Here is a 72089-nt window from a genome sequence, read left to right as displayed (position 1 = left end):
AATATTCTATTGCCTAAACGAGTTAATTGCCAAATAAACGAATTTAAGCCTTTAATTTTTAAACCAACTATTCTCTAAACCCTAACTCCTACTGCAAAAATCATTCACCATCTCTTAATCTCGAAATCCCTCTTCTCCTTTAGAAATTTCATAAAGATTGTTCAAGTTCTTTCATCTACGGTTTGACTTTGGGGTTCAAAATTGTTTGACTCGTCTTTTCTCATCTCTCCTTTATGTTCCAGGGTAAGTTTTTTTCATGAAAACCGTTGGTTTTTATCTAACTAACAAAAACCCTCAATCAATTTTACTGATTGATGAGGTTTTGCCGGTCAATTGCTTTCCAACCCATTTAAGGACATAAAAGTCAGTTTTAATGGTTTTTCAATTACTATATCTTCTTATCGGAATTAGATTTCGGGACAGAAGACTTTTACGTTTGTTTTGAAATTTTGAGTCTTCTGGTCAGAACCTGAATCCCGACTCGAAGTTCGTATTCTGAACAGTACCAGCTCGCTTAAACATAAGAAATCTCATAACTTGAGTTCTACATATCCAATTTACCTGATTACAAAGGCTGTGGTCTCGTTTTTAATTATAGTATAATGTCTCAAAGTTACAGGTCAATTCATGTCTGATCAGTCAGCTCGCTTAAGGCTCGGGATTCATGTCTGATCAGTCAGCTCGCTTAAGGTTCGGGATTCAAAACCTTTCAAGACTTTATGCGTACCATATTATAGTAATTAAACATATTATATCTCAATTCATTTATTTCATTTAAACTAGCACTTGTTGTGTTGAACGATTAAACGCTACTTGCTTATTTGCTTACTTGTTTATTTATCGTATTCGGAGAGATCCATCATAACATATTACAGTAAGTATGATCATACGCCGTCTTAGTAGCCAAAGCCCGATTCGTTAGGCAATAGTCGACCGACACCTTATTGGTATTTTTTATGTCTTAGTAGCCAAAGCCCGATTCGATAAGCAATGGTCAACCGACACCAATTATTTGCTCATTATTTATTTAATATTTAGTTGTTGTTACTCACATTTGCTTATTTAATTCTTATATAATATAATTATTATAACAAATTTGGTGATTACTTACTCAGCATGTGTTGTTGACAAATATATCTATTTTGTACGCATATTACGGGTTATTCTTTGGAAGGTTGAAGTGTTTGAAGATCATTTAAAAAAGACTTTAGGTTATTAATAAAAAGACAAGATGTGATTATTTCAATTGTTTTAGTTTTATTTGTAATTGATTGAGACTTGTGTACTTTGTTGAATTTAAATAAATAAATTAGATATTGTCATATAACTTTTGCATGATAATGTTTTGTGAGCTGTGAACCAACAGCTCGTGCCCCGGCATTTTCGCCGTATGTTGGTGTGTGACATTGAAACTCGGGTGTTGGTAATACCCGAGCGTTACAGCGGCGCGTCGACGCGAATTTTGATATTATCGGATAAGCTCGTTACGCTATAGACATCGTTGGTAAAACCTGAGCGTTAAAACCCAAAAAATAAATTGGTCAACTTAACGTATAAAAATATTAACAGATAAAAAAATAAAATATTCGACGTTAATTTGTTCGGTAAATTCGGGCAGTGATAAAAACCCAGGCGTTGTCGGTCCCGAGAATTGAGGCGGTAAGTCGATATGAATTCGGTCAGCTTCTGTTATTTTCGTTACGGAACCAAGCTAAAAAAATGGAAAACATATAAAAATTAAGGTGGACCAATGGGGTGACTTCGTTCGGTAAACTCGGGCGTTGGTAAAACCCGCGCGTTGTCATTACCGTACCAAAATTAAAACAATAAAAAAAATCAAACTTGACATTTGGTCGGTTTCTATTACATTCCTTATTATACCGGACATAAAAAAACAAAATGCGAAGAATAATAAGGTGCCTCCAAGTGGCCCAATCGACACCTAGCGGCACCAAACTCCTTAATTATTATATATAATAACAGGTTAATTTTTATGAGTTTATTTTTTGGGTTTAGTTCAGGTATTGTAACATACATAACCGATATTGAATGTATTTGTGTCGAGTGTTCGCCGCAATGCCCATGTTTTGCCGACATTTGTTGTTTTGTTTTTGTTTTTGTTTTTGTTTTATGTGTTCATTTATGAACTAATTACTAGGGTTAGTTCAGGTACTGTAACGAATTTAACGGTTCAAATCGAATTCGTGTTGACTAGCCGTCGTAACGCTCAGGTTTTACTAACACATATGTTTCAACCAATTTTTGTTTCAAATATTTTTTAGATGATTTATTTTTATTAGGTTTTGTGTCTATACCGTAACAAACCTAATTGATACTGATCAAATTCATACTTTGATGATAGGTTGTGTGTGTCACAATGTTGTTTTGGTCATTTGCATATTTACTTTTTTTAGGTTATAGCGTCAGTGCCATGACGAATTTAATTGACACTGATCAAATTAAACTTACGTTGTTGCATTGCCATAACGCGACAGGTATTGATAGCTAGTTAAAAGAAAAAAATCGTTGTTCCCCAGCCCTTATTGTCAAAAGACACTTGCAAACTTCTTTAAGTATCTAGTCAAATGAATTTGACTGCTCCCTTATTGTCAAAAGACACTTGCAAACTTCATAAAGTATCAAGTCAAATGAATTTGACTGCTGACCACGTATTCTTTTTTATTTGATATTATACTTACCCTAACTAGTTTAAGATGATTAGAAACACATACTCAATCTTTTGATCGGCTCGTTCGACACTGTTCATATGGTACCTTTTAAAATATCACTTAAAATCCGAAAAAGGGACTTGTGCAAAAATATCATTTAAAATCCAGAAAAGGGCTGTGGGCACTATAATTCAATCCACAATGGCAAACAGAAAGAAAGACACAATGACGAAAAAAGACACAATGGTAAGCAAAAAGACATAATGACGTAATTTTTATTTTAATTTTTATATAACAAAATGATACTTGTATTAAAGATAAAAAACGTCCGTTATTATGGTGATTTTTTTTTAAATATTATATGAAAAAGTTATAGACGTTTTAAAATTATTGAGGAATTAACATGTGACTTGCATGTGGAGAGAGAAATATGTACTATTACTTTTATACCATTTTCCCTTTGGTCCTCACTTGATACATATCAATTAACTATTATTTTTTCATACTTCTTATTTTTGTTGACCTTTGTAGAATAACCTAACCCGTAAAAATAAATATTCTTTTAGAAAGATAAAGTAAAAAATAACTTGCAAATTATCTTTTATTAGTTATGATATATTATATGTTCTAAAAATAGATTTATGTTTTCTAAAGCTAGCACACACCTTTCAATTCTACTTTTAAATCCATATTATTGTCCAACATAAGATCGAGCCTTAAAAGTACCATTTACACATTTTGATACCGACCATTTGAAAAATAAAAATAAAAATAACCGAATTATGTATGTAATACTTTAATGCAATAAATCGAATTCTTTAAATCTTAACGAGCATTAAACAAAACGTGCTACTTGTCTTGAGCTTAAATCACCCACAAGTAAAAACTATAATATTTTATTGATTTTCTTAATATTAACTTCTTTGTCCACTTATTACAAATAAGTCGTTATTTATTATGTCGTAGTTTTTTCATCATTAATTACAATTCATTCACTACTAATTTATAATAATTTCCATGCCAATTAGCGATGAATCATATCTTAGTTGGTATAATAGTTAAAACTATTCTTTTAAGTTAAATAATTAATAAGTTATAAATGCTTTACAGCAATCAATAACTTATTATAATTCATAATTAATTATGTGTCAAAAGTAAGGTATATTTGGTATGGGGTAATAGAATAGATGATGAAATGAAATTGACAAAGAAATAAAATGAATAATTACCTCATTGTCATGTTTGGTTACCATGTAGGAATGAAATGATTAATCATTTATTTTTATTATTATATATTTATTAGTAATAATAATAATAATAATAAATAATAATAATAATATGAATATTCATAATAACTAATTTTTAGAACCTTTGTGCTGCAACGAGATTGTCAAACCGAATAAAAATAACTGTAACAATGTTGAATCACGTATGTGCGTTGAGAATTGTTAACTTGTCAAATTTAAAAATAATAATATTGATAGTGTAGTAATAGTTTTAATATAATAATAAGAAATTAATAAAAAATAATATAATAATAAATAAAAAAATAATCATAATAATATGAATATTCATAATAACTAATTTTTAGGACCTTTGCGCTGCAACAAGATTGTCAAACCGAATAAAAATAATCGTAACAATGCTGAATCTCGTATACGCGTTGAGAATTCTTAACTTGTCAAATTTAAAAATAATAATATTGATAGTGTGTGTAGTAATGGTTTAATATAATAATAGTTATATTATTATATATATTAAAAAGAGGATTTTTACTCCTCACATAATCACTATTCAATTTACTATTTATTTTTTTTAATTACACTACTTTTTACATATATTGTGTTTTAATTTTTTATTACTTTTTTTCTGAACGTCAAAGAATGTCATGTGTAAACCTACTCTTTCAAGGTTATGTCTAAATTCGACTCCTCGATCGCCATGAGACCGTACCCCCTGATGCACGGGAAGCAGATGGGATTCGTAAACCCTCGCCCCCTGTCGGGTTCGAACCTGGGATTAAAGCCCAGTTCGTCCCTTCACCCAGATATCCTTCAAATCAGCCCAGGTGAGAATCGAACTTGCGTCTCCACTAAGGGAGGACAGGCCTCTTACCACTAGACCAACCTGGTTTTTATTACTTAAGTTTTACTTTATTATTTCCTATTTATGTATGTTTTAACTTTTAAAAATAGAGTAGAGGTCGGTACATTATCATTTCGTGTTTATTCCCTTTATTTTACTTTTTGTTTTAACTAATTATAATATTTAACAAACTGCATTTCTAAACCTTAAACTTGGGCAAGTGTCGGCTTTACATGTTTTATTTGTCGGTTAAACAATTTTCTTAAACTTTGCTTTCGTATCTGTTATAGTTGGTATTTAAAATAACCGAAACTTTTTCATGATTTAAGATTATCCTATCATCACATGTTTTATATTCGTGTCTCAATGTTTGATATTACGCCTTTAAAATATGATTTTTTTGGCTTACTAATTCATGTGTTACCAATTTATGTTGAACTACCGATACTAATGAAATTTGCGTTGGTTTACAACTATAACATACTGTTTTTTTTTTGTTCAACATATGATAATTTGTTGTATTTTGGCATTAAAGGGTTTATTTCTTTTGTTTAGTTTTGATGTCGTAATCTGATATAGATTAATTTCGTGTCAACTTACAACGCGTTCGTGGTTTAAAATTTTTACGCATGTTTTTTTGTTCGGTTTAATGGCCCAATCGCGAAGCGCGAGGTTCTAAATCCTAGTTATATATAATAAGCAAAACAATAATGATAATTATATAATAATTATAACTGGAAAATAATAATAATCATAATATAATTATAAATATAATTACAATATAATAAAAAATATAATAATTATAACAGTAATAACAATTGTTGAATCTTTTGACTTTTTTATTTCTTGAAGAAATGAAGAAAAAAAGCACTCATACTCAAAAAAATAAAAATCTTAAAAATGAAAAGAGTTTCATTCCTTATAAGGAATAATCCATTCCATTCATGTATGGTAACCAAACTTTTTTTTTTATTTCTTTGAAATGATCCATTACATTTCCCATTTCATTCCTTCATATCAACCACTACATAAGGGTGTTACTAAGCGTACACTTACTCTTCGCATTTTTACTGAACGCACCTTCTCCCTCAAGTATTACATTAATAAGATTCAAACATTTTTTGTTTCGCCTTTTTTTTTATCTTTTATTATTATTATTATTATTATTATTATTATTATTTAAAACACATTTTTTTGCTTGCTTTTTTAAACATTTTTTAAAATGAATTTTTATTTTTTCAAATAGCAAAAAAACTTTCTTTTCTTATGTAAAATAAAATCTTTTTATTTTATATTTAAAAAATCATTTTTATATACTTCTGTTGTTTTTAGAGGGTGTTTTTTTAAATAGTTTTTAGATATATTTAGCATTTCTTTTTAAACAAATTCCATATTGATTGTTAATAAATAAATGAATGCATAAGAAGTAATGTATTTATGTAATAAATTGCCCAACTTTTGTAAAAATAAATTATCTAATGTTATGTGATAATTAACATTTTAACATATAAATAGTGTTTATAATTAAAAGGTATGTTTAATCGGGGAAAAAAAAGTTAACATATGTGATAATTTGTATTTTTAACACATAAATGGTTTCGGTTATGCCTTTCGGCTTAACCAACGCACCAGCCGTATTTATGGATCTCATGAATCGAGTATGCAAGGCGTACCTCGACAAGTTTGTGATTGTTTTTATTGATGATATTTTCGTCTACTCCAAGGACAAGGCTGACCACGAGGAACACTTAAGGGTAATCCTGAAATTATTGAAGAAGGAACAACTGTATGCTAAGCTCTCGAAATGCGAATTTTGGCTTCGCGAGGTTCACTTTTTAGGACATGTGATCAACGAAAATGGTATCCATGTCGATCCCGGTAAGGTAGAGGCCATCAAAAACTGGGAAGCACCTAAGACTCCGACTGAGGTGCGGCAATTCCTAGGACTGGCCGGCTACTACCGGCGTTTCATTGAAGGATTTTCAAAGATTGCTCAACCCCTCACCGCTTTAACTCACAAGGGTACTAAGTACAATTGGGGTGACGCACAAGAATCCGCTTTTCAACTGTTGAAAACCAAACTCTGTAGCGCCCCTATCTAGCCCTTCCCGAGGGAACAGAGAATTTTGAGGTGCATTGTGACGCATCGAAACAAGGTCTCGGTTGCGTGCTGATGCAACTCGAGAAGGTTATAGCTTATGCCTCTCGACAACTACGGGTTCACAAGAAGAACTACACGACCCATGACTTGGAACTCGGAGCTGTGGTGTTTGCCCTTAAGATATGGAGGCATTACTTGTACGGTACCAAGTTTACCATTTACACCGACCACAAGAGTCTCCAACATATCTACGATCAGAATGAGCTGAACATGCGACAGCGTCGTTGGGTTGAGCTGCTAAAAGATTATGATTGTGCCATCAAGTACCACCCTGGCAAGGCCAATGTAGTGGCCGACGCCCTCAGCAGAAAATAAACAGACAAACCCAGGCGAGTGCGAGCACTGTAACTCACGATTCATGCCAACCTACCCGATCAGATTCGCGATGCCTAACTCGAAGCTTTGAAAGATGATAATCTTCCATCGGAACTCATGCGGGGCATGAACAAGCAACTTGAAACCAAATCGGACGGGGTCCGATATTTTGAGAACCGGATTTGGGTTCCACGATACGGAGAGTTGAGAACTCTAGTGATGGACGAATCTCACAAGTCCCGATATTCTATCCACCCTGGCTCAGATAAAATGTATCATGACTTAAAGGCACTTTACTGGTGGCCGAACATGAAAGCCGACATTGCCACCTACGTGAGCAAATGCTTGACTTGCGCCCGAGTCAAAATAGAATACCAGAAACCATCTGGCCTACTACAACAACCGGAACTTCCAATGTGGAAATGGGAACACATTTCAATGGATTTCCTCACGGGTTTACCTAAGACACCGACGGGATGCGATACCATCTGGGTGATCGTTGACCGGTTGACTAAATCAGCACACTTCTTAGCGATTAAGGAATCGGACAAAATGGAAAGATTGACTCGCGTCTACATGAAAGAAGTGGTGTCTAGACACGGAGTGCCTGTCTCAATCATTTCTGATCGAGATTCCCGTTTCACTTCGCACTTTTGGAAGTCGCTTCAAAGCGCACTAGGCACCCGTCTTGATATGAGCACAGCATACCATCCTCAGACGGATGAGCAAAGTGAACGAACTATTCAGACCTTAGAGGACATGCTGCGTGCATTTGTGTTGGATTTCGGAAAAAGTTGGGAACCTCACTTACCTTTGGTAGAGTTTTCGTATAATAACAGCTACCACGCAAGTATTAAAGCAGCGCCGTTTGAAGCACTGTACGGACGGAAGTGTCGATCACCTCTCTGCTGGGCAGAGGTGGGTGACAGCCAAATCACTGGTCCAGAACTGGTACTCGAAACTTCGGAAAAGATTGTTCAAATCCGAAATCGCATGGCAGCAGCACGAGATCGCCAAAAGAGTTACGCCGACAAGCGCCGAAAACCTCTTGAATTTCAAGTGAACGATCGGGTGTTACTCAAAGTCTCACCTTGGAAAGGTGTGGTTCGCTTTGGAAAGCGAAACAAACTCAACCCACGATATGTTGGTCCTTACCGGATAACGGAACGCGCTGTGTAACACCCCGACCGATGGCGGATTATACATCGGGGCGCTACGAATTGTTTCATTACTCGTGACACTATTTGGGTGTCAATATTTAATAAATACATTTCATTGCACATGCGCTTAACACATCATAAAGTAACATAAATCACATATCATAACTCATAATATTCAAATACATAAATTTGTCTTGTTAGATTTTAAACTAGGTCCAAAGTAAAAGAAAACATCCTACGTGTCCTCGAGTTTCCAAAAGCAGCTACAGCAAACCTGAACATGTGTTAAAATAAAACGTCAACACTTGCGTGTCGGTGAGAAATCAAGTTTAATAGATATAAATAGATAATAACAAATCACTGCGCGCAACATGTGTATAACTGGTGTTCAACATAGTGTGTAAACAGATTGTGATCAAGCCTAAATAGATCATAGCTCATAGTTCATAGCGTGCTCCAAATCGAGCAAAAACAAATAATCATTCGTGTATGTGCAAACAAACCAAGAAAATCGTAACAATAGGTCTCCCGTGTTCATCTAATGGATCCATGAAAACTTCGGAATAGGCCGATCAAAGCGGTTAATGATCAACACATACAAATATACAACACTAGTAAACGTCCATAACACATGGGTTTTGCGCACATAATTTCATAAACAAGTTTAAGACTCAAGTTGTACGAACACATGAACATCCCAAAACGTTAAAAATAAAAGGGGATTAGGTACGAGATTACTCACCTGTAAAAGGTGCGTTGAAAGATAATGCAATAACCGACTTTTAAACAAGCGAAAGTTAACCTATAAATAAGAGGTTATTGGTTTAACGATTGGTTTTTATGTCTTGAATATATGCAAGTTACTTAAACAAATTATTAAAAAAGAAAATTATATATTATATATTTACCGAGATTTCTGGGCAGAAAAGAAGAGAAGACGGATTGCTAAGAGGGGAGTTGGAGGCGTCGCAGAGGATCTTCGGCAGAGAGTAAGGGAGAAAGATTTTTGGGGAGAGTTTAAGTGTTTTGAGTGTAGTGTTTAATTATCCAAGAAATTAGTTTTATTTATAGGAAAACCCTAGGGAACACATCCCTAGAATTGGGGAAAAAGATCTTATCAAATCAAAGCAAAAGATATCAAAAGCAAAAGATATGGTGGCAGCTGCAGGGGATGGGGAAAGCTGACAGGTTACTGTTCATAGCATGGGAGGGGTCAGTCAAAGTACTGTTCAAGACATGGAAAAGAAGATTTTAAAAGATTATGCCAGTTACTTTTTCTAACAACCAAGAGGGTTGGTAAGCAAGCTGCGCCGAAAGTGATTTTTCGGACAGATGTCAGATCTGGCCTACTGTGCCCATACATTGGCAGGTATAGCACAGAAGATAAGATATTTCAAAAGCATACAGGTTGGCTTAAACTGGAGAAAAGACTTAAGTGTCTAGCGCGAGAAGGCTTGAGTGCGTGAGGGCGAAGGCAGACAGAACAATCCTTAGCGCGCCGCGGGAAGAACTACAATCCTTAGCGCGCCGCGGGAAGAACTACAATCCTTAGCGCGCCGCGGGAACAGTTCGCCTCGCGTATCGCAGGAACAGCTGGTCTTCACGCAGGCTTCCTTGTAAGGAGTCTGGCGCGTGGAGCTGCGCAGACATCCTTAGGCGGGAAGAACCAAAGGACAAGCAAAGAGTTAAGAGAAAAAGGGGTTCAAGGGTTAAGGGTTAAGCAGAGGGGCGGGACGGCGACAAGAGAGAAAAAGGGGCGGGACGGCGAAAAGGAATTATTATTATTATTATTATTATTATTATATATATTTGATAAATTTATAAAGATTATAATCAAATTTTAAATCTTAAAATCGGATCCGAAAAAAAAAACGGGTACCTGGGTCGGGTCGGATTTGGGCAGATGTCACAGTCTCCCCTACTTTAAGAAATTTCGTCCCGAAATTTATCTCGAAGTAGGATGCGCAGAGAAAAGGTGCGGGACAAGCAAACTTAGTTCGTGAAAGCGCGTAGCGTACTCGCGCGCTTCGCCACTGTACTGTTTCAAGTTCCAAAATTCCTCCTCAAGGCGCTTTACTTCGTTGGGAGGGCAGAATTCTCGAGTCAAAAGATCCTTGAATTCCTCCCAGAGCATGCTAGAAGCAGCCTCTGCGCCACGCGCGTGAGCTACTCCGTTCCACCATGTAAGCGCCCTTGATTCCAGGACACTTGAGGCGTATAAGGTTCGTCGGTCTGGAGGGCAATGGGTATGGAGGAAGGTGTTCTCAATTTTCTCGAGCCATTGGAGCATTACGGTGGCTCCTTCGAGCCCTGTGAATTTCGGAGGGTTACCCGCATTAAAGGACTTAATATTGTATCCGGAGGGGTTGTTATTATTAAGGCTTGGGCTATTGTGGCGGCCATTTCCTGGGAACGACGCTGTATACGTCTGCGCGAGGCTCCTCTCCTCTGATGACGGCGAGCTGATCGCGGAGGCATTTTATAAAAGTTTTAGTTTTTGTTAATATCTTGGTATGGGAAATCGTTTTAGCGCAAAGTATATCATTGTAAAGCTTGTTTCGCGGAGTTAAATGCTATCAAATTTTGAAGTAAAATATGAATTTAAATGCAAACTTAATACAGGTAATGAATTCGAATTGAAAATCGACAATTCATACATCACCATGACTTTTCAAATCTTCAATTTAAAATATACAAGTAAATGAGTATTGGAGGTTGACAATTCATGTATCACCATGACTTTTCAAATCTTCAATTTTTGATCATAAAGTTAATGGGGATTGAAAATCAACTATTCATGTATCACCATGACTTTTCGGATTTTCAATGCTAAGTCCCAACAACAAACGAATATGTAAGTAAAGAAACGAATTGAAATTTAACAATAAAAATCGAAAGATCGCGGATAAAACATGAAATCATGTGCTGCGTATGCGCAAGCATATTTTATAAATATCGAGTAATTAACAATTAGCGCAAAATCATGAGATTTTTCTCATGCGCGAGAAGGGACTCTTAGGTATTCTAGGTCGTTACGTCTAACCACCTAATCCTAAAGTCACGGAGCTCTGATACCAAATCTGTAACACCCCGACCGATGGCGGATTATACATCGGGGCGCTACGAATTGTTTCATTACTCGTAACACTATTTGGGTGTCAATATTTAATAAATACATTTCATTGCGCATGCGCTTAACACATCATAAAGTAACATAAATCACATATCATAACTCATAATATTCAAATACATAAATTTGTCTTGTTAGATTTTAAACTAGGTCCAAAGTAAAAGAAAACATCCTACGTGTCCTCGAGTTTCCAAAAGCAGCTACAGCAAACCTGAACATGTGTTAAAATAAAACGTCAACACTTGCGTGTCGGTGAGAAATCAAGTTTAATAGATATAAATAGATAATAACAAATCACTGCGCGCAACATGTGTATAACTGGTGTTCAACATAGTGTGTAAACAGATTGTGATCAAGCCTAAATAGATCATAGCTCATAGTTCATAGCGTGCTCCAAATCGAGCAAAAACAAATAATCATTCGTGTATGTGCAAACAAACCAAGAAAATCGTAACAATAGGTCTCCCGTGTTCATCTAATGGATCCATGAAAACTTCGGAATAGGCCGATCAAAGCGGTTAATGATCAACACATACAAATATACAACACTAGTAAACGTCCATAACACATGGGTTTTGCGCACATAATTTCATAAACAAGTTTAAGACTCAAGTTGTACGAACACATGAACATCCCAAAACGTTAAAAATAAAAGGGGATTAGGTACGAGATTACTCACCTGTAAAAGGTGCGTTGAAAGATAATGCAATAACCGACTTTTAAACAAGCGAAAGTTAACCTATAAATAAGAGGTTATTGGTTTAACGATTGGTTTTTATGTCTTGAATATATGCAAGTTACTTAAACAAATTATTAAAAAAGAAAATTATATATTATATATTTACCGAGATTTCTGGGCAGAAAAGAAGAGAAGACGGATTGCTAAGAGGGGAGTTGGAGGCGTCGCAGAGGATCTTCGGCAGAGAGTAAGGGAGAAAGATTTTTGGGGAGAGTTTAAGTGTTTTGAGTGTAGTGTTTAATTATCCAAGAAATTAGTTTTATTTATAGGAAAACCCTAGGGAACACATCCCTAGAATTGGGGAAAAAGATCTTATCAAATCAAAGCAAAAGATATCAAAAGCAAAAGATATGGTGGCAGTTGCAGGGGATGGGGAAAGCTGACAGGTTACTGTTCATAGCATGGGAGGGGTCAGTCAAAGTACTGTTCAAGACATGGAAAAGAAGATTTTAAAAGATTATGCCAGTTACTTTTTCTAACAACCAAGAGGGTTGGTAAGCAAGCTGCGCCGAAAGTGATTTTTCGGACAGATGTCAGATCTGGCCTACTGTGCCCATACCTTGGCAGGTATAGTACAGAAGATAAGATATTTCAAAAGCATACAGGTTGGCTTAAACTGGAGAAAAGACTTAAGTGTCTAGCGCGAGAAGGCTTGAGTGCGCGAGGGCGAAGGCAGACAGAACAATCCTTAGCGCGCCGCGGGAAGAACTACAATCCTTAGCGCGCCGCGGGAAGAACTACAATCCTTAGCGCGCCGCGGGAAGAACTACAATCCTTAGCGCGCCGCGGGAACAGTTCGCCTCGCGTATCGCAGGAACAGCTGGTCTTCACGCAGGCTTCCTTGTAAGGAGTCTGGCGCGTGGAGCTGCGCAGACATCCTTAGGCGGGAAGAACCAAAGGACAAGCAAAGAGTTAAGAGAAAAAGGGGTTCAAGGCTTAAGGGTTAAGCAGAGGGGCGGGACGGCGACAAGAGAGAAAAAGGGGCGGGACGGCGAAAAGGAATTATTATTATTATTATTATTATTATTATTATTATTATTATATATATATTTGATAAATTTATAAAGATTATAATCAAATTTTAAATCTTAAAATCGGATCCGAAAAAAAAAACGGGTACCTGGGTCGGGTCGGATTTGGGCAGATGTCACACGCTGGTCCGGTGGCGTACCGACTGGACCTACCAACGGAACTCAGTGGCGTACACAATGTTTTTCACGTATCCAATTTGAAGAAATGCCTATCTGATGAAACCCAAGTAGTCCCTTTGGACGAACTGCAAGTTGATGAACAGTTACGCTTCATTGAAGAACCAGTCGAGGTTTTGGATTGGGAAACCAAAACACTCAAGCACAGCAAAATTCCAATCGTTAAGGTTCGTTGGAACTCGAGACGTGGACCTGAGTTCACGTGGGAACGCGAGGATCAAATGATGAAAAGTATCCTCACCTTTTTGAAGGGCTGACCAAACACCGAAAACCGCGAAACCCGGCAAACCGTCAGAAATCACCGGAGGTATGAATTAAATTTTGGGACGAAATTTCTTTCTACTAGGGGATGATATGACAAACTGAAAATTTTTCTTACTTTTTCAGACACTCATCACGACTTGACTCAAATTTTCGGGACGAAAATTCTTTAACATGGGAATGATTTGACATTCGTCAATTTCAGGTTAACCCCGTTAACTCAACTCCGTCAATTCAAACTTAAAGATCATTGAATCTATAACGCACACCTCATTACATTTAAACTAGGGTTTAAATGACGCTTGACAACTACTAATGTGTAGTCTTTCGGGAATTGCACCGAAACGCAAACGAGTTGACGCAAACAATTGGTGAATAAACGAAAAACGTCAAAACAATATTTTTGTGATAATTATGTGTTAGACTTATGTGTTATGTGATAACATGGTATAAACGTTAACTCAATGTGCTAGAACTAGTTAGTTAAGCTAGAAAAGTAACATTTGGAAGTTGAGGGACTAAAGTGTAACATGTTATTATAAATAATAACATAAACTAAAACCCTAACACTCTTTCTCTCCCTCCCAAACCCGACGGCAGCTCTAAGCCCCCCCCCCCTTGCGATCGGCCTCATATACACACATACAATCAAGATTGTTCAAGTTTGATTGAAGATTAAGGTGTTAGGAAGGTATAAACAACTATCCTATGCATCCTCTATGCTTAATTTCGATTTTAATGGGTTAATTATAAACCCTAGGTCTGATTTTTATATGTGATGGTGTTCATGTGTCTTGTTTTGATTGAAAGATGTATTGATTGTCGAATTGATAGCTAGTATTGGTGCTATTGCATGTTAATTGTTGTGTCTTTGAGTTTGAGATCAAATAAAACCCTAACCATGTGTGTATGGTGTAATTGATATGCATGGATAGTGGTTATAGTGTCTAGAATGTTATATGAATGATTTGTGATCCATAGATAGTTAATATGTTGAGTTTGGATGCAAACAGTTTATGGACAGATTGTGTTGTTGATGTTCAATTGACTGTAACGGGGTGTAAATGTGAAAATTGGTTGAGATAATTGATACTACAGTAAACTAGGTTGAGTCTAGTTTCTAAAGAATGTAAATTTGCAATTTTTGGACGTGTAAAAGTTAACCTTTATGATTTTACAAAAACGTGGTGCAAAGCTGAGTTGTTAGACCTGCTGTTAGGTTGTTTTGTAAATGTTATATCTCATGAACCACGAGACCAATTGGGTTGGTTACACTTCTGGAAGTTGACTTGTTGAGTTAGGAACCTAACCCAAGTGGTCTTGCATTTGTTGGATTTTTTATTTAACGGGAATTTCAAATAAAATTCTGTTGCGCATGAATTTGACTGTTATGAGCTTGCTGTAATGTTTTGATCATTATGAGAAATCTATGTGGAATAAAAATAAAATAAAACATGTTCTGGAAACCTAACACATATATGCTTTTGTGATGATTTTTGGTAAATTAATTGAGATGCTATGATCGGTGGAATAGTACAGTCTTTCAAGTAGAATTTCTGTCTCGGTGAAACTAGCTGCTGAATTTTGTGAAAATGCATGAAACATGATACTTGCTATATAATTGTTATGTTTTGACCAAATTGCCCCTGTGGGGAATACTTGTTAAATAGTTGTCGTGTTTTGACCAAATTGCCCTTGCGGGGAATAATTGCTAGTTAATTGTTATGTGTGACCAAATTGCCCTTACGGGGAGTAATTGCTAGTGATGTACATTATTAATACATGACACGTAAATAATTGCTCACACATGCAACGCATCACAGATGTACTTGTTAAAGTCACACAAGATTCACAAACGAAACACGAAATATATTGTGTGCATAGGTATTATGTGCCGAGTCTAGAGACTCGATAATATTTCCGACACTTAGAAAAATCTCTTTGTTGTTTTAGAACGCTAGAGCGAGTTTTTCTGTGACACGCATCCTTTGGTGAATTATTTTGGGAAATACTTCGCAAACAGTGAGTTTCACTTACCCTTTTAACTGTTTTAAACGCTTTTCACTTGGGGGAGATAACATACTCCGATAAACGCATTTAAGATTTTGTTAGTAAATTATATATCACTTGTAAAGGCTAAGTGGCAAACGAAACATTTGAAGTCCTACACATCGAACCGGTTAATATTTGGAATAGCGAGTCACTGTTGAGTAGTACTACTGGGTTTGACAAACCCCACCCAACGCTAAACTCGACTGGAGGTCGAGCGGGTGTAATTTTGGCTAACACGTACCATGGTCTGGATGACCTGGTGACAAGGCACTTGATAAACCGTCAGCTTCGGTGTCGAACACTTAGTAATACTTGTTTTATAGGCTAGCTACCTATAGATATATAATTGATTTAACACTATCTGGTAAACGCTAAACGCTAAACGCAAAACGCTGAACGCAGAACGCTGAACGCAAAACGCTAAACGCTTTATTTTATATAAACTTGTGAACTCACCAACCTTGTGTTGACACTTTTAGTATGTTATTCTCAGGTAGCCGAGGCGGGCGCGCGGTATAGGATCATGCATTGCTTGAAAACGCTTTTGTTTATGCAAACTATTTTAAACTGTTATCATTGGGTTTTAAGTCGTCCTGCGTGACGCAACATTTGTTTTATGGTTTTTACGCTTCCGCATTAATTACTCGTAAACGTTTTGTGGTTTGAAAACTTTGTTTTATGGTTTGATTATAACTAATGAATCCGATCCTATTAGTTCACACCCTCTGACGGTAAAACTCCGTTAGTGGATTTTGAGGGTGTGACAATAATTCTCACATAAAGCAACTTATTATGAAGAAACACTACGTGTACCATATTTGTCAACCCAATACATCATTGTGCACGGGTTCGTTAACCGAGTTTCGGCTGGTTTAGAACAGCCAAGAAAAACGCACTTACAGATAAAGGATTAAAGGTTGCCCCTAATTCTGTTGCAGCCCCTATTCAGACAAAAAAAAAACCACTAAGTTGATAACAATAATATACCGATTATTACAAAAATAAATACCGTGAATGTGTGATTTACATGTACCAAATGATATTTAAAATGTGGCAGCGCCTGCAGACGGGTTTGATGAAAACAGTTTGAAGACGTGGAGGTTATAGCAGCCGCAGGTGTTGAAAAAAACGAAGGCGATGACGTAGCAGGGAACGGAGTAAAAAAAGGCCCAGATCCACTTGTTGCAACTGAGGCAGACGTTGATGGAAGAGCGGATGTAGTCGGTGTTGCTGAGCTGGCAGCGGCTTGGGTTGAAGGCTGCGAATTGGCAGGAAGATGCACAGTCTTCGTTGGTTTAAAAAAGACATGCCTGAGGCATAAGGCGGTCGAGGTGATTAAAAAAATGCCTTATTTTACGTAATGTGACGGAATACACCTGAAGCAGGGGCTTTTTGTCGGAGGCGGTGCTCTGTTTGAGGCATTGTTTCATGTAGATTGCTTCAAATAATATTTACTTTTGTAAAAAAAAAATTTGAAACCGAAATTAACTTTTATTTTGTAATTCCTAGTCTAAATTCCTTTAAACCTTTATTTATGGTAGTATATATATATATAGTTATAAAGTGTCTAGTTTGTTACATATATTTTTTGGTACTTAAAACAAGGCAAATACTAAATAGTATTTTAAAATAATTAATAAATATTATATAGCATACAGCGCCTCACAAATGTGAAGCTTTTGCCTTGTGCTTAAAGCACTCGCCTTAATTTTTGGGACCGAAACGCCTTGCCTGGCTATTGCTTTTCAAACCAAGGGGGTTTCCCACCCAGCAAATAAAATTAATGTCAAATATATAAATTACAATATGACCATTATACCCTTGTGTTTCTCCTTGCACTCCAAAATCGTATTCCAAACGCTCACTTAGTAAGACACATGACCTATATCCACTAATAAGTGAATAGATTTAGTGAAATGCCTTCGCACAAGACGCCAAATATTGAATATAATGTTCATTTCTCGACACGGTGGCAACACAATTCATCTCAAACAGTCCAAGTCTAGAACTAATAAGTATGTTGAAAGCATATTCAACCTTGAAAGTTGTATGCACAAGCAAAGTAGATATTACCTCTTCTATGATTCTGTTTATCACAATACAAGCTATTAATAATAGAATGACACTACAAAAAAGGATTAAAACCAACCACAAAGTGTCATTTTAATTAAAGAAAAAAATAACTAACGTGTCAACTTCAAGCAGAACAATCATAAGTTGCTTGAACAAAAAATCCTATTTTCATTTAGGGATTTACTAACAGCATAATTGTTCTATTTTCAATTAGGGATTTAGGATCGACCAAATTGAATCGGGAAAAAATGTATAACCGGAGAAAAAGCATGCGTACCTGGCTTTGGTGATGCGATTGTGGGTGGTGGCTGAGACGAATTATACTTAAAGAATCATCCGGATGGTTGGGTCGTCAATCGATAGTAGAAGAAAACAGACAGTCCAGAATTAATTGCACATATTAACGGGAGAGCGGATGCGGATTCAATTAATTTGAGAGTCGATATGAAGTGTATGTGGAATTGTAACCGGTGGGTGAGATTAATTGATATTACATCGGCTTCAATAATAATAACCCTATGTAGATGTGGCCTACATGACATAAAACCTGAATTAATTTAAGGCATCTTAAAATGGTAAAATTACTATTCTATCCATCTTATATGTTTTATAGGTTATATAGATGTAGTATCAAATCCATAGGTAGACTCGAGGTTATAAACACAAAATGTACTTTTAAGTAATTGCTCCATAGATCCTATATAGTTTATAATTAATATACCATATCGGAAGAATTATGTGATAGTTTTCTATAAAAATATATTAGTTGGCTTTTATTTCTTTTTTTTGTAAGTGTAAAAGATTTTTAAATTAAAATTCAATTTGCAAGTATTTAATTATGGTATTTAATGGCTTAGAAACATCACAAAAATGCAATTATAACTTGTTAGAAACATTAAGTTTGAGTATGAAATCTAATTAAGCACTTGGTGATTATGTTCTGGTGGATTTTGACTAGGGCTCGATTTTTAATTTATACGATATAATCACACTACGAAATAAACCGGCCCGGGTTTATGCTAAGTGTCATGTGAAGTTAACAAACTTCATGTTGCTCAATATAAAATACAAATAATTTATTACAAATATCATACGTGTTAATATTTAATTATGTTAGATATCTTAGTTTAATTAAATTGGCTTTATGTTTGACCAATATAGATTATAATATTCATCAAACAAGTCATAAGATTCACGGAGCGAAGGAGTAGGCTTGTTTGAGTTTATTATGGTTTTTAGTGGCGAAGCCTCTCATGATTCCAATGGGGCAACGATCCTTTTGGCGAGGGTCTGAGGGGTAAAGGCTCTTTTAAACATTTTTTTTCATTATTTTTAATTACAAGGTTATAATGTAAAAGTAATATATGTAACTTCGTGAGCTACTTATATACATATTAACAACTAGTTTGAGTCCCACATATTACGGGGATTTATTTAGATTTTTGCTTTTAATTGTCTTGATATTTTATATTTTGTAATAAATTGTGATTGCCGTAGTGTAATGATTTCATGAAAGTTAAAAAAAAAGTTTCTTCAACACATACATATAAATCCAAGAATCCTACTTAACTCACAACGGAATAAATGATCAAGCAAGAATTCATGCCCAAACAAGATAGAAACCAGATTGCATACAATATGTTAACCAAACCCTAAATCTGAGATTGACCAATGGTGAATTAGCCACCCATACTCATGATTGATGATTGAATTTGGGAAGCAATCTTGGATTAGATGCCTTAGAATCGATTTTCGACCATTTATTCCCTTTTTCAACCTCTATCATTCGAGGATGATAATGAACGAAACCCTCACGTGCTTGCTTAATTAGCCATGAAAATTGATTAAACATAACTTTCTGCCAACCCAAAGTAAGTAATGCCATGCCCAATGTAGCCTACGTTGGGTACCATTTCCTACGCTAGTCATCTAAACAATGGTCCTACATTACCAACATAAGCTATGGTGGCTTAGTTCTTTCTCTACTTTTATTTCATTTCGATTTTTGCGCACTCATGCAATGACCCACTACTCGTTACATCCTCAACATTACCCAACATATGATTTAAATCTCGGATAAATTTTATAAAAAACAACCAAACGATTTACAATGAAGTGGCAGGTAAGCGGGCAACAAGCTGTAACGCAACCCTCCTTTTGGATAGCAAATCCAATTCTACTAAAAACAATGTTTTGGCTCTTATGGACAAAGTAACGTCATTCTTCAAAAAGTTAAAAGAAATGTAAAAACATGCAATAAACTTGCACAAATCACCAACCCGTCATGTATGTGTGTTACGTGTTGATGTTGCATGTTACATGTAACCTCGTCAAAGTTGTTTAGTAAGACTCCAACGGATAAACTTCATTATCTATAAGAAAACAACTTGGGTCACTAGCCAGGGCTCTTAAATAACCCTGATCATTGGCTACAGAGGAAACTATTGTTTTACAAATTTATTTTCTAAAATAAACAGAACTTGGGAGGAAACCAAATTATACACATTTCTAAAATATAAGCTTCATACTTTTTCAAAATTAAGATTATTCTTAATTGTTTAAAACACAATGCATCAACTTCCATTTATGGTTTTATTTGAAGTTTAGAACATCTCATGCTTTGTTTTCTTCATAAAGGAAACTTATAGTAGCTTAGATTTTATGTGTTTTGCTTTATGATAATTAGGGGTGTTCTTCGGGTTTCGGGTTTTTCGGGTCGGGTTCTTCGGGTTTCAAAGTTTTAAATCTTGACCCGAAACCCAACCCAAATCTCTCACGGGTTTTTCGGGTTCGGGTAATTCGGGTTCGGGTTTTTTTGGGTTGAGTCAGTCGGGTTTCGAGTATCTTAAAAAACAAACAAACAAAAGGAAAAAAAACACAAACAAAAAATTTTTGAAAACTTATAATGCTAAAATTAAAACAACATATTCTTCTTTGCTTATAATACGAATAATCAAATATCAAACCAACATAACTTGATAAAACAATTCAAAAGAAGAGTAAATTTAACTCGAGCCTTAATCGTATTCAATCGGGTGTGATTTGGTTGTTCGATTCCGGTTGCTATTAGTAATAAACGGAAAACATAAATTAATTATAAACAATCGATCCATAATAGCTAGAATGACAACAGTCGATTAGAGCTAGATTATGATAACTTTAGTGGCTAACACTTAGCTTATTTTACATAAAAATATATTTAATTTTAAAACTAGAAGTTTATTCGGGTTTACCCGAAACTTATAAATCAAACCCGAGAACCAACCCAAATTACTTCGGTTCGGGTCGGGTTAGTTCATGTACATGTTTTTTCGGATCGGGTTTCGGGTAAAAGTGACAGCCCTAATGATAATTATATGGGCTTTAAAGAGCATATCCTTTACTCATAGTAACATTAATTCACAAAATCATACCAGATGCAACGAGCCCAAAACCAACAAAAAAATAAACAACAGAGGCCCGTTTACCAAAATTTTATAGCAAAACACTTGCTCTCGTTGAGAGTCGAACTCAAGACCTCCCGCTTACTAAACGGGTGCTCTAACCAACTGAGCTACGAGAGCTGATGGAACAGGGTTTTGAAACTGAAGAAGCGTGTATCGACTTACTTGTATACGATCAACGTTCCTCGGGTACGAGTGTGCTATATCACCGATGGTTTTCCATGATACGAGTTCTCCCACCTACAAAACGAACAGTACCGTGAGCTTACCCCTCAGAAAGGGACAGAGGGGTCCTCTTTGGGGTAACCCTCCGGTGTGAGAATCAGATATTGTAGGAGAGGATAATCAAGATGTGAAAATGAGTAAAGGACTTAGAGTATATTTTCTTGCCTGCCTCCAACTGTGGAGGTGGTGTGGTATTTATAGTATTAGGTTTCCAATGATTTGGCTCAGACCCAATTGGGGCCTTTTTGGCCTCCTCCTGTTGCTTCGCGCCACGTGTACTTAGGACACCTGGTGCTTTTTCATTGATTATTCTCTGACTAAGGTCTTTCACCTGACCCATGTGCCATCACGTGGTGGCACATGGGCTTTGCTGAGTTGTCCACCCTTCATTGGCAGCTGTCAACATCAGCACGTTCTTTATTCCTTAAAAGATACCTTCTGGAAGGTTGTCTGATGAGTACAATCATGGTTGTCCTTATCCTGATTTGGATTAGACTATTGTCTCATTTGTTGTGTGTCGCTTACGCGCGGCCTTTATGCGCCTATCCCGGGGATGCGCAGGGTCTTCTCTTTATTCTCACACTAAATGTGTGTGTTGTGTGCATATGTGATATGCGCCACGCGCAGATGTTTCATGCGCTTGCGCATAGGTTTTGGCTTTGTGTCTTCATGACATCCATGTGCTTGCGCATAGGTTTTCAAGCCTCTTGTCTATATCTTGTGGGTTGACCCGCCCTGCTCGATGTTAAGGCGGGTGCATACCTCTTCAAGCCCCCCAGTTTAATGTGTGTCTTGTCTCGCGCGAGCGATGTAAGATAGATATTAGACTTAATAGTTTGCTTTTTCAGTAGGACTTGTTTTTTCTTTTTCTTTTCTTATACGCGCGTTGCGCGAAATTCTATCCCTTTGGTTAAAACGAATCGTCAATGCACGTGGTTGGTTGGTGTTGATATGCATCATAGATGGAGACGTTATGTGTCAGACCTTTCGTGTGCTCGAGGTGCTACAGTGGCTTTTCACGTCTCCTCATACAGTGTCAGGAACACGTGTCGCGCTTATGTTGACCTACGCCTGCGAGTGGGGGCGCGTGAGCGTAGATCTGATTATTACTTGTTTCTCTCTCTCTCTCCTGGGCCTATAAAACCAAACCTTTTGAACGGTTTTTTCTTCATCTCCATTGTCATTTTCAGAGCTTTTGCCTATCATTTATATTCCGATTAAGAGCTTTCGTCTTTGTCCCTGAATTCCGTGCTTAAAGTAACCATATTGTTCGATTCGCAATTGTATGTCTGATAACCCAGACACCACAATTTCCCCTAGTAAAGGCCGTGTAAAATCAGTGGTTATGTCTACTTTGAAGAAAACCGGCAAGGGTACTCGGGTTGCCGAGGCCTCGTCGGAGGAGGGAGGGAAGAACAAGGCGATGAAGAGATGGGATGAGATTCCCTGCAAGTTGAAACAACCTGATTTTGATAATCTCGTCGCCTCTCAGGGTTTTCTCCTTGAGTATGGTTGTCTGCTCCCGGCGACCGGGCAAACGGCGGCGGATCCTCCCGCCGGCTATATCTTTTTATATTCTCACTTTTTCATCCACTGTAATCTTCGTCTTCCGATGACGAGGTTTATAGGTGCGCTCCTCCAATTTTACGGGATTCATATATCTCAAGTCCATCCCTGTGGATTAGTGCGCATGACTCATTTTGAGTTAATTTGCAAAGCTCAGCGCGAGGAGCCCACCCCTCGACGCTTTCAATATTTTTATAAGCCGAAAATCCAAGATTCTTGGTTCTCATTCACACCGCGCAGTCAGAAGGTTAAATGCTGCACTGTTTCCTTCAAAAGCCTTCATGACTGGGCTGAAAATTTTTTTTATATCAAGGCTGGTGTTATTCCCATTCGTATGACCATGCGCGCGATTACTTCCGCGCCCGCGGATGATGACGTTCTTAAGAATCCATCTGGCGCGTGGGTTAAAAAATTAACTGCTGAACCATCCCCCACCAAGAATATTTGCGAGGAAGCGTTGGTGGGGGTTGGTATGAGCAAGAGGTGGACTGACAGCGAGACTGAGCCTGTCATCCATGTTGATGGCTCAGGTGGGTTGTTTGTTCATTGCATTAATTTTGTGCGAGTATAATTCGTTTTGCTGATATCACTTGTCTTGTTTTATGAAGAAAGCAAGGAATACATCCACGCCGCCTATAACGAGCATACGGAGGGTGGATCTGCTGCACTGAACCATGGGGAAACCGCCTTTCCTGATCGTTTTGACGATATGTTTATTCCTGTTGACCTAGAGTTTTGCCTTGACAGCGATGTGCCTGGTAAGCCTTTGTATTTGTGCTTAAGCCCTTAGAATACCAAATTTGGTTTTATCATTTCTGTTGCGCGTATTGTAGATGCGCTCGCTAATTATGAGCCTGTGGAAGAGGAAAGGGAGGAGGAAGAAGCTGAAGCGCGAAAACTCAAGCGCAAGGCTAAAGGCAAGACTGGCGCATGGGCCAGTAAAAAACAGAAAAAAAGATGATGCCTCTGTTGCCCAGAATCTTCCTCCTACTCAAGTGAAGGGACTTAAGAAAACCAAGGGTTTTACTTCCAAGTTTTCCTCGTCTTCTTTGCCTCAAGGTGTGGGCAATCCTCCGGTCCACACGAGGTATGGTGCTGCCACCTCATCTCTGCGCGCGGCGGACAAGGGAAGCAGTGCTGCGCCTGCTGTTTCGTCTTCTCCAACAGGTATACTTTGTTTATATTTTGTGGTTTTATGAGCGTGATTCCGATATAGTTATTAATGAAGCTTTGTTCACTCAAATGTTTGTAGAGCCGGCAACGTTGGTGGCTCAACCTCAGGCGCAGCAAGGTGCCAAGGCTATGCCGAAGGTTGTTTTGAAGTCCTCTGTTTTGCCCTCAAAAAGGGGGGAAATGGACTTCATGGCGATGCTTAATTCGCGGACTGCGGTGCGCCAAGGTATTTATTGCGCTTTGATTGTCTGATTTTTTCCTTTAGTTCAAGTCATGAATCATTTCTCCTTGTTGGTTTTTTCATAGGAATTATAGCTGGCACACAAGCTGCTGGTGGCACTGCTAGCGCTGGCGCCGTTAGTTCTGCTCCTGCTCCAACAAGTACTGAATCTCCCCTCATTGGGATCACTAAGGAGCAGGAGACTATTTTTCGCGCTGCTCTAACAGCGTCAAGACCTCCCTCACCTCCTCCTGCGCGCAGCCCTCCTCGTGAGACTATTTTTGATTCTTCCAAGTCGCAGGAGAAGAGACCTGTTATAGAGGATGATGAGGAGGTTAATTTTGAAAATTCTGATGGTGGCCGCGTAAGCCCTATAGCGCCACGAGATTTCGTGGGGCAGCCTTTTTCTTATGGGGCAGGCAGGAGCTCATCAGTTGGCGCTAATCTTTCTGCCGGTTCTCCTCAGGTATAAGTTTATTTTGCTCCGCTGTGCAGACTTCCAAGTTAGTGTTTAGATAACTAAAACGTTTCTTTGCGTTGCTTTGTGTTTGTAGGGAGCCGATCACATATACCGCCCGAGTTGGAGTATCACTGAAGAGAGCTCATTCCAATCCTTGGGCGTATGTGAAGACTTTTGGGCTCACTCTGTTCCTCCAGCTGAAAGGAGGTTTCAAGAGGACCGCGCTCGCGTGGATTTGCTTAATGACCACCTCTTTGCTGGGTCTGCGTTTTTTGCTGCCTCCCAAGAGCTTCGCAATGATTATATAAAGGTACGTGATGCCCTTGCGGAGGCCAAGCAAGAGGCTAAGATTTCTGCTTGGAATATTTCTGATGCCCGAGAGAAAGCTGAGAAACTCCAAGCAGAACTTAGCGAGAACCGGGCAAGTTCCAACGCTGCTTTTGAGAAGCGCGGGCTTGAGCTGCAAGCTGCGCGGGAGAAACTGCAAGTGGCAGAGGCAGATGCGGCCAAGTACGCGCGTCAAGCGCGTGACCTGGAGTTGGCAGTGGAGGCGCGTGACCAAACTATTGCGCAGGTTAATACTGAAAAATCTTTATTGGAGACTGAGGTTGCGCGCCTGAAGAAAGAGCTCGATGCTGCGCGAGCGGAAAAGAATGAAGCCTTGGCGGCAGCAGCGTCTGACAAAGAAGAGCTAGAACAAGTCAAGGAAACTGTTAAGTTATTAAACTCTCAAATCCCTGCTCTTAAGACGTCTGTTTCTTCCCTCGCGCGGGACCGTCAATGGCTGATTTCACAGGGTGTGACTCGTTGCGCTTATGCCATGAAATACTCAGACGAGTTTCAGACCCTTGTGATGGACTGTAATGCGGCGTCGCGCTTGGTGGGTCGGGCTGAGGGGTTTAAGGATGGTTATGAATATGGCATGCTAAAGAAGAATCCATCCGACTACCCTTATCAGCTCGACGCTGTCTGCGCTGACATGGCTGAGGTGGGGGAGAAGTACTTGAATACTCCAATTCCCATCCTTGAGCAGGTATTTTAACCTTAATGAGTTTACTTGACTTATTTTCATAATCTTTGGTACTTATACTGTTCCTTGTGACTTGCAGATAGCCGCGCTTGCGGACCAGCCCGATCTTGGCGCTTTAAAGAAATTACTTGATGAATGTGAAGGGACTGGTGGCAATGATGATGGCGCGGGCAACGCTACCTCTGCCAGCGGCTCTGGCGTGGCCAAAGGACCTACTCCTGACGCTATCATGACAGAAGACGACTATATTCAAGACGAACAGCTTGATTATGGTAAGTTTGGAGATGACGAAGAGCGGGTTGTGCCAGATATTGAGGGAGGAAATAATGATGAGGAGGATGAAGAGGCTGATATTAACATAGAGACTTGAAAAGCCCTTCTTGTTTTTTTTTTTTTTTTTTTTTTTTTTGTGTTTGTAGTTTCTACCTCATCATTTGTAAATTTGTAAACTTCTATGTTTCGGAATAAAATTTTGTTTTTCCCTTATTCGCATCTTGCGCATTCCCAATTCATCTCTTTATATTGCATGTGTGTGCTTGTTGAATATAAGGTATGCTTACACATTGAAACTTGAACAAGGTTGTAAGGAAATTATTTTTACTTAATCCTTAACAGTTGTCATATTTCAAGTTATTTTGCGATATTCTGAATATGCTGACACGTGCCTTGGCATTTCATTATTCCTCTTTTGCGCGACGTTATCATGCATTTATTATAGGGAATTATGAATGGGTTTTTTAGCCTTTACGTGTCAGTATGTGTTACTCTGCCTAAATCCATTATAATCCCATGCGCGGCCCCGACCTGAGACCTTAACAACTATGCTTTGGCACGTGCTTTGCCTTAGTTGTGCTTAGGTATTTTTATGGTCCAGCTGCGCAATACGTAGGATGGACGCTATGAGTAATTTGAGCTAAGGCTCATATTATTAGGCTAAGGCCCTGACGTTTTAGTGTTAAAACTCGTTAACGCGTCTGAGCTTGAAGCTCGCGCATGTATGCTTTACTTCATTTTATTTTTAGTTTGATGTCAATACACTGTTGTAATATTGCTCAAAATTAATAAAGGGAAGTGTGAAACATGTATGCAAAAGGTAATAGAACGCATATTAAGAAAAAGTAGAGCGTATCATTATTCGTAATGGCTTAAAAAGCCTTGATTACAAACTTGACAACTTTTACATGAAACATTTTCTAAGTTGTGCTGCGTTCCATGTGCGCGGGATCTTCTTTCCATTTAAATCTTTTAAAGCGTATGCGCCTTTTCCCAATTCTTCCGAGACTTGATAAGGTCCCTCCCAGTTGGGAGACATCTTTCCCGGGGGTATTGCGCGACTAGCTTCATTGTTCCGAAGGACAAAATCATTCTTCTTGAAGTGGCATTCTTTCACGCGCTGATTGTAGTATTTTTCTAGCTTTTTCTTGTATTTGGCTTCACTGATGATAGCCGCCTCTCTGCGTCCCTCAAGTAAATTGAGATCCAACCTCCTTTCTTGCTCGTTATCCGTCTTACTCATGATGAGCACTCTATAGGATGGGCATCCAATCTCTGCTGGAATCATAGCCTCTGTTCCATAGGTTAGGCTGAACGGGGACTCGCCATTGCTGGTTTTGCTTAATGTCCTGTGCGCCCACAGGACATTAGGTAACTCCTCGACCCATGCATGGGACTCTCCCTCCAACCTTTTCTTCAGCCAATTCAGCAAGCTTTGGTTCGCGCGTTCCACTTGGCCATTCCATTGAGGGTGGTATACTGAAGTGAAGACCTGATTGATGTGCAATTCCTTGAACCAACTGGATATCTTCCTGTCAGTGAATTGTTTGCCATTGTCGCTCACGATTTCCATGGGCAGGCAAAAACGGCATACGATGTGGCTCCAAATAAATTGCTTCATTGCCTCGGCTGTGATTTTTGCCAGTGGCTTGGCTTCAACCCATTTTGTGAAATAGTCTACTGCCACTACCAAAAACTTTACTCGCCTGGCGCTTGTGGTAAGGGACCCACAATATCGATTGCCCACTTATGGAAAGGCCATGCAGAGGTCACCGGGATCAAGTTGTTCTTTGGCCGCATGGTATTTGGCGCATAGCTCTGACACGCTTTGCATTTTTGGATCTCTTTTAACGCGTCCAAGTACATGCCTGGCCAATAGTAACCTGCGTTCATTGCCTTGGCGACCGCCATGCGCGGGCCAGCATGTATTCCACAGATTCCTTCGTGTATCTCTCTGATCACATAGCTTGCTTCCTCAGCGTCTAGGCATTTCATGAGTGGTCCAAGATAAGAGCGTCGATATAACGTACCATCGAGCATTTCGTAATTCTGTGACTTGTGTCTTATCTTCCTCGCCTGTGCGCGATCGTCTGGTACCTTTCCCTCCTTCAAGAATTCCACTATTGGAGTTATCCATGATGAAGGTGTTGTATGAATTACAAGAACAGACTTCGCTCCCACTGACGGGTTGCTCATTACTTCCACCCTGACATCTTTGCCAAAATGATCGAAGCTGGTTGATGCCATCTTACTTAGCGTGTCGGCAGACTTATTTTCACTGCGCGGAATGTGTATGATTCTGAAAAAGTCAAATTGTTCGATGAGTTTCTTCGCCTGCTCTAGATACAGAGGCATGGTGTTCTCCTTGGCATCATAAAGGCCATTGACTTGTGCTGCTACCAGGTATGAATCTACATGAGCCTCTAGCTTTTTAACTCCGAATTTGTGCGCGATGCTCAAACCAGCCAGCAGGGCTTCATACTCAGCTTCATTGTTGGTGCTCTTGAAATCCAACCTGATTGCGTAAGTATACTCATGATTTTCTGGATCCACCAGTTTGAGGCCTGCGCCGGACCCTTCGTTGTTTGAAGCTCCATCAGTGAATAATCTCCAAACGTTTTCTTCATTATTGGCTTGCGGAGGGTCTACTTCGCGCTGAGCCTCTTCGACTTTTCCTTCAGGGATTTCTGCGATGAAATCAGCTAAGACTTGTCCCTTGATTGCTGGACGAGGCTTATAGCTGATCGTGTGCTCCCCTAATTCCAGCGCCCATTTTGTCAGCCTTCCTGAGAGCGCGGGACATCGCACGACTTGCTGGATGTTGTAATCAGTCAGGACTTCAATAGGATGACCATTGAAATATCTGTGAAGCTTGCGCGACGCATGCGTTAGTGATAAAACTAACTTTTCTATGATGGTGTAGCGCGTCTCAGGATCTGTCAGCACCCGACTTACATAATAAATTGGTGTTTGGATTCCCTTGCGATCCACCAATAATACTGCGCCAATGGCGCGCTCTCCTGCTGACAGGTACAACGTTAAAGTTTCACCAGGTAGTGGAGCTGTGAGCGCAGGCAGATTTATCAGACATTCTTTTATCTCACTGAAAGCTTGCTCGGCCTCAGGCGTCCACTTGAATTGGCTTTTCTTTAAGCAATTTCTCAATGTGTTAATGAATGGGGTAGATTTGCTTGCATGGTTTGCTAGGAACCTGTTAATTGATACCAATCTACCATTCAACTTTTGAACTTCCTTCATGGTGGATGGTGAGGGCATGTCGAGGATTGCCTCCACCTTCTCTGGGTTCACCTTGAAACCATCCTTGGTGACCATTATGCCGAGAAATTTCCCTTCTTCCACGCTGAATATGCATTTGCTCGGGTTGAGCTTCATGTTTACTTCCTTTAGGCGCCGAAGAGTTTCTTCGATGTCTTTGAGCATTTGTTTTTCCTCCCTGCTTTTAATCACCAAATCATCCACGTAGACTTCTAAGTTTTTTCCAATCTGCTCGTTGAAAATTGCATCCATGAGTCTTTGGTAAGTGGCTCCTGCATTCTTCAAACCAAAGGGCATTTTTGTGTAACAGAAAACACCCTTGTCAGTTCTGAAAGCAGTCTTGTCTTCATCCTGTGGTGCCATTTGAATTTGGTGATAGCCCTTATAGGCATCCAGGAAACATTTGAGCTTAAATGGCACCACAGAGTCCACCTTCATGTCAATGTTTGGGAGGGGGTAACAATCCTTTGGACACGCCTTGTTGAGGTCCTTGAAATCAATGCACATTCTCCATGACCCATTGCTCTTCTTTACCATCACAGGATTGGCTACCCATGTTTGATATCGTATTGGGCGAATGATATTCGCGCGCAGTAGATCTTCTACTTGCTCATTCATGGCCTTTGTCTTCTCGTCTACCATGACTCTTTTCTTTTGAGCAATTGGCTCCACGGACTTGAATGTGTTGAGAGAGTGTTGCGCCAGGTCTCGCGGAACCCCAGTCATATCAGAATGTTGCCACGCGAAGACTGACATATACGTTGTGAGCAATATTTTCATTCTCACTCTTGTGTCATCTGATATCGTAGCTCCGATTGTGATTGTTTGTTCTGGGAATTTTGGGTTGAGAATCCATTCCTCTGGCGCGTTGTTTGCCACTGGAAGCTTCATTCTCCCCTCTCGAGGTATACTTATTACTGCGCATAAATGATCTCGGTACACAAATGTTACTCCTGTTGGTGTTGGGAACCCCAACGCGCCATGCGCTGGTGACGGTATGGCGTTGAATTAGGCAATCGTTCATCTACCCAAGATCATACTATGGCATGAAGTGGTGGGCAAGACCAGGAAGTTGACAATTTCAGCTCGCTTGTGCTTCTCATCCCCCATAGTTAGTTCGAATTGTATCTGACCTAGGGGGTGAATAATTTCGTTTGAGACACCCGAGATTGGTGCACTCACAACTTCGAGCCTTGCTTGGTCTGCTGGATCCAACTTCCTGAAACATTGCTCATACATGATGTCTGACTCACTACCGGTGTCCACTAGGACTCTTGACACCTCATAATGAGCGATGTGTGCAGTGATGACTAGAGGACTGCTGATAGACGGGCCTCCTCTGATTCTTGGAAAGATTACTTGTTGCTCGCGCCAATCCCCTTGGATTTGCGCGCTTCTCTTCCTCGATCCTTGCCCTTGCCTTCTTCCTTCAGCTACACAGATTCTTTTGAATTTTTTACTGGCTGAGGCTCCGTCTGGTTGTTCGTTCTCTGGTCTTGGATTTTTTACCAGGTGAGCCAATTTGCCTGATTTCACATCTTTTTCGATCGCATCCTTCAAATGATGGCATGCATCGGTGTTGTGCCCTGTGGATTTGTGAAACTCACAATATTTGCCACTGTTCGGTGGTCCCTTATGGAGTAATTGCCTGGGGTTTTTAAACTGGACATTCTCTGTGCTTAACACTTGCGAAGGCGTTTTGGTGAGGGGAGTCCATATTCTTGGTAGAGGTCTGTTAGGCTCTTTGCCGCCTTCCTTCTTGTCACCTTCTCCGCGATTAAGAATGTCTTTTTGGGGTTGGGGTGAACTTTGTTGCGCTTGCTTTTCTGCAAGAGAATAATTGGTTTGTTGCAACTTGGACCATATGGAGTTTTGTTTGCCCCTACTTTCATTGTTGTGTGGTGCTTCTGTTTGATGCCCTTTATCTCTTGCTCTGTCTTGGGCAATTTGTTTTTCATTTCGCGCGAAGATTCGCGATGCTTCCATGAGCTTAGCCCAAGTGGTTGGCATGCCTTCTCTGCTCACGAGAGCTCTGCGGAGTTGATCACTGCGCGCACCTTGTATAAAGGCCACGCGCAAGAGTTGTTTGGTGATGCCTCCAATTGCAAGAGATTCCTGATTGAAACGAGTTATGTAGTCTTCAATGGTTTCATCATTCCTGCGTACGCAGTGCATGATGTCATCGGGGTCGCGCGTGTGTCTGCGCTGCTGTACAAAGTGAGCCTGGAACTTTTCCAATAGCTCTTCGAACCCATCGATTTGTCCTGTCGGCAAGCTTTCGAACCAGACACGCGCTGCACCCGTGAGGCAGCGAGCAAACATGTGACACCATGTTGGCATCGTCTAGCTTTCTAAGTTTCCAGTGTTATAAAAACCTTGTAAGAAATCATCTGGATCTATTGTACCATCGTACTTGCCTAAACCACTTGGCATCTTGGTTTTGTGTTGAATGGGAGCCTTCGCAATGCGCTCAGCGAATTTTGAATGTTTTACCAAGATGGCTGGCCTATATGGTATGGTTACGTCCACTTGCCCTTTCGCTTGTGGGTTGTATGGTGTGTATAAATCCATATCAGCTTTGGCTCCAGGTGCTATGTGCATGTGTGCACGAAGCTGTGAACTTCCTGCATGAGTATCTCGCGTCTTCTTCATACTGTGCACCTCTTCCTCATCACTAATATCAGCTTGTTCGGTGTGAACAGAATGACCGTCTTCCAGCGCGCGCGTCTTTTTGTTGTTCCCTGAATGGTTTGTTTATCAAATGCGAGCCTTTGTGTTAAATCGGCTAACGTTTTGTGTTTTACCAACTCATTGTATTTGTCCATTAAACGCCGTTGTTCGTTTATGAGCCATTCTTTAGGGTCATTGGTTTCAACTTCCGGGCCCATTGGTCCTTTTTGTTTTGTACCAGTCAGATTTTGGAACGTGAGATCGTCTGGGGGAGTTTCAGTTTGATTATGAGGTGTTGTGTTGAAGGGATGGTTACTGGTGGTGCGCGCAGTGTCACGCGGCGCCCTCAGAACCTGATGTCCCTCATTAACATCCTCAAGCTCATTATCCTCCAGAACTTGATCGTTGTTTCGAACACCGGAAACCATGGTGAAGATTTTCAGAGAGAAAATTGATGAAATAGTGGTTTTGTTGCCGTTGTCCCACGGATGGCGCCAATGAAGAAGCGTGTATCGACTTACTTGTATACGATCAACGTTCCTCGGGTACGAGTGTGCTATATCACCGATGGTTTTCCATGATACGAGTTCTCCCACCTACAAAACGAACAGTACCGTGAGCTTACCCCTCAGAAAGGGACAGAGGGGTCCTCTTTGGGGTAACCCTCCGGTGTGAGAATCAGATATTGTAGGAGAGAATAATCAAGATGTGAAAATGAGTAAAGGACTTAGAGTATATTTTCTTGCCTGCCTCCAACTGTGGAGGTGGTGTGGTATTTATAGTATTAGGGTTTCCAATGATTTGGCTCAGACCCAATTGGGGCCTTTTTGGCCTTCTCCTGTTGCTTCGCGCCACGTGTACTTAGGACACCTGGTGCTTTTTCATTGATTATTCTCTGACCAAGGTCTTTCACCTGACCCATGTGCCATCACGTGGTGGCACATGGGCTTTGCTGAGTTGTCCACCCTTCATTGGCAGCTGTCAACATCAGCACATTCTTTATTCCTTAAAAGATACCATCTGGAAGGTTGTCTGATGAGTACAATCATGGTTGTCCTTATCCTGATTTGGATTAGACTATTGTCTCATTTGTTGTGTGTCGCTTACGCGCGGCTTTTATGCGCCTATCCCGGGGATGCGCAGGGTCTTCTCTTTATTCTCACACTAAATGTGTGTGTTGTGTGCATATGTGATATGCGCCACGCGCAGATGTTTCATGCGCTTGCGCATAGGTTTTGGCTTTGTGTCTTTATGACATCCATGCGCTTGCGCATAGGTTTTCAAGCCTCTTGTTTATATCTTGTGGGTTAATCCGTCCTGCTCGATGTTAAGGCGGATGCATACCCCTTCAGAAACAAACTTTAAATAATCATATAATCATTATTCAAACACAAGTTAGTAAGTTATTTCAGTAATAACTCTACTTATTCTATTAAAATGCCTCTAATTTAAAATAAATCATTACAATCGACTCTCAAATCAAAACAAGTTTCCAAAAAACTCACTGTTTGCACTAGTTATTTAATTCTAACTTAATGTTGGAAACTCGATACTAAAAGCGTGTAATTTTTAAAAAATTTAAGCCAAATTCACTAAATAACTAACTTTACCTTTTTATTTAAAATTCAGACTATATTGATTTGATATTTCTCGTGACCTTGATTCCAAGCTTGTTTTTGATAGACATTGTAGAGACGGGCGGTTGGGAGCCAAACAAACAATAAAGATATACATATAGTAAATCGAATGTCCTAATTTCATAAAAACCGAACATAAACTATCACATAATTTTCATCCACCCTGGGTGAGTTCCCCCAGGATGGTGGCTCAGACATTGCTCGACCACTACAAATGAGGCCCTAACACTCTATATATAGCCTCTTGAGCCTTATTCTCCAAAAAAAGACGCCCTTGATGTAACATTTCGGATTTTTTGTATTTGTTTAAACCGATTCGAGAATATAATTCGGATCTTTCGAACTATTTAAAACTTATATTTATTGGAATTTAACTTGGTTCAACTTATTTTATAATTTATTAACTTTCAATTATGCAAAATAGCCCATAGAAACCTTTAAAATCGCTTAAAACGGCTAAAATTCGCATTTTCGGGAACTATAAGGACCAGTTTTGCCTATTCTTTCCTATTTTCGATTAAATTAACGAAACTTAAGCTCCAAGATATGTCAATTAATTTTATAAAACATTCTAATTTCGTTTTATTTCTGTCCAAACCGAATCTTTAAGTTATTATATCCGATTTTGTCATTAATTGATTATTCGGTTTTCTAAAATAGTTATTTCCTAATAATCAAGTCTTAACCCTTAATATTTAAACAAGTCATATCCTAAAACCCTAAATTATTACTTCAATACCAGCCACCCTCTCAAAAACCCACGAAATTCCTTTCCCCATTGTCGGTTTCTTCAATTTCTTCAAGTTCTTCAAGCCTTTGTTGACTTTCAAGCTTCAAGACCCTTTGACCTCGATTATCTCTTGTTCCATTCATCGTTCGGGTAAGTTGTCTTCTTCAATATGATAGATTTTTAACTGTAGAACAAAAGCCCTTAATCAATTTTGCTGATTGAGGGAGTCTCGGTGGTCAATTGGACTCAAACCCGGTTAAGGGCAAAATAGTCAACAAGTTTGACTTAAGGTTTTCTCATACTTCTGGTCTGATTCAACGTTCGGTCCAGAAGACTTTTATTCTCGTAACGTAATTTTAAGGCTACTGACCAAAACCCGACTTCCAACCCACTGTTTGGATTCTGGTCAGTACCAGCTCGCTTAAATCTTAAAACAAACATAACTTGAGTTCTAAACGTCCGTTTGGATTGATTCCAGCGGCCATGAGTTCGTTTTTATTTATATTATCATATTCTAAAATATCATATTCTGAATTATATATATCATTTGACATGTAGTGGATGACTCGCTTATTCGTTAGCTCGTTTAATCGCATTTAGTAATTGCTTAAGGTGAGTTTATCATTCCCCTATTTTACCAACTTTTCTAAACGTTTTGGGGATATATGTGTACGTATTCGTATTTCATACTATATATATATATATATTCAAACAAATGCATACGTGTTATTGTGAGTGATTTAATCAAACATACGTGCTACTTGCTTACTTGTGTTACCATTCAATCAATCGTATATTGGGATTACTATTAAATCAATCATATAGCGGGTGTTCCTGCTGGTGACCAACGCCCGATTCGCTTGGCAACGGTCCACATACTTGTTTGTGTTTTGATTATATTTACCGCACTTATCACGTCATGCTTATTTATTTTGTTGTGTCAAAACTGGTGATATTTCACTCAACTTTATGTTGACAAAACTCCATTTTATACGCATATGCATGTTGCTTGTATTGAAGATTGAAGTTTGGACATGTAGACAAGACCTTATGATATAATCAAGATATACATTAATTGAGCTTATATTCATATTTGTATATTGTTTGTTATAATTGGATAATGTGTGTATTATTTGAATAAAATAATTAATTAGATATTGTCACATTTTATATATGATAGTATCTTTGAGCTGTGAGCAATCGGATCAGGCCTCGGCATTTCCGCCTTAGGTTGGGGTGTGACACTTGATGAAAAACTTGTAACTTTTGATGATTTGCACCCTAGTTTCACCAATTATCACAACAAAACCAACATGTTTCGCCAAGTGAAACTAAAACCTTCACAGTTAGCCACACTTTTGGCAGGCAACACTCTTACTTTCTCCAATAAACCCCTGCGAAACTCTTACTTCCGCCACACATACTTCCAACATCGCCACTCCATCTAATCATTCAATTGCTAATATCATTCTCAAATTTCAAACCCAACATAATCCAAATTATAGGAGTGTTGGTTTTAATACTCTCAACTTTTAGCCGTTGGTTAATAACACTCCCAATTTTTGATTTATTACCCTTTCACCTTGTTTGTTTCTGTCACTTCCTAGCTAACAGAACACTAACGACATTAGTGCTCATGCTAATATGGCTTGTTGTAATTGACATAACTGTTTTTTCATGTTAGCGTGGCTTCTTTTAATAATAATTCAAACAATACAATAGATACATCTATAGATCCTTATCTTCATCTGCTTCTCTTTTTCTTATTTCGTAAATTCTTTCTTAAATTCCTTATTTTCACACTAGATTCACACACACTACTTCAATTTCTATATCGTACCAAAGAAAATCAGCCTCTTGGTTAGTGTTCCGTTAGCTAGAGAATGACATAAACAAACAAGGTGAAAGTTAACAGTGGTGGGTAATAAATTATAGGTATATTGGTTTTTATGGGTCCCAACTATTGTATTTTGTTCACTGCTGGTCCCAACTAATGAATTAGCTACTGATGGTCTCAACTTTTAAAGTATTTGTTCTTAATGGTCTGCGACTAACAGAATCCTAACGCCGTTAGTTTCGGGTCGTCAGGAAAACGTTTTTGGTCGGAAAATTCAAATTTGTTGCCGGAAAATACCACCTGAACACCGCAACCACCGCCAATTGACTCACTGCTAACCAACTACCACCACTTGAGCGCCATAAACCGATTCCGAAGATGGTTCTAAGGTTTTCGGTGACCTCAATAATTGGGGCCTTTACTAGAAAAAGGTTCCTAAAGGTCCAATACGAACTTACCAAGATGTTTGGGACGAAAATGTTGAGTTTTCAGGAAAAAAATTTAGTTTTCCGGCCAAAACCGTTTTTCCGGCAACCTGAAACTAACGACGTTAGGATTATGTTAGTCGCGGATCCTTAGGAACAAATACTTTAAAAGTTGGGACCATTAGTGGCCAATTCATAAGTTGAGACCAGCAGTGACCAAAAGGCAATAGTTGAGATCATTAAAAACAAATATACCTAAACTAAAAGTTTTGAGTGTTATCAGTCAACGGGTGAAAATTAACACGACGGACTAATTCTGACACTACTAAAAACATGAGGGACTAATTTTGACTAAAACAACACCAGAAATAATAATAACACACCCATAGCAGGTGAGTTTCGGTGGAGAGTTCCTTTGCTTTCTCTCTCTATAAATTACATCACTTTCTTCTCTGAAATGAAACCTATACATACACATATCCTGTATCTATCTATACACGCACAATCACACCCAAACCCCTAATCCAATTTCCCTTGAGACTGCTTCCTATTCCAACTATTTGACATTAAGTTTCTGGATCGGATCGGATCGGATGGACCCGAATTCATGGACCCGGTTATCCACTTCAATTTCTTCCTCTAGGCGGTACCAATCTCGATCAGGTTTGTAGGTTTTGTTGTAATTTGATAATTATTGAGTCAATTGTGAGGTTTTGAGGTGTTTGCCCAAAATGGTTTCTAGGGTTTTGAAAAGTTATGTGCTTTATTGTGTTTTATGGCAAGATTGTGATTGATGATGAATTTGAAGTTTGAATTTGTTAGATTATTCAACAATAAAAAAAAGTTTTGAAATTTGCAAATTTTATTGTTAGGGTAGATTATGAATTTTTTATGATACATCATATTATGTATCATGTGAGTCTATTAGTTGCTTAAAGAAAGCAGATGGTGTAATTGAAGCTTGAGATCTTCAATTTGAGTGTAAAATGTTCAACAGTAAGAACAAGTCTTGAATTTGAATATTTGATATGAATGTATTGACTATTGGTTTTCGTGCTTGTGGAATTAGTTTTGAATCTCTTGTTCATGTTTTTCAAACAGATCCGTTTCGTCTTGTTCATGTGATTGTACTAGGCTTTTGAGATAAGCATACTTTATTGCGTTTATAGGGAGATTACGATGATATCGTGGATGATGTGATTGTATTAGTTGCTTAAAGAACTTGGATGTTGAAAGTAAAGTTGAGATCTTTATTGTGTATTTGTGTTATATATTTCAAGAATAAGAACAAGTTTGAATTTGAGGTTAAATGAATTGAGTAATCCTGCTCATCTTCTTCACACTAGTTCAAGTCATACTATATCATTTCTGTATAAGTTCGTGTAGAAGTTTGGCTGCTTTATATCCTTAAAAGTATTATTTTTTCATTGATTTTGATGCTTGTAAAACTAGTTTTGAATCTCCTGTTCATGTTTCCAAACAGATCCATTTCATCTAGTGGAAGAAACTGATGGTGATGAGTCGAGGCCCGAGTACTTGTGCCCGTTCTGTGCAGAGGATTTTGACATTGTGGGTCTTTGTTGTCATATTGATGAAGAACATACTATTCAAGCAAAGAACGGGGTATGGTCGTCTTTTTTTCACTTTTATTATGAAATGCAAAGACTTTATTAATTTATGTGGTATTAAATGTTTTTATGTTGTAAATATAGGTATGCCCAATATGTGCAAAACGGGCTGGAGCCGGTTTGGTGAGCCATATTACTATGCAGCATGGAAACCTTCTTAAGATATCCTTTTATTAAACTCATTTCTTTACATCAAGTTGGATGCTTTTCTTGTAATTGCATAGTTTGCCATTAGGGTGATGTTATGTTCATATTGTGGGTCCCGTTTTTGTTGTTTCTTGACTAAACATCACGTTCAACGCAAGAGGAGGTTTCGCAGAGGTGGATCAAGCTCAACTTATTCGGTTTTAAAGAAAGAGTTGCGAGAAGGAAATTTACATTCGATTCTTGGTGGTTCGTCTTTCTTGGGCATGCCAGCTGTCAACACGGAGCCCGACCCATTGCTGTCTTCTTTCATGTACAATGATGTGGGCCCGTCACGAGATCAAACTCGTTCATCCGATGTAGAAATGTCGGTAGTTGAAAGCTCAAATAAAGATTTCTTGGCAAGGTAAGAGGGGAATTTTTTTTCTTTATTGCAATCTTTATCCTTTGCTAGCAAATAGCAATGTTTATAAGAGGTGCCAAGATGAGGTGTGTTTGGTAATCGTCAATGCCGGTTTTCTTTACAAAGTTTTAATTTCGCCCCCTATACTATTAATAATATATATCTTTAACCCATTTAATTTTATAATAATATGTTAATTTTCTAATAGCTTGTGCTTGTTAACTTTTTTTTTTATCTAAATACACAGTTATGTTAAATTTTCTTTATATTCTGATATAATTTTTGTTAAAAACCAAGTTGTATACAAAGTAAAATATTTGTTAAGTCTCGCGAACCAGGGGTCTGCATTTTCTACCAAGTACCGTTACCGAACGAATATCCATACCGAATAACATCAATGCCGATATTCATTGGTATCGCGAACTAGGGGTCTGCATTTGTGTTTACTAAATATATAATTTTTTTTCAGTAATTGTTTTAAAAGTGTTAATATTATATGTTATAATTACTATTACTTATCATTACTTGGTATATTGGTTTTTATTAATCCCAACTATCTTCTTTTGGTCGTTGCCGGTCCCAACTAATGAATTGGCTGCTGACAGTCCCATATTTTAAAGTACGGTCCGCGACTAACGGAATCCTAACGGTGTTACTTGTTGGTCGCCGGAAAAACGCTTTTGGCCTGAAAAGTCACATTTTTTTGCCAGAAAACTTAACTTGAAGACCACCTTGAACACCGCCACCGCCACCGCCACCAGCTGACTCACCACCAACCAACTATCACAACTTGAGCACCCCAACCTATTCGGACGTTGGTTCTAAGGTTCCGACGGCCTCAATAATTGGGGCTTTTACCAGAGAAGGATTCCTAAAGGTCCGATCCAAGGTTACAAAGATGTTTGGGACGAAAATGTTGACTTTTCTGGAAAAAAATGTAAGTTTTTAGGCCAAAAACGTTTTTCCGGCGACCTGCAACTAACGGCGTTAGGATTCTGTTAGTTGCGGACCGTTGGGAACAAATACGTTAAAAGAGAGGACCGTCAGCAACCAATTCGTTAGTTGGGACCCGGCAGCGACCAAAAGATGATAGTTGGGATTAATAAAAACCAATACACCTTATTACTATTATTGTTGTTATTATTTCATTATTATTATTATTATTATCATAGTATCCCATTAATGAAACTTAGACCACTTTTCCACAGCGATTTCAATTTTATCTTTTGGTTACATGCGGACGCTAATTATCATAATTTTTTCTAACTGTGAGAGCCCATCACATGGAGCTCAACGAGTACCCCACATATCAATGAGGCCATGTGTTACCTGATAATCTTATTTTGATTCGACTCATTTGTGATGAAAGTAATCCAAGTCAAACCAACTAAATTATTTTGTGATTTTATTCTTTTCTTGCATTAAAAGTTTGCACATTCTATTGTTATGGACCTTATGGTACTGTTTGAATGACATTTTAACTATAGCTTAAAATTGATATATATTTCAGGAGTGAGAAGCAGGTTAGTGGTGAAGATCAGGAAGAGAAGGCTAGGAGAAGTGAGTTTGTGCAAGGGCTGCTGATGTCATCTTTCCTAAATGATGAGTTATAAGCACCTACAAAAGCATCAAACCGTTACATAATAATAATAATAATAATAATATAATGTTGTCTGCTGTCAAGTTAAAAATCTGTAAGGGAAGAGAGGTGCTATGAGCTAAATTTCCAATAATCAAAGGAATGATGTCTTTTATTGTATTTAAAACTTATATTGTAGAATATATATATGCTTAATTGATGATAGATGATTGCAAACTTAGGATTTTAATTTAAGTTATTATAACACTTTCTTTTCTATTCTTTTATTTTAACTCGAGAATGTCCTTTAAATATATAATTTATTTTCATTTCTTCCCCTATCTAATCTTATTATTTTTTTCCTTGTATTTTAAACATGAGAATGCAATATTAGTGGTTGGAAGTCTTTTTTTCGAAATTTCATCCAAAGCTATAAAATCGTAGGTGAATCTTTGATCTAAGATCAAGATTCGGATACTTGGTGGATGAGTTGGTGAAATATATGGGAGAAATTTCTTTTATATACTCGCTCGGGGCATCCAAAATCATGGCGGGCCTGGAAGTGGGACCCAACTGTTGCGTTGTTGTCCCAAGCATTCGTTGTGTCAATTTGTCAAGAGATTTCTAGATGAGGGGACCAACAGTTGTTTATTTGCATCAACGATCTACATCGCTCCTATAACGTTCACATATTTATAACATTCTTGGTACTTGGTTGTTCTATACCTTTTTAAGGCGATTTCTAGATGCTCCCTAGTCCCTATAGGATTCTTTTGATCTTCACGAGTTGTGTTTTAAATTTCAAAAATTTTTAGGCGTAATGATCATTATTTTAGATGTGTCATTACAGTAAACCATGAGAATGAACAAATAAATAAAGCTAAGTTATATAAGTATTCAACGTGATAAAAGATATATGTTTGAAGTTTCTAATAATGTGACAGAAAAATGTTAATAACTCAATGACTTGTGTTGTGTTATTGATTTACCATCCGAAAAAATGCCTTTGAAATCAAGCCAAGACCAAATCAATATTTCAATTTGAGGTTCCTTGGTCTTAATGCAAACTCAAAAACTACTTATCACAGTAACATTGTCACAAGTGATTCATTATTAACTTATATATAATGTATCGTCTCACTTCATTATACCGGGGTGTTTGAGATTCCTTATTTTTGCCTCCTTATGACCTATAACTTACTAAAAAGTTAAAAAAGGTGTTTGGGATTGCTTAATGTGTGAATGAAAAAGTTTCATAAGTTACAAGGTTGTAACTTATGACTTATGGATAAGTCCTTATGACTTATAACTTATTGAAAAGTTAAAAAGGTGTTTGGGATTACTTAATGTGTGAGTGAAAAAGTTTCATAAGTTACAAGGTTGTAACTTATGACTTATGAATAAGTCATAAGGAGATTGTTTACTTGGCTTTTTTTGCTAGCTAAGTTCAATTTGGTGGGTCATGTGTTGTTTTAGTTATACAAAAACCAATCAAATTTGTTTAGACTCATCACCTCAACGCCCAGGATCAACAACACACAGATTTTTCAAAGACCGAGTTCTACCAACCGACGCTACCCCCATAACGCACATAACCGAAATCGCCTGAATTTGCATCGACTTACAAACTCAACGTCTGTCGCCCGGGACTTACAACACTTAGAGTTTACCACCGTCCGAGTTTTGCGTCGCTAAAACACTAGTTATATTCTATTTATTAACCGAAAATCCGAAATCTATATGGAGCGAATTGGCGAATTTACCTACAGCACTTAAAAGTAACAAAATATCATATTTTCCTAGCTATACTTGAGCATAGCACATTATGCATTAAAAACTAGAAAATACAATATTTTAAGATACATTTGTTTACACCTGCTAATAAACATAGTTTGTACAATAACTAAACCATATCAACAAAGTTCCATCACTAAAGAAAGGCCATCAAATTCATCATCAAGAAGCCCCAACATGGACTCTTCCAACTCATTTCCTCACCATTTTTTAACTTAAAAACAAAAAAGATTATGTCAATTTTACCTATCTGTTTTACCACCTACAATCCTCCTTTCATCTCCAGAAATCATGGTTCTTGAAGAACACAAAATCCGGATGGTACACGTTTAAATTCCGCAACCAGTTTTCAGTCGAGTTCATCAACGAGTTGACTTTTTCCGTTCCATGGACCCCGCTTTGTGTCCAGTCAGAACTCTTGAACTTGTAAGCAGCAAGTCCGAAAATTGGCAATGTGATCCCAACATCATCAACTTTGACTACAGTTGACCCATGATGAGGTGGCTTATCCCCTTCCATATCTGAACCACACAAAATCAAGAATCTTAGATACACACCAGCGAAAAGCAAATCATTGCACAGAAAAACCATGAACTTTAGGTCAACCGATCACAGACGACATAAAAAGGTATGAACTTTAGGTAAACCGACCATGCCTGCATAAAAACTTATGAACTTCAGGTAAACCGAGAACACAGCATACGCCACATGAAAAGGTGTGGGCTTTAGGACAACCAATGCAAAGGTGTGACCTTTAGGTCAACCGAGCACACCCGACATAAAAAAGGCATGAACTTCAGGTCAACCGAGCACCCCCGACATGAAAGGTACGAACTTTAGGTCAACCGAGCACACCCAACATGAAAAATGTGTTGTTAACTTTAGGACAACAGAGCACACCCGACATAAAAAATGTGTGACCCGTATGGCAATATATATAACTATATTAAAAGAAAGAAAAAGATAGATAAAGAGGGATACTTCTTAATGGTGTTGATAGAGAATGAAAAGTCAAGAAGCTAGCATCAAGATTCTGTAGAGACGGGCCAACGGGGATTCTGTATATGGGATACCTGCAAAGCACGCATATACCTTGGGTGGTTAAAATACAGGATAAAATCACAAAATTATAACCAACTAACCAAGTTCCAATATTGTTCCAATAAAGTCATTTACAGTGTATTCCAACTATAAAAACTGCTAAAGTCTCATTAGTATTCCATTGTTGTGAAATTTTTCATAATTGTTTAAACTGAATTGAGCTTTAAATGAAACACTTATATATTAATTTTTTTCCTTCAAAATTACCCCTCCTAGTTCAAGTTAAACTTGAAAAAAAAAAACAATCCGTAAGTAGTAACCAATGTTCATATCTGTTCCATTTAAGTCACTTAACTTTAAAAAAGATTTAACATTTAACATTTGTAGGGTCGGGGGAGGGTGTGATGAGGGCAAACCTTCCCACTATCCTAGGGAATAGAGAGGCGGCTCCCGCTAAGACCCCAGACTTGATTTAACATTTATATAAACAAAATCAAAACAATGGAACAATAGTGATACTTAAAGTGGTTTTTATAGGTAAAATAAAAGGTACCAAGTGATTTTAGTGAAACACAAACAAACTTGGTTACTTTAAAAAATAATCATGCTAAAAGGGTTACTTAAAAAAATAATCATACTTAAACTTACCAGGCAACAGAAACCCAACTTGATCGAGTAAGATCACAACTACGATACGTTTTCAGTTCTGGAAACTTCGAAGCAAGATCTGATATCTGTTAATGTTGATGACAACACACTAATCAGCAGGGTAAAAACATGCTGCAAATGTGTATATTTCAACCTTTCATGAAGAGGATACTTCATATTTGACAAATGAGTAGTTTTAAACCAAATTATGAACACTTCTAAGACTATCAACAAAACATCTACTTCATATTAAAAACCCTTCAATGTAATAACAATATAACAAATCTAGGGAATCCAAAATCGTAACTTTAAGAAAGGGACGGTATAAAATACACACACACTTGAACAAGTTACCTTGTCAGCTAAAGGTGCACGATGATACGGTAAAGCACGCTCAAAGTATTCAAATATTAAAAGCCCAGGAGGATTTCTAATCTCGCCTTCCTCTGTAACCTCATTTCCCACAAGCATGTCACCACTTCTAAGCTTGAGCTTATTAAAACTCTTGGTAACTGAACCGGCATTGTTCTCTTCAACTCGAGGCTCATAACTACCATCACTGCTTGTGGCTCTTGATGACCCAGAATCACTTTCCTCACCAGGCCTTCTGTTCAAAAATTGTAAGCAAACCAAATGTTTAGTGAACTGTTGGCGAGAAGTTAGCATATGTTCGTTTATTTAATAAACGAACGAACATGAAGAAATTTTGTTGTTCACTTGTTCTTTTAGTTAAATGAACGAACATGAAAACATGTCTCGTTTGTTCATTTATGTTGGTGAACGTTCGAACTTTTAAATTCGTTTATGACTTTATGTTCATTCGTTAATGTATTCATTTATATTTTTTAGGCTCGCTACAATTTAGTCTTGTTTTATTAACTTTTTAGTCACAACAAATTGTTGTTCACAATTACTTTTAATTGGTTTTAGCTCAGCTATGTTCATTCATCTATGTTTAGGTATGTTCATTTATGTCCCTTCGTTAATATATCCATTTAAATTCTTTAGGCACGTTACAATTTAGTCTTTTTCTGTTAAATTTTTAGGCACAACAACCTGTTGTTCACATTTTCTTTTAATTGACTTTAGCTCAGTTATGTCCGTTCATCTATGTCTAGTACTCTAGTTTGTTCGTCCATTTACATTCATGAACCGTTCATTTTACTGTTAACGAACGAACATAAACAAACACAAACGCATTCATTTTCTTAATGAACAAACACGAACAAAAGAACCATGTTTGTGTTTGTTTGGCTCGTTTGTTAGGGTTGGAGACTCGAACAAAGGGTATTAGGGCAGCCGGCCCTAATTAGGGTTAGCCGGCCCTAATGGGTCCCATCTTATTTGTTTGGGCCTAACTTGGAGAACAAGTTAGGAACCCTAGATTTAGTCTATATATACCCTAGTTGTAATTGTAATCTTGTGTGCCTTGAGCTTAATGAAATAACCTGGTTGCAGCCCGTGGACGTAGGTCCCCCACTGGGACCGAACCACGTAAAATTCTTGTGTCGTTTATTTTTCTATACCGCGTGTTTATATCGTTTGTGTGTGTGTGTGTTGATTCCGCTGCGCCGCTTTGTTCCTAACAAGTGGTATCAGAGCTTTGGCTCGTTGTTGCACACGGTATTGCACGGAAGAACGATTCGTAAAGGAGAAACCCTAGGTTGCGCAAAAAGGGAAAGAAAACAGGGCTGTTCGGGGCTGATTTGGAGTGAATTTGCAATTAGAGTTCCGGTTTTGGATCTCTTGAAGTTGCTGGTCTCACTCGGGTTTGCAGGTGAAGGTCGGGTCAGGTGTTTCGGGTTATGACATCGCGGGTATAAATGGTTTTGTTTATAGTACCAGGTTAATCTCTTTGAAGCCGCCGATTAGGGTTTGGTTATAAAACTCTTGGATTCGTCGAATAAAGGTTAGAGATTTAGTTAGTTTCTGTTGACTGTTTATTATCAACTGTTTGAGAACCGAGTTACGTGAAAATCAATATTTGGGTTTAGATTTGTCTGCGAAGTTTATTGTAGGAGCAAATCGGTCAGTTGACAATGTTCGGTAGAGAACATCCGTCAAGTTCTGGCTCGTACCATTGATGTGTTCACTGTTTCGATTTGTTTCCTGATTGCTATTGTTATAGCTGTAGACGGGATGGGTATGATCGAAGGTTTGACCGGTTTGGATTTCGGTTGGTTGGTTTTGTCAAAGGAACTTGGATGTGGTACTGTGGGATAAAACAGGTGAAAATGGAACTAGCAGGTTGGAATGCTTTGGGTTTTAAGTATTCTGATTCTGGTGTGCTGGTGACGACATAAGTGAAAAAAAGGGAAGTCAGGTTGAAAGGTTTATTCGGTTAGGATTAGCTGATCGGGTGTACAATCGCGGAATCCTTGGTACCGTTTTGCTTTCGGTAAAGCTCTACTGCTGTTAGTTATAACCGTTTGCCGGTTAGCTGGTCTGGAACTATGAAATTATTTCTTGTTCGGTGGTGATCAGCAGTTCGACATTTGAGGGGATCCGGGATCTTGTGCTGGGTGAACACGTTTACCGGGAAAAGTACGATCGGGGATAATCTCATGGAATGTTGGTTTTGGTAATGGGTTGGGATAACAGGGACAGTGGGAGCTGGGCATAGTTGACTTCGTGGAGCTGCATGGAGGTTCGTGACATTCTTTAGAGTCAATGTCAAAAGATAATGAATTCTGCTTCTGAGAATGTGTCTGGGTTGATGCATTGGGACTCAGTGAAGGCAGTGAGACTCTTGGGTTCGAGATTCTGGTATACTTCATTTCATGTTACCCACTGTAGTGAAGTATTGGTGAATCTTATTGAAGACTTTGGGAAGGTACAAGTTTATGTATCGCTGGAAGAAGGGAACCAACTTCCGAGTATTAAAGTCTTGGCTCGCTGCATCGGGTAGAGCTAAGTGGATTCATTTTGCAAGTGTGAATCCTGGAGCCACCGGGATGTAGCTGAGTGCATTCGGAGGTTTAAACTAGGTCAGGGGTTTTGGAACAGTGGGAGCACGAACCGTGTTCTAGGTACAGTTCAAAACACCGTTGGGTTTTGAATACCGGAATTCCGAATGGGAAAATCTCTCCTGGGTACTTGCAGGTTTTGGAGAGTGGTGTTTTCTCTGGGAGTCTCTGGAGCCGGTAGTTCGAATCAGTGGGAGCCGGTTGAGATTGAGGATGAGTCAATGGCGGGTTTTGCCATGGCTGGGTCATTGATGACTGTTGGGTTGGAGCTCAATGGAGCTTCAACTGGCTCTTCAGGTAATTGAGGAGCGGGCCGCTGCAACTAGGAGGATTAGATTGAAGTCTTAGCTTGTTTATGGGAACTGAGGCTTGGAGGACTTCTTTTATTTGAAATCATAGCTTGTTCTTGGGAGCTGGAGGCTTGGAGAACTTCTGACCGTGAAGTTTTAGCTTGTTCTTGGAACTGGAGGCTTGGAAGATTTCTGTTTTTAAGATTACTGGAGTTACAGGTATAGGGTTTGCTTGGATGGTGGATTGAGGATTGCTCGAGCCTCCAAGTGGGAGATTGTTAGGGTTGGAGACTCGAACAAAGGGTATTAGGGCAGCCGGCCCTAATTAGGGTTAGCCGGCCCTAATGGGTCCCATCTTATTTGTTTGGGCCTAACTTGGAGAACAAGTTAGGAACCCTAGATTTAGTCTATATATACCCTAGTTGTAATTGTAATCTTGTGTGCCTTGAGCTTAATGAAATAACCTGGTTGCAGCCCGTGGACGTAGGTCCCCCACTGGGACCGAACCACGTAAAATTCTTGTGTCGTTTATTTTTCTATACCGCGTGTTTATATCGTTTGTGTGTGTGTGTGTTGATTCCGCTGCGCCGCTTTGTTCCTAACATCGTTTATAGGCCTAATAAGAAATTAAACATACTATTAGCGAATAAATAACAAAAACGCTCACCTTACGGTGGCTACGGGTGTCGATGGATCAACATATAGTTGAATAGCCGACAAATACGGCACATAATATTGCACAACCGAATCACTTTCATTCAACACGAGAGGGACACCGGCTCCATACGCACTCCATTCCTTTAAAGATTCCCAAAGATCCCCAAGTATAAAGTATGGGTTGCAACCATTTTCTTGATTCCTCCATCCCTTCATGCTAGTCTACATATATCACATAAAAAACATGTCAAAAATCATATTTTTATTCATACCCCATTTAACAAACTTTAAGATAAGTTCATATCAATGCCCACATTAGCACATATAGTGTAAATTCAATGATCAATTATTATGCAAAATACAGTACAAAGAAGTATCAATCTTTAATAAGTTTTACAGCAACAAGTTCACATTTTTATCAAATGCCCAACAAAAGAACACCAAAGAATACTTAAAAATCAAGAAAAATGATGACTTTATACGAGCCTAAGCTCTAAAACACATTAAAGCAATAAACTTTAACATCAAGAAACCTTGCTTCGATAATAATAATAATAATAATACCTTGGGGAAATGCTGAGCTGCAACAACCGGAGTCGTGTGTTTCATGAACCGATCCAAATTAGTAGTGGGGTCATTAACCAAAGACTCGGATTTGTGTTGCTGCTTTTGTGGTTGTTGTACTTTCTGCTCCTCTTGTTGTACTTGCTTCTGCTGCTGATGATGCTGGTTGTACCTTCTCATCGCCGGTGGGCTGTAGAATCTGTCCTCTCTGACCCGGATCCGACCCGAATTCGACATCCCGGTTTCAAGATGAATAACCCAGATGGGGTATGATGATAATAATAATAATAATAATATGTATGTTGCAGATGAAAGGGTTATGGGTGATTATCAATTATGTGCATGAAATTGAATGATTGTGTTTGTGGGATTTGAATTGGGATTAAGGAGGAATTGGGGGTTGATCGGAGCTTTGTAAATAAATAAATAAAGATTGAATTTTTAGGGTTTTTGAGACACGAGAGAGAGAGAGAGAGAGAGAGAGAGAATTGGGTTATTGAAAGTTTTGACGAGTGGAAGACAGACGCAACGCAGGCAGGTTGGGGATTAAGATTAACCGACTAAAACTCAGGGTGTATGCAAATACTCATAGGGATCATCCGTACAAATAGATCAATGTTTTGTATGAAGAACAGAATGTGGTGAACCGACCTATCTTGTTTAGGAGGAAACTTATTACTGGAAAAACCGACTGGTCAACTCGGATGAAAATGTTTTAGGCAATATTCAAATTCAGGAACTCTCGTAAGGAAAGTTACGGGGCTATTACTAGACCAATTGGGCTTTGGTGATTGCCGATAATAGTTAACTTTTATTTTGGTTGAAATAGCAGTTTTACTCTGATTGAAAAGTAACTTTGTGTATATATAATACGATATTGTTATTAGATAATGCTACTCTGATAAATAATAGAAAATGTGATTTTAAAGTTGATAACTCAATAAGCTCGTAAGCTGAGGCAACGTTAGCAAGAACTAGCATGCGCGCTGTTAGGCTTTAAAGAGTAGTTAAAGCTAATAATAACTTTTTTTTCATAACTTACTTGGAAATCCTGCCACCTTTCTTGTGGATCATCCCATTCGCCACGACACTGGCTGGCTTAAAGTGGATTTGCGTTTTAGTGAAAACTGATCGAATATATGATTTTTCTCTCAAACTACATTATCGGTAGAATATTGGAATACCAATTAAAATATATAGTTAAAAACATCATTAGCACATGTGAAGCTAACGTGGGCCCAGTCAACACAACATAGTCTGCTAAGGTGGGGTAACATGGCTATTCAATTTGGGAAGCGCGGTGGCTTAAACACAAAAAAGACAGTCGTCGTTCTAAAAAATTATGTGACCGATAAAGAAAACTGGGCCTAAATGTATTCCAAAATTCAAAACTTCATTCCTCGTTTCAACCCATTGTGGTGCACTTCTCACTGCACCATTGTTTCATCGAGGCGTTGTAACTCGAGCCCACCTTTATAGCTGCCTTAGGTGATTTGTTTTTTCACGTGTCTAGATAACGCCTCTTGCACCCACTTTCGTGTGACTCAAAAGTCAATTCGCTATCCAATTTGATACTTCGCCCTCTTCCATGTTAAGTATATTGCTTATTTTGTGTTATTCAAAGTTATAAGAAACATTAGTGTTATATTACATGTATTCTTTTCGTTTTAAGGTACTTTTCTGTAAGGCCCCGAACCCGGTAGCCCTACTTTAGCGTCAGATTTACTCATAAACATAGTTCTTACAAATCAGAGTTCATTAAAACTTTCGCGGAATATAAAAACTTTCATGAAACGTTACAGCAATCCAAAACTTGCCTTAATTAAACATTCTTGTCTTTCAAAATAAACGTCAATTACATTAAAACATCTTGAGTCTTCAGATGCCAGTCTCCTATTCGCCCACCATATGCCCGCTCAAGCTAGTTGTCTCATTCTACTCACCTGCGTGCATACTAAAAGTCAGCTACGCTGAGTGAGTTATAGTTAATCGGACGCCATACAATACATACACATACACACATATCCGAAGATACATATCCATACCTAACTAGTTACCCTTCTGTTCTACATACATACTTACTACCATACATACATACATATCTACAATCACTAACCTCAGTCTACCGAGAGTACGTTCATAGTCCGCCGTCTATACCTATACTCAAGGTCGTGAACACGTAAAAGGTCCGCAGTCCTTACCTATGTTCACCATTTATGGTACGTGCAAGATCCGCAGTCCTTCCCTATACCATCCTACATCCACAACACGTAGAAGGTCCACAGTCCTTCCCTATGTTGCAACCTAAACCATAGCACGTACGAGGTCCGCAGTCCTCCCCTATGCTACCACAATACAAATACAGCACGTATAAGGTCCACAGTCCTTTCCTACGCCATCCTACATCCACAACACGTACAAGGTCCACAGTCCTTCCCTATGTTGCAACCTAAACCATAGCACGTACGAGGTCCGCAGTCCTCCCCTATGCTACCACAATACAAATACAGCACGTATAAGGTCCACAGTCCTTTCCTATGCTGATGCCTATCTATAATACGTATAAGGTCCGCAGTCCTTAACTACGTTGTCGTCTATTATCTGTAACACGTATAAGGCCCAACGTCCCTATCTACGTTTACATCTATCATCTACTTTACGTATAAGGCCCGCAGTCCTTAACTACGTTGTCGTCTATTATCTGTAACACGTATAAGGCCCACCGTCCCTATCTACGTTTACATCTATCATCTACATTACGTATAAGGCCCGCAGTCCTTAACTACGCCATCACCAGCCGAGTTTATGTCCGACAAAAGCTAAAGGGATTTGCCATCCTAACTTACTATGTCGAACGTAGAACTCACATACCATTCGTGTACCTGTATACACATACTTCACATATACAATAATTACATTATAGCATAAGAACACTCTAGGCGTTCTTTACATCATTCATTTAACAACCATACCCCTTGTCGATATGTGCAATATCCGAAGATTGTTCACGCCCCGACAAGTATTCATTTGTAATGTTCATACATCTTCGATATATAATATTCGTACATTTATTTTTAACCTGACAGTACGCGCAATATCCGAAGATCGTTCGCGTACCGACAAGCAATCATTCATATCCATCACATATATCACATATGGCATACACTTATCACTTAGGATAAATGTATTAACAACACATCGAGTATGCACACAGCCCCGAAAACATAACAAGGAATGGGGCTAGAAACTCACCTGAACTCTGCTTCTTCCTCCGATAGTTGTAAATCCCTTCTTTAACTGAGCTCGGCTGACTGTATAAGTTACACGTATCAATACTCGCCTGATTTAATCTGGTGGCCTAGTATTAGATTACTTTTACTTATCGTTTTAATTTATTTTCTAATCGAACTTGACTCGTTTATTTCACCCGACAAAATAATATAATAAATATTACTTTAGAAATTTCGGGATGTTACATTTTCATTTCGGGGCACATCTATTTATGATGGGTTTAAAACACAGAGGCCAGCGCACCTGCAGGCTTGTCAACAACTCATATGGTCCCACACTTTCACTATGTGCATAATGGATCTCACATATGGTTTAAATTCTTTTATTTTATGTGATACTACACGATCTAGGCCGTTTAAGGGTGACTTATTGATAATTTGATACTCGAGCTGCTTCACGTATTACTTCTAAGACAAATTATAACACCTTTCATTATTATTGGTGATGGATCCTCTATGCCAGTCACACATATGGGTAATAGCCTAATCCTTACTTCATGCCATCTTCCTCACCTTAAAAACACACTTGTTAACATCTTTAAAGAATATAATATTTATTAGACAATTCACAACCGATAATAAATATTCCTTTGAGTCTGACCCATAAAGTTTCTCCGTGGTCCATTGTGACAGTACTGGATATCTTTATCTGGTTCATTTACCTACTGCTATTGTTTCCTTTATCAAAGCTTTATACTTTGCATCAACGGTTGGGTCACCTCAGTTATGTTCTCAATTCTTTAGCATCGATGGGTCTTATATTGTGTATCAAAAGCAAACCTTCCTCGTCCTACCATGCATGTTAGTTATGCAGCATGTTACACTTCTCTTTTATCGCTCAAATTCCGTCGTTGAGCCCCCTTTTGATTTTACTAATTATGATTTATGGACAACATTTGTGGCTTGTATTGGTGCCTTGGTGGTATTAAATAGTACGCTATTTTTCTATATCACTTTTCCCATTTTCCTTAGGTTTATCATTTATGCAGAAAATTTTGCAACATCTCCAAACCTATACACTTTTATCACGCATATTTTCAAACTCAATTTAAACCTAAAAAAAATAATTGAAAGGTGATCATGCTAGAGAACTCAATAACACTGATCACTCTTCATCACATAAGACTACTACCTATATAATATATTGATCACTCTTTATTACGTTATTACATTAGTGATTAGACTATTGCCTATATAAATATATTATTTTTAGTTAAGACCAGATCGGTTCTTTAAATCAAAAGACATAATAATGTTATTCATAATATTTTAGCCCTTTGAACATCATGGAAATCACATTCCAAAGTCCAAACACATTATTATATATAACAATCACAAACTTTGGTATCGTTAAGTGTCAATTGGACCACTTGATGACACCGTATTGTTCCTTATTTTTTTTTAGTTTCGGAACCGTGACAAACATTACGGAAACTGAACAAATTTGCACAGACTCACTGCATTTTGCGAGACTCACCGCCTCAACTTCCGGGATCGGCAATGCTCGAATCTTCCCAACGCCAGAGTGTTACCGACTGACGCCACTCAATTGATCCACCTCAAATTTTATATGTTTTGCTTTATTTTTGGTTTTTGGTCCCGGTATCATAACGCACTTAACCGAAGCCGACCGAATTTACGTCGATTTACCGCCTCAACATCCAGGACCAACAATAACTAGGTTTATCATCGTCCCGATTTTACCAACCTACCTGACGCAACATGCCGGGTATAACACTAGTTCATCAACAAACCCAAATTTGAAAAGTCAAACTATCGTATCCTTTTCCGGTCAACTCTAGGGTACCATTAGCACGTCACCACCACATCGAAACGACGCCGTTCCACCCACTAAACATTAAACAGTATCACTTTCCCATTCTGTTCTCGGTTTACACTACCTGTCCAGTTGATTTATATACAACATCCCACCCCCTCGTCTCTTTCTATGTTCAAATCCGTTGACCCAAATCAAAACCTAAAATAAAAAATCTCAATTCTTCATAAATTGAATCGATTGCAAACTCATCTCGATTCAACACTTCAAGATCTGTTCGATTAACTCTCAGATCTCATCCTCTTTCAAAGGGTAAGCTTCTATTTTCCTAATTCATCTTCGATCTTCAAGAAATCTTGAATCTGATGATAAAAATCGAGTCTTTTTGATGTTTTTGTTTCTGGGTATGTTTAAAGATTGAATTTTTTACTCTCCTTTTATCTTGTTTTGTATGAATTATTGCAGATCTGGTTCAATTATAAGCAAAAAGTGAAAACCCATCAGTAAAAATCGAATCTTGAACATGTCTATTCTCTTGCCCAAAAGTGACTCTGTGCATATTAGAGAGGTCTGGAATGATAATCTTGTGGAGGAGTTTGCTTTGATCAGAGAAATTGTGGATAAATATCCTTATATTGCAATGGATACCGAGTTCCCAGGTGTCGTTCTTCGTCCGCTGGCGCAATTCAAGAATATTAATGACTATAACTATGTGACTTTGAAGGATAATGTTGATATGTTGAAGTTGATCCAGTTGGGTCTTACTTTCTCTGATGAGAATGGGAATTTGCCCACTTGTGGCACCGATAAGCCATGCATTTGGCAGTTTAACTTTCGCGAGTTTAACGTTAACGAGGATATCTTTGCGAATGATTCGATCGAGATGTTGAAACAGTGTGGGATTGATTTCAAGAAGAATAGTGAGATGGGTATTGATGCGAAGCGATTTGGGGAGCTTTTGATGTCATCTGGTGTGGTGTTGAATGATAATATTTGTTGGGTTACGTTTCACAGCGGGTATGATTTTGGGTACTTGCTTAAGTTGTTGACGTGTAAAGAATTGCCTAAATCTCAAACCGGGTTCTTTGATCTAATCAAGATTTACTTTCCGGTTATTTATGATATCAAGCATTTGATGAGGTTTTGTAATCATCTTCATGGGGGGTTGAACAAGCTTGCAGAGATCTTGGAAGTCGAAAGGATTGGTGTTTGTCATCAAGCGGGATCGGATAGTTTGCTTACTTCTCATGCGTTTAAGAAGCTGAAAGAAGGTTACTTTAATGGGAATACTGAGAAGTATGCGGGTGTGTTGTATGGTTTAGGGGTTGAAGATGGTGAAAAATAAGTAGGGAATGCGATTTGTGAGATTAAGGGTGTTTGTGATTTAGTATGGGTTCGTGTTTAAATGTTGTGTACACAAATGGCACAAGAGTTGTTGCCTGTTTGATGGTCTTTTTTTTCGGATCGTTTTTATATAACCAAATGCCTCAAGGTGTTGTAGTTTGGAGTACTGTAAATTATTACAGTTAGTGTTTTAAATAACAATTTTAACTTTTTATTTTGTTCTGGTTCTTGCTTGTTGCTTCTCTTATGATGTTGGTTTTGTTAATGTGATCATATTCATTATTGACAGATTTGATGTGAAATTCTTGATAAAGTAGCAAGCTTGTGATGGTGGAAATTGGTTAGGCTAGGTTGATGGTGGAAGTAACCGGGTTTAAAATGTTGTAACTAACCCGTTTAACAAATGGATTGAGTATGGGTTGACCTGTTTAATTACAGTTGTGTTTAAGTTGACCTTTTTAACTAATATGTTTATAATACTACTTGTCAACACATCTAAAACGTTTAAAATACAAGTTAACTGAATCGTGTTTGGTTACACAATTCTAAGTTTTTGTGTGTTACGGTTAATATTTTTTACATGAATAAATAAATTGATCGTGTCTGGTTTGAACAGTTCAAACCGTCAATATAGAATCATAGAGAGTGGTTGGTGCAGTGGTTTTGGTAAGTAATTGCAGTGGGGACTATAACATGGACATAAACATGGAGTTTATGGAGGCAATGGTGGAACCATGGTTATGATGAAGATTGCAGTGGTGGGTGCTAACGCGTCGTATTTATGGCAATGGTGAAGTATTTATGGCAATGGTGAAGTATTTATGGCAATGGTGATTGACATTGGTGAATGATGGTGATATGTAAAACATGGTTATGATATGGTGAATTGGTGATAGAGGGGGCTAACAGAAGAGCTAGAAAATCATATGTGTGATATTGATAATAAACATTATTAAACACAAATAAATGTTAAATGATTAATGGTACTCATTAAGATGTAAAGATAACATGTTTGATCAACAATGTTTGAATTAGTAAGGGAGTCCTTAGTTTATCAAGCAATGTCAGAATTTTAAAGTTCATTATACACAAGTTTATATCCTTCTCAAAATTTGTTAATACACTTATACTACCATATCTTTTTAACATAAAAAAAACATTTATAATCATTAAATTATGCAAGTAAGAAACACTCTTAAATAAAAAAAACATAATAGTCGTATTTTAAAGTGTAGTTGACATGATTGACATATATAAAATTTTGAATCCTTTGACTAAGTATACTTCATATTATTTTTTCAACTATCAATACAATTACAACTGGTCTTCTGGTCTATGACATAAGGATGATGGTTAACGCTTGGGATTTTAAAGTCTCATCGTTGACGGTGCTGTTGGGTAAATCAGAGGTCTAGAATGTCAAAATCAGTATGAATGGTTGACATCATTTTAAAATGACTCACTCATATATTGGAGTTAGTTCTGAATTTTGTTAAAAACAAAAGCTCAACGCAATTGTTTGTTGAAAAAAAAAAGAAGATACACGAGGACTATGTATGAATAGTTAAAAGGTATATTGGTTTTTGTTATTCTCAACTATCGTCTTTTGGTCAATACCGATCTAAACTAACGAATTGGCTGCTGACAGTCCCAACTTTTAACGTATTTATTCCTAACGGTCTGCGACTAACAGAATCCTAACGTCGTTAGTTTCAGGTCGCGGGAAAAACATTTTTGGCCGGAAAATTCAAATCTTTTCCCCCCAAAATCAACATTTTCGTCCAAACATCTTGGTAACTTTGTATCGGACATTTAGTAACCTTTTTCTAGTAAAAGCCCCCCTTATTGAGGTCGTCGGAAACCCTAGAACTATCGTCGGAATCGGGTGATGGTGCTCAAGTGGTGGTGGTTGCGGTGTTCAGTGGTGTTTTCTGGCAACAAATTTGACTTTTCCGGCCAAAAACGTTTTACCGACGACCTGAAACTAACGGCGTTAGGATTCTGTTAGTCACGGACCATTAGGAAAAAATACATTAAAGTTGGAACCGTCAGTAGTCAATTTATTAGTTGGGAACTTCATTCATCAAAATTCGTTGAGAATAACAAAAAATATTAAAATATTTAACTTGACAAACAATGCAATTTGTGAAGAAAGAAGAAATGAAATGAAATGAAATGAAATAGTTGTTTCCTTCGTCTTCAAGCGTCCCCTGTGATTCCAATTCGATTCAAACCCAATCAATTCAATTCAATTCAATTCAATTCAATTGATCTCCCATGGATCCTCCAAGTTCTTGGGACTCCTTGCGAAAACAGGTTTATTCTTTTCTATTAATCAATCCTTAATCCACACTTATCATTGTCTATTTTAATCGTTCAATTTTCACCCAATTATCTTTCATTTCATATAATTGACGTCATACCGCCATCATTTTACATTCAATTTTAGGTTTTGCTTGCCAAGGAACAAATTAGGGTTTTATAGACGCCGATTAGTGGATGTGGAACACAATTTTAACAACTTAGGGTTTTATTATGATATTATATCTACCTGTTGAATCTCACAGTTTGTCATTTATATGAATATGATGAATATGAACAATGTCATGTATGAGTTAACATTTTGTGTATCTTTGTCTGTAGGCAAGGAATCTTGAAGCAGAGTTGGATGATCAGATGCATATGTATCGGAAACTGGTGTCTACGAAAGTTGATGACGGTAATAACGATAGTAACCTCGGAACGAACATAGACCAGCTGCTTAAAAAGTTGCATCAAGTCATTTCGCAAATGCAAGCTTGGGTGTCGTCCGGTGGGTCAGAAATATTTTCTCATACGCTGACACGTCATCAGGAAATTCATCATGATCTTACTCAGGTACTTATATTTCTTTACGCCATTCATACTATAGAACTGCTTCGTATGCAACTGTTAATAAAGGTAGGTTGTGTTATTGTAGGAGTTCAATCGGCTTCGTTCTAGCCTTAGAGCTAAACGAGAGCACGCATCGCTGCTTGAAGATTTCAGGGAATTGGACAGAGCAAGATTAGATATAGAAGAGGGAAGTGGGTCGCAGGAGCAGTCTCTTCTTAAGGAGCGTGCCACTCTCATGAGAAGTACAGGACAGGTGCTTATCTTATATCTTTGGTGATCATGATTACTTTATGATTTATAATAGCTTATGTTTATTTTGTCTTCAAATAGTTAGTAGTTTTGGTTTTAGGATTAAATTATTGGTTTTAGATGAAGTTAGATTAGGAATAAGTCAGGTTATAATACTATTGACATTTTCTGTAGCAAATACTAACCTTTAAACAACATTCTTGGCTACAAAAATTACATAACAAAATACGAAATCCAACTTAAAAGTTGTCAGCAAACTCCCAAGTTGCATTAGCCAACAGAACATACCTCCATTGAACCAGCAGCTTGACAGCAGCCCGTTTTCCTTGTTTAACCAACTTCCGGTCTAAAATTGCCAATGGAACAACTTCACTGCTCACAGGAGCTAGTATAGAAGTCACCTGATCAAGAGGTCCATAATCTAATTTTAATAAAGAAGCTTGAAATGTGGGATGAACCTGTGACTCCGGAGGAATATCCAGTCTATAAGCAGCGTTACCAATTTTCTCTAAAAATCAACAAACCTCTTTAGCAGCTCCTTTCCAAATTCAGATACAACATCTTCTTTAGACGCTGTAATGTGGGATGGAACCAGATACCCACAATAGCTGATGAATGACAATTTGCTAATGTCATTCCTTAGCTGCCATTTGGCATTCTTCACTTGTTGAACTTGCTTTAGCTTTAGAGATTAGAGAAATAGCTAATAGTTTGAAGTTTAGCATCTGCCTGCCAAGTTGCTTTAATCCTTTTCAATAACAGAGGAGTAATGATAACAGTGACATATACCCTTGTACCCTTGACAAGGCATCTGCTACTAAATTGTCTACTCCTTGTTTATAAACGATCACATTACTGTTGCCCATCAACTTTGCTAACTAAGTTTGTTGCTCCAGAAGGTGCTTAAACTTCTCTGATCAGTCCAAAGAACCAAGTGTTTCATAATCAAATAATGATGCCCATAACTCTTTTTTCATTAACAGAAAGTGCCTGTCACATAACTGTTGCCCATCAACTTCGCTTACCAAGTTTGTTGCTCCAGAAGGTGCTTAAACTTCTCTGATCAGTCCAAATAACCAAGTGTTTCATAATCAAATAATGATGCCCATAACTCTTTTTTCATAAACAGGAATTGCCTGTTGTTTGATTTGAGAGTTCCTTGTTTATAAAAGCCGCTGAACGGTGGTCCTGCAAAAGGACGACCCTAACCCATTAGACGAAGCATTCGTTTCCACCACTAAAGTTTTTAAGAAATCAGGTAAAGCGAGCACAGATTGTCTTGAACTAAGCCTTTATTTATTTATCAGCTGTACACAAGGTTACTTCATTTGTTCCAGCCCCTTTAAGTTCAAACTTCAAACACTTGGTTATTCATCTTGAACAGCATGATTAACTTGGCAAAGTTACAAACTATATCAATAAGTGGTTGTAACCATTGTATCCTGAGGACCATGTCTGCCTTGAACCAGGTCTCCTGAATCAGCCATTGTAAATCGGTACATATTTTTAGACATGGTAGTTGTCTGCCATAGGTTATTGTCACCGTCATTGCACTAATATCTTGAAGTGAACATTGCAATGTCAGCGCTTAATGCTCATCAATGAAATTGTGAGTTGGACTGGAGTCTATTAAGATGTGCAACTGCCTAGTTCCTATCGTTTCTATTATTTTACATTGTCTAGGTTGTGTATTTGACCTGATGCCCATCGATTGTGGTGGAAGTCCCATTCGATACAAAGGCGAAGGGTGTCTGAGTTTACCATTCAAAAAAGTGAAACTAAGGGAATATTACAATATCTGGTTACATATTATCTGATTTGTCTCTGTTTGTGTAACACTTATAATCTTTTTTGTTAGGTAAACGATTTGGTTCAGTTGCAGAAACCAGTCATGGCACCGATGTGGATTATAGATGAATTGTGTGATTAAATAATCAAATGTTTAAGAGTAAAAACATTTATATTATATTATATTATTATCAGTTGTATCTATTATTCTTATTAGTGTTATCAAAAACAATAATTAATTAAACATTTAAGTTCAAACTGGCCACCACCGCTGATCTTCAGCAACGTCTTCCTTTCTCCCTATCTCCCCCCCCCCCCCCCTCTCTCTCTTAAACGAGACCCAATCTCTGAAAATGTGATTTAGGCTTTTCTGGTATCGAGTGTGGTTGTATAAATTATGTTTGCTTAATTGCGTGTGTTGGGCTTTTGGGTTTGAAGTTAGGATTTCTTGATTATAATGCTAGTTATCTGGAAGTTGAGGTTTTACGAGTTGATGCATTGTTGGATTGCTGACCTAAACTTACATTTGGTTTGATCTCAAACCAAACACACCCTAAGATTCGATTATTTATACGTGGTGCTGGTGGTGGTTGAAAGTAAGGGCTGGTGCTGGGAACACCAAGATCTTCAAGAACAATGGCGGTGGTTGAAAAAGGGGGGGGGGGGGTGGGGATGGCAGTTAAATCTGGGTTGAAATTGTCACAAAGAACCTAACCACTTGCAATGAATTTACCAATTGCCTATTAACATTTCATATGATAAGTTTATAACATAACCTCATTGTTTTGTCCAAAAATTCCATGTATATGCAGATGGACGGTGTAATATCACAAGCACAAGACACCCTCGGTTCACTTGTGTTTCAACGCTTGACATTTAGAAGCGTTAATTCAAAACTTAGCAATGTTAGCAGTCGCCTACCAACTGTAAGTATCACATGTTTAAAACATTGTTTTCTTCTTAATATTGGCACCAAAATCAACTAGCATTTTTATATGCCGGTTTAATCCGTTACAGGTGAATAGCATTATTTCAGCGATAAACAAAAAGAAGTCTATGGACACCATAATTCTTTCTCTAGTTGCCTCGGTTTGCACATTTTTAATTCTGATTTACTGGCTCACAAAATAGCAAATGGTCATCGGTAGTTGGGGCTTTGAGGTACCCAGCATTTTTTTTTTATTTGTAATCAATTGATTGTAAAAGTGGACTTTTTAGCTTGTTTTTGTATAGAATCACAAACATTTTTTTTACCTTTTTTGCAAAATACAAAGTTTGGTAAGTGTTTTTTTACAAGTGTGGGGTAATTTATACTTATTTGTTTTTATATTTTCAACTTTATTTGTGAAAAAGTCCAGGTTTAACTTGTGAAACTGATGATGTGACACCTATTCCGTTTAGTTTTTTTTTTGTGATTGTATTACATGATGCGATTATATGTTAACGTATGATGTAATACAAGAAAGGTCGCCTTGTAGTTGTATCTGAAATAGAATCAATAATTTGGAGGATTTATCTCTTATATTAATCAAGCCACCCCATAATCAGTTTTGCATGTTTGAAAACGCTTCTTGGTTGCAATATACCTTAATGAGAACATTTTCTGTAACAAGTATATCTGATATGGGTGGGTGTTATCGTTTGGTTCGGTCAGTTTTGATTATAATTTTGGGCTGAACGGCTAATTGCAGTTTTGGGAAAGCGGCCAGGTTGGGTACGGTTTGACGGCCTTGTTTTGTCGGTTTGAATTTTTTTTTATCACAGTCATAAGTCATTGACTTATTTTTATTTTTGATATGATGCATATCCAAAAATTAAAATATAAAAATAACAAGTATCAAACGGCAGGCTTATTTTGGTTTGGGTGGCTTTGTTGGTTTCAACGATTTTTGAACACCCGATTCATTAACACTATTGTTACGGTGTGAGTGTTTTCTTTAGCTGCAATGAATGTTTTTGTTTTGAATGCTAATTGGCATGCTTGGTTGTATATCGGAAATGATTATGTGTAGATGTTACTATACTTTCTTGGCCTTTAATCATTGAAGATGTATCTGCACTCATTGAAAGTCTTTTTACTAACATCTTCCTCAAGATGTAGTTCTAGCTTTTATAGTGCTCAATGCAAAACCTCGGAACACATACGAATTGCCCATAAAGTCTATCTTTTTTTTTACCCTTTTAGTAAAGTTACATGCTAAGCTAGAAAACCCCAACTAATCAGAATATAACAAGTCTAAAATGTAATACTTTTGGAGTCATTTCCTACATACTTATATCAGTATGGACAAATGGCATCATTTGTTTGGTTTCTTTTTAGTCATGTAGTTGAGAATTGATCTTAAAACATGATTTACATGTAAAACTTTAAAACGTGCGATTTTCTGTTGGTCATGTTTAGATTGAAGTGTTAACTTTTACTAAAGAAAGCATTTTTCGAATTTTAGTAAAAGAAGTGCAGGTAACTTTATTCACCTTTGTTTGGTGATATTTCATTGCTTTAAGGCTAAAGTGGGTACTTGGGTTGGTGTAATATGTCTTATGTTTTGTTTTTGGAAACAATGGGGGCTTGTTTTTTTGGACAAACAAATCTTGTAAAGAGATTTGATCCACTTTTTGATTAGATTAGACTTCCATTAAATTATGTGGAATCATATGCTATGTTTAGTAACTACTCCCCCTCTTGTCCCCTTCCTTTCAAATCATATTATTTAATAATTTCTTTTCATATGCAATAAATATCTAAGCTATAAATAATTAACTTTTTATAAGTTTCGAGTTATTGCCTTGATTTTGTTAAAACAAAAAATTATATCAAGAACTTTTATATATGTATAAAAAATAGCAACATATTTGAATAATACTTAATAAATATATATTTTCTTTTATTTCTTAAGTTTTACGTAATGTTAAAAGTACGAACATGTTTACCTGTAATTCAACATTTATGACTTTCTTTTACTAGAAATTATAGTATATATATACCAAAAATTTTTGGATTGACCAAAACTAAAAACTTACATTGTAACAAAGGAATCAAGAAAATAAAAACTATACATGTTATTCCACTTACGGTCTAATTGTTGATTCTATTTTTGACCTAAATAAAACTCAGTGTTTTTATGTAGACAATAATATTGTGAACGGTTGCTAGATTTTTGGTGAAAATATTATTTTTTCGAGCCTTTCAAATGCACCAACATACCACCCTTTACATTTCCATTTTTAATTTCTTTTTCTTGCAACCCAAAAGAGTACTATGGTAAACGAAGATGTATCTAAGTGAGTAAGCTAAAATAGGTTGTATCTTGCACCATTGACAAGGTGTTGTCCAAACCATACTTGCGATTTCACAAGAGACGAGTAGGTGATCGGCCGTTTCATCAAATGAACTACCTAAGGAGCAAAGACTTGAACGTTTCTCTTCTATAAAGCTACTCAAGTTTGTATTTTTTCAGAAACCTCCCGCCAATCAAAAATATTTAATTTAATCGACACCCAATTATTCCGTTCATAATGAAAATCCCCCAAGATGCAATTTTTGTTTGGTCTTTTAGAAATGAAGACTGAGTTTAAAATATGTTGACATTTAATCTATTCATGAGTCTCCTCTTCTGATGAAGGAATCCGCAGCCAACTCAGATTCTAAATCTGAGTCGCCAACATTTGTATATGTTGTTTCCAACTTTTGATCATAATGTTTACGCTCAAGTAAATAGATTAAATTTCTTATTTATTTTTGACTAAATTGCTTAGTCCTTTTTGGTGAATTGATTGTTTCTTCTAATAGTGATTGGTTAGCTAAGCTGATTGATTAAGTATTTGCTAAGTTTATTGGGTATAAAACACAAACAAAGAGGACTTTTAGTAATTGTTCTTAATTGATTGTTTCGTCTTAGTGACGGGAAGAGAGATGCAACGAACAAGTCACTGACGGGATCGATGGCGGTGTGGTGGCGCGAGAGAGACGAGGATAGAAGTGATGTCTGGGTTAATAAAGAGAAGACCTAGTTGCAGCCCGTGAAAATATTTTGTCTTGATCGAACCACGTCAAATCTCGTGTTTTTATTCTACTTATTTATCTCTGTGTGTGTATGATTATTATTTTAAATATATATAAACGAAACTTTCCTAAATTCTCTCAAGAGATTGCTTTATTTGTAAATGAATGCTTCTTATACATTTGACCCGAATTTACGAGTATAGGTCTCATCAAACCCAGAGAACTTTTAAACGGGTTATAGCATCTCATTGTATTAAAAATTAATCTTATCAAATATTTGATATGAAAATCATATAAAATATAGATATACTAAAAATTAATATCCGTTTTTTTAAATATTATTTATAATTAAAAAATAATTTTATAATAAAGAAACATACACTATCAAAATACCTCCCACATATACATGGTCTCTTGATTTGAAGTCTACCACATCCACCTCAAACTAAGCTATCTTGGACTTAGTCAAGGTGTCACTTTTTCTCCCTTCAACTCCTAACAATGCCCACCGCATGTTACACATGCATAAACAAGGCCCATTGCATGTTACACATACATACAAAAATGATAGCTTCGCAAATGAAGAACCACTTCTTTACAATCTATAGTCACTATATAGTCAAAGATGGTTCCCCACACCTCACTTGGAGTAGTGGGCTATAGATATTTGCTGTCATGGTTGGAACACAACTACACGAGGACAAGGATTGACACGACTGCCATCACAACTTTCTAAAGATGTGGAGTAATTTTAATTTTTAAGGGTATCCAGGGCGTTCTCGGCTTCACCATTTAGTTTTGTCAGGTTGGTCAATTACGATTTTCTCCATGCATGTTATTTTTGGTTTTGTGATACCGAAGAGAGAGAGAGAGAGAGAGAGGAGAGGCTTGAGGAGCCTTGACCGATCACATGCAATTAACGTGTTAATTGTGAGAATCAAGTAGAGTAATTATATATACAAGTAGAGTAATAAAATTAACATAATTACTCTACTTGTATATATAATTACTCTACTTGATTCTCACAATTAGCACGCTGAAGAAACACTAAGTGACCCCGGCAGATTACGGATAATCTTAGGGTCAGGTAGATGTTTCCCACGAGGGTTAGGTCCGGCAAAGATGGTTATTCTTCTGATGACCTGCAAAACAGACACCTTGAGCTCGTCACTGAGAAGGGGGGGGTACCTCCTTGTGACCACCCTCCAGCGTGAGAATCAGACTAGATTGCTCTGAATATAAGTGTATATTAAGAGAAATAGCTAGATAAGATAGTATCAGATGATATATGAGAGTATATGATGATGATACCGTTCCAAGGTGTTGGAGTATTTATAGCCGAAGGTAGGTTTCCAAGCAGGTACAGCCAGCTGTATAATATTCCTTTTCTACCAATTGTGGGCTACGCACGTGCCATGCTGGTGGTTGGTGGGTAGGCAGCGGCTGATAGTGACATGGCCGGCTGTGTACTATAATTTTTCCACCAACTGCAGGCTATGTACGTGCTACGATGAGGGTTGGTGAGTAGGCAGCGGCTGATAGTGACATTTTGTACTAGAGCGTGCTCCTCGTCGTACTGTTGTCAGTGAGCTGTCACTGCTTTGGTCAGATCTTGTCCATACCTTGGCAGGTATAGTACAAAAGATCCTCCAGAAGCGTACGGACTGGCTCATTTGGGCGGGAGTATTCCCGCCTTGCTCATTCCTTCTTCAGGTGACATTACTGAATTATTAAGAGTTAGTGCCTTGTGCGTGTAGCTTTACTATTAGTGTGGGTAGCCTTCCCTGATGGCTTGTATCCGCAGCTGCGGGAACAGGCGGGGTACTTCACCATTGGGAGGCTTTTCCTGCGGGAATAGCTGGTCGTATTCCGCGTAAGGTCTTCATCTCTCTGAGCATGGTGGGTCATGCGGAACCAGTTGGTCTTTGCGCAGACGTCCCTCTTCAATGTGAGTCTTGCGGGTCCAACTGGGCTCTGCTGGGACCTACCTCTTCAAGTCCCCCCAGTCCAATGTTCTTCTCATGAATTGTTAATAAGTGAGGTGAACTTTGGACTTAAGCAAGGGGTTTTGAAAAGGGTTTTTAGTTTTAAGGTTCTCCGTGGGGATTCTTCCCGCGGGTTTCCTAATGTCAGGTGCAGAAATTCCCGACTTTTCTGCTTGATCTTTGGGTATGATGCGGGTAGGTATGTAACCTCCTCGCAAGTCAGGAGCGTTGAGTTTCACTTGTGTAGATTCTCCACGAGGTTTTGGTAGTTTTAGACATAGTGATCAATTATGTTAAACAACCAATTCCATCTTGGAGCTTCAATCTAGTTCTCAACGTTCCCGCTATGCGGGGATGTTATTTCCCTTTCCACAAGCATGGCCCAGAAAATCCTTCTTGGTTTTAATTCTCTGCAAGTGCTAAGTATGTGAAGGGTTTTGCCTTGACACTGTACCCGCACTCGTCTTATAGTTACTTGACTTCCAAGGTATTCTTGGCTTCAATTTCCTGCAGGTGCTAAGTATGTGAAGGGTTTCGCCTTGACACTGTACCCGCACTTGTCTTACGGTTTCTTGGTTACCAAGGTATTCTTGGCTTCAATTCCCTGCATGTGCTAAGTATGTGAAGGGTTTCGCCTTGACACTATACCCGCACTTGTCTTACGGTTTCTTGGTTACCAAGGTAAGGGGGTATATTCCTTCTTATTTTTGAATCTTTGTTTCACGCATATTTTAGTTTAACTTAGCAATTTCTTGAGTAGTTTGCATAAGTTAACCTTTCAACGTGGCAGATGATAGGTTAAAGTTTTGCTTTCTCTTTCGTGATTGTGCGGGTAAGACCGTCACTTTCACTTAATAGGATGGCTAAACTTTACCTATATCTGACATGCGTGAAGGTTTTCCTCATCTTTTCCTTAGAAATTTTCTTAAGTGTTTTAAATAAGTTAACCTCTCGACGCGCGGTTATCAATAGGTTGATGTTCAGTTTCCTCTATCATGATTGTGCGGGTAGGACCGTCACTTTCATTTAGTGGGATGACCAAACTTTACCTATAACTGACCTGCGTGAAGGTTTTCCTCATCTTTTTAGAAATTTTCTAAGTGTTTTGAGTAAGTTAACCTTTCGACGCGCGGTTGTCAATAGGTTAATGTTCAGTTTCCTCTATCATGATTGTGCGGGTAGGACCGTCACTTTCATTTAGTGGGATGACCAAACTTCACATATAACTGACCTGCGTGAAGGTTTTCCTCATCTTTTCCTTAGAAATTTTTGCCGTTTTTTTTTTTGTGTTTATGCGGGTTTTGCCGCCTTCCACACGCAACGACTTACTTCCCCACTTATTTATGCGGTGAATACCGGCATATCAGTGTTTTGAATAAGTATAAAGGTAAGGCTATCAACACAATGTGATAAAGGAGAATCATTTCCATTAGAAGTGGCTCTAGGCCTTTTCTTTATAAGTTTGGAATTGATCTACATGTAACATTTGCGTAATTGAGCTCCATTCCATGTTCTTGGGATGGGGGTGCCATCGAGCCTTTCGAGCCGGTATGCGCCCTTTCCCAAAACTTATTTGATAATGTATGGCCCTTCCCAGACCGGGGCCAGCTTTCCTGGGCGTTCTTGGTTCGAAGCCTCGTTGTTACGCAGTATGTAGTCTCCGACTTTGAAGTTGCAGAGTTTTACCCACGTGTTTTAGTACTTTTGCATTTGTCGCTTGTAGTTCTCTTCACGCGCTGCGGCTAAGTCTCTGCGTTCTTCGGTTAGCATAAGGTCTAACCGTCTTTCTGCATCATTGTCTTCTGGCTGAATCAAGACCCTTGGTGAGGGGAGACCAATTTCGACCGGGACCATGGCTTTAGTGCCATAAGTGAGACTGAACGGGGTTTCTCCCGTACTGGCCTTTTTCAGCGTTCTGTTTGCCCAAAGGACGTGTGGAACTTCGTCCACCCAGCCGGATCTGTGTTCCAAGAGTCTTTTCTTTATGCCATCGACGATGCTCTTATTCGCTCTTTCCACCTCACCATTACCCTGCGGGTGCGCCACTGAGGTAAAGGTGTGGGTGATTTGAAGTTCTTCCAGCCACTTTTGTAGCTTCTTGTCAGCAAAGTTGGTGCCGTTATCGCTCACCAAATTCTGGGGAAGTCCAAAACGACAAATAATAAATTCTCAAATAAATTTTTTGATATGTTTTGCGGTTGTTTGGGCTAAGGGTTTTGCTTCTATCCACTTGGTGAAGTAGTCGATGGCTACCACTAGAAACTGAACGTTCCCTGCTGCTGTGGGAAATGGGCCTGTCACATCGATGGCCCACTTCTGAAATGGCCATGAAGATGTGACTGGAACAAGTTCATTCTTCGGGCGATGCGTGTTGGGTGCTTAGAGTTGGCAAGACCTACACTTTCTGATGTATGCCAGTGCATCCGTATGCATCCCCGGCCAAAAGTATCTCGCGTTATTTAGCTTAGCTACGACAGCGCGTGGACCTGCGTGTACTCCACAGATGCCCTCGTGCACTTCCCTTAGGAGGTAGCCAGCATCTTGGTTGTCCACGCATCTTAGGAGTGGGCCAAGAAAATTACGCCTGTAAAGGATGTCATCGATGAGTTGATAGTTCAGTGCTTTACAGCGTATTTTTCTTGCCTGTGTTTTTGACTCTGGTAGTATAACCCGCCGCAAGGTAATTTATTATTGGTGTCATCCACGTTTCTGTGCCGGTTTGGATGACATAGATTTCCTTGTGCGAGACTGATGGTGCTCCAAGGAGTTCAATGCGGATGTCCTTTCCCAAGTGGGTGAAGGCTAATGATGCAAGCTTGCTTAACGCATCCGCAGATTTGTTTTCGCTACGCTTGACGTGTATGACCTTACAATCGTTAAAGTCGCGCATAAGGGTTTTTGCTTGTGCGAGGTACAGGGCCATTGTGTCGTTCACGGCCGTGTACGTCCCGTTTATTTGGTTGGCTACTAACATGGAATCCACGTGGGCTTCCAAGTTTTTCACTCCCATCTTACGCGCGATTCTCAGCCCGGCCAAGAATGCTTCATACTCCGCTTCGTTATTTGTACTTGGAAAATCCAGTCGAATAGCGTAAGTGTATTCTTGGCCTGCTGGGTTGGTTAGTTTCAACCCTGCGCCTGAGCCCTCGTTGTTGGCTGTTCCATCAGTGTAGAGTCGCTAGACATCATCGATGTCCTGTGCTGGAGAGGGTTGAGCCTCCTCCTGGCACTCTTTCTCCCGCGAAGCGGGGACTTCTGCAATAAAGTCGGCCAAGACCTGGCCTTTTATGGCTGGCCTCGGCTTGTACTTTATCGCGTATTCTCCCAATTCTATTGCCCATTTGGCTAGGCGTCCTGACAATTCGGGTTTGCCTAGAACGTTTGCGAGTTTGAAGTTGGTGAGAATGGTGATTGGGTGACCTTGGAAATATCGTCTTAGCCTGCGTGAAGCCTGTACAAGTGCTAAGACTAATTTTTCCAGGGTAGAGTACCGGGTTTCTACGTCTGTTAGGACACGGCTAACATAGTAGATTGGCATCTGGATGCCTTTTCGCTCTACTAGCAGGACGGCCCCGGTTGCTCTATCTGTGGCGGAAAGGTATAGGATTAATTCCTCCCCCGCTTCTGGTGCTGTGAGCGTTGGGAGTTCGATCAAGCGTGACCGAATTTCCTGAAAAGCTGCTCCCGCTTCTGGTGTCCAGCGGAAGTGCGTTTTCTTTAAACAGTTTCTCAATTTTGACACGAATGGGAACGACCTATCCGCATGGTTCGCCAAAAAGCGGTTAAGTGCGACTAGGCGTCCATTCAGTGTCTGAGCTTGCTTGATGGTAGTAGGTGATTCCATTTTGATAATGGCTTCGACCTTTTCAGGGTTCGCTCTGAAGCCATCTTTAGTAACAATGACTCCTAAGAACTTCCCTTCTTCCATCCCAAAGGAACACTTGCTCGGGTTGAGCTTCATGTTTATCTTTCTGAGCGTGTTGAAAGTTTCTTCGATGTCTTTCAGCATCGTTTTCGAGTCAGGGCTTTTGATGACCAAGTCATCCATGTAGACTTCCAAGTTCCTCCCAATTTGGGCATGAAACTCTTTGTCCATCAGGCGTTGGTATGTGGACCCGGCATTCTTAAGTCCGAATGGCATCATTTTATAACAAAATGTGCCATCGGGCGTCCGAAATGCGGTTTTGTCCTGATCGTCAACGGCCATGTGGATTTGATGGTACCCCTTATACGCATCAAGGAAGCATTTAAGGCGAAACGGTGCTAACGAATCTACCTTAAGATCAATTTCGGGTAACGGGTAACAATCTTTGGGGCATGCTTTGTTTAAGTCTTTGAAATCTATGCACATGCGCCATTGTTTGTTAAACTTCGGTACCATAACGGGATTTGCAACCTATGTTTGATATCTGCTAACGCGTACGATGCCCGCGTCAAGGAGTTCCTTGACTTGGGTTCTACACGCGTTAGCTTGTTCCGCCCCCATTACTCTGCGCTTTTGTATGACTGGCGTAAAAGCCGGGTCACACTTGAGCTTATGCTCTGCCTTACTTCGAGGTACACCAGTTGTAACATCCCGAAATTTAACCCGGTGACCAAAAATCTATCTTTCGTAAATAAATGATATTTTCATTATTTTAAAAGATTTCAGATATTTTATTTAAAGTTATTTTATAAAAGTTTTTAGAAAAATGTTTCGTTTTATAAATTTTATGAACTCGACCCGTCTTGACCCGTAGGAAAAACCAACCCGAGCCAAAACCCGAACCCAAGAAACCGAGTATATAAACGTAAGTTCAAGACAACTCCCCCATTTTCTCTTCTTCTCTCCCACTCCCACACCCAAACGCTCTCATTCTAGAGAGAGAAGCTAGAGAGAGAAAGTGTTCAAAACGCAAACCCGAGCCCGGAATCTTGTAGCAATTCGTTTTTGGTAAGTCCCTCTCGAAAATCATCCGTTTTCATAACCATTTTCGGCCTCAAATCGAGCAAAAACACCCATTTTCGTTTCTAGAGTTTTCGGGTCAAAAACCGTCTTGTTTTGGTGTCAAAATGCAGGTCTTTGTGTATAAAAACACTAGGAATCATTAGTTCTTTCAATCCCGAGCATTTCCATGTCAAAAACTTCGATTTTGGGTGAAAAATCATGAAAATCGCGAAATCCCGTAGGTTTCTCCGTCGCCCGGCTTGAAGGCGTCGACTCAGGACTCATTCGGTCGAACCAGTCGACCGAACCAGTCCATTCGACCGAATAGGGAAGCAACCGAATGGTCTCCACCTCATTCGACCGAATGAGCTTCGTATTCGACCGAACGAGTGTCTATTCGACCGAACAAGTGCCATGTTCGACCGAACGAGTTTTCCCAGCTGGTTCGACCGAGTGTGTGTCTAGTTCGATCGAGTGTGCCTCAGATTCGACCGAATGTGTGCCTATTAGACCGAATCAAGCCAGAACCAAGCTGTTTTCGTCTTTAAAACCTAGTTTTTGCTCGAGGTCGCGTAAGCTCGTTTTCTTAGACTTATAACGCGTTGTTAACCTTATATATATGTCAAATTCTAGGCTAAGGAGATCTATTGTAGCACCATCCTAACCCGAGATCAAGGTGAGTTCATAACCCCTTTTTAACTGTATTGCTTTATCAAACCACAGGGTGGAAATATGCAAAAACACTTTACTTCAAAACCTTTACACACTGTTTTCTCTGCTTTTACTCGCTTTCACTTATAACTTAACGTAATGTAAGCACTATCACAATTACTTTACTTACTCTACAAATTGTATTACTCTATGAACTGCTGCTCTATGAACTGTTGCACTATACATGTTCGCTCTACGCGCTATTGCACTATGAACTATATGCTCTCTACACTGTTGCTCTATGAACCACGGCCACTATCACGACTGCTTTGGGTATCCTGCGGGACCCATGTAAGTCTCGCTCCACTACTGACTCGACGGCCTTGGATTCTGTGTGAATCCATGTAAGTCTCGCCTCTCTCTCGCGTGGCCTCTTATGTGTATTATGTGTTATTACTTGCTCTTTTGGTCTATCTGTTATGTGCAATTATCTCGAGTATTATGAACTATTGCGTTGCCTCACACACATCGTAACTCTGGACTCTCCTCTCCACTCAATGACCCACGTGCACGCTTTTCGCGCACTATTATGAACTGTAATGATCCATGTACCCGCACTACGCTTTTACTTATGATCTGTCTTCTCACTTTGGATTTATAAACCAAAAA

At 38.5% G+C, this 72089-nt stretch overlaps 4 protein-coding genes and 1 non-coding gene across 6 annotated transcripts; 3 read left to right on the top strand and 2 right to left on the bottom strand.

The window, feature by feature from the left end:
• Positions 1 to 21342: 21342 nt before the first annotated feature.
• Positions 21343 to 21416, bottom strand: TRNAT-AGU (transfer RNA threonine (anticodon AGU)). The gene has a single exon. It is a non-coding gene; the product is annotated as a tRNA-Thr (tRNA).
• A 15926-nt stretch (positions 21417 to 37342) lies between these two features.
• On the top strand, positions 37343 to 40789 carry LOC143542606 (protein DEHYDRATION-INDUCED 19 homolog 4-like). The gene is made up of 5 exons (XM_077035160.1): positions 37343 to 37481; positions 38302 to 38441; positions 38531 to 38608; positions 38740 to 38996; positions 40504 to 40789. The coding sequence occupies exons 1-5, from the start codon at positions 37412 to 37414 to the stop codon at positions 40604 to 40606; spliced, it is 648 nt and encodes a 215-aa protein (XP_076891275.1). The 5' UTR covers positions 37343 to 37411; the 3' UTR covers positions 40607 to 40789.
• A 1593-nt stretch (positions 40790 to 42382) lies between these two features.
• Positions 42383 to 48769, bottom strand: LOC143542604 (uncharacterized). Of its 2 annotated transcripts, none has more exons than XM_077035158.1 (6): positions 48533 to 48769; positions 47979 to 48190; positions 44410 to 44662; positions 44056 to 44141; positions 43348 to 43439; positions 42383 to 42887 (listed from the first exon to the last, which is right to left on the bottom strand). In XM_077035158.1, the coding sequence occupies exons 1-6, from the start codon at positions 48767 to 48769 to the stop codon at positions 42643 to 42645; spliced, it is 1125 nt and encodes a 374-aa protein (XP_076891273.1). In that variant the 3' UTR covers positions 42383 to 42642. The 2 variants fall into 2 exon arrangements, with proteins under 2 accessions (XP_076891273.1, XP_076891274.1); XM_077035159.1 differs by having other exon boundaries at positions 44410 to 44659.
• A 5111-nt stretch (positions 48770 to 53880) lies between these two features.
• LOC143542603 (putative CCR4-associated factor 1 homolog 10) lies at positions 53881 to 55099 on the top strand. The gene is made up of 2 exons (XM_077035157.1): positions 53881 to 53911; positions 54065 to 55099. Exon 2 carries the CDS (start codon positions 54123 to 54125, stop codon positions 54942 to 54944), a length of 822 nt encoding a protein of 273 aa, XP_076891272.1. The 5' UTR covers positions 53881 to 53911; positions 54065 to 54122; the 3' UTR covers positions 54945 to 55099.
• A 2101-nt stretch (positions 55100 to 57200) lies between these two features.
• On the top strand, positions 57201 to 61081 carry LOC143542602 (Golgi SNAP receptor complex member 1-1-like). The gene is made up of 5 exons (XM_077035156.1): positions 57201 to 57259; positions 57587 to 57820; positions 57903 to 58070; positions 60667 to 60780; positions 60872 to 61081. The coding sequence occupies exons 1-5, from the start codon at positions 57221 to 57223 to the stop codon at positions 60983 to 60985; spliced, it is 669 nt and encodes a 222-aa protein (XP_076891271.1). The 5' UTR covers positions 57201 to 57220; the 3' UTR covers positions 60986 to 61081.
• Positions 61082 to 72089: the final 11008 nt, after the last annotated feature.

The sequence above is a fragment of the Bidens hawaiensis genome, unplaced genomic scaffold (assembly GCF_021521415.1).
Source record: "Bidens hawaiensis isolate Kalapana, Puna unplaced genomic scaffold, B.hawaiensis_p1.1 tig00012940_1, whole genome shotgun sequence".
Taxonomy (NCBI): Eukaryota; Viridiplantae; Streptophyta; class Magnoliopsida; order Asterales; family Asteraceae; genus Bidens; species Bidens hawaiensis.
Note: the sequence above shows the minus strand (reverse complement) of the source record. Positions and strands in the feature narration are given on the sequence as shown.

Excerpts from the sequence above, each read along its gene's own strand:
- LOC143542606 (XM_077035160.1), top strand. The coding sequence starts at position 37,412 with ATGGACCCGAATTCATGGACCCGGTTATCCACTTCAATTTCTTCCTCT. Across the intron at positions 38,609-38,739 it reads AGCATGGAAACCTTCTTAAG|GTTCAACGCAAGAGGAGGTT; the intron begins ATATCCTTTTAT and ends ACTAAACATCAC. Across the intron at positions 38,997-40,503 it reads AATAAAGATTTCTTGGCAAG|GAGTGAGAAGCAGGTTAGTG; the intron begins GTAAGAGGGGAA and ends TATATATTTCAG.
- LOC143542604 (XM_077035158.1), bottom strand. The coding sequence starts at position 48,769 with ATGTCGAATTCGGGTCGGATCCGGGTCAGAGAGGACAGATTCTACAGC. Across the intron at positions 43,440-44,055 it reads AGTTGGGTTTCTGTTGCCTG|GTATCCCATATACAGAATCC; the intron begins GTAAGTTTAAGT and ends CGTGCTTTGCAG. Across the intron at positions 42,888-43,347 it reads TCTATCAACACCATTAAGAA|ATATGGAAGGGGATAAGCCA; the intron begins GTATCCCTCTTT and ends TGTGTGGTTCAG.
- LOC143542603 (XM_077035157.1), top strand. The coding sequence starts at position 54,123 with ATGTCTATTCTCTTGCCCAAAAGTGACTCTGTGCATATTAGAGAGGTC.
- LOC143542602 (XM_077035156.1), top strand. The coding sequence starts at position 57,221 with ATGGATCCTCCAAGTTCTTGGGACTCCTTGCGAAAACAG. Across the intron at positions 58,071-60,666 it reads TCATGAGAAGTACAGGACAG|ATGGACGGTGTAATATCACA; the intron begins GTGCTTATCTTA and ends ATGTATATGCAG. Across the intron at positions 60,781-60,871 it reads TTAGCAGTCGCCTACCAACT|GTGAATAGCATTATTTCAGC; the intron begins GTAAGTATCACA and ends AATCCGTTACAG.